Source organism: Diadema antillarum, unplaced genomic scaffold (assembly GCF_040938485.1).
Source record: "Diadema antillarum isolate AM-2024a unplaced genomic scaffold, OU_Dant_1.0 seq00000567_RagTag, whole genome shotgun sequence".
NCBI lineage: Eukaryota > Metazoa > Echinodermata > Echinoidea > Diadematoida > Diadematidae > Diadema > Diadema antillarum.
This window is the reverse complement of record NW_027271506.1, coordinates 1122346-1183293: the sequence shown is the minus strand read 5'-3', so window position 1 is coordinate 1183293 and position 60948 is coordinate 1122346. Positions and strand designations below refer to the sequence as shown.

At 38.1% G+C, this 60948-nt stretch overlaps 2 protein-coding genes across 2 annotated transcripts in view; one reads left to right on the top strand and one right to left on the bottom strand.

Moving 5' to 3' along the window:
* Positions 1-596: 596 nt before the first annotated feature.
* On the bottom strand, positions 597-20047 carry LOC139735246 (very long chain fatty acid elongase 4-like). Its single transcript, XM_071646001.1, has 6 exons — positions 19993-20047; positions 18729-18916; positions 16896-16976; positions 15060-15231; positions 8131-8258; positions 597-767 (listed from the first exon to the last, which is right to left on the bottom strand). Exons 1-6 carry the CDS (start codon positions 20045-20047, stop codon positions 597-599), a joined length of 795 nt encoding a protein of 264 aa, XP_071502102.1.
* A 24252-nt stretch (positions 20048-44299) lies between these two features.
* LOC139735245 (very long chain fatty acid elongase 7-like) overlaps positions 44300-60948 on the top strand; it is a 20920-nt gene continuing 4271 nt past the window's right edge. The window contains exons 1-6 of the mRNA XM_071646000.1: positions 44300-44423; positions 50638-50701; positions 54961-55057; positions 56204-56391; positions 59029-59109; positions 60268-60324. Of these exons, the coding sequence (XP_071502101.1) occupies positions 54997-55057; positions 56204-56391; positions 59029-59109; positions 60268-60324 (387 nt within the window). The 5' untranslated portion in view covers positions 44300-44423; positions 50638-50701; positions 54961-54996. The remainder of the gene's footprint in view (positions 44424-50637; positions 50702-54960; positions 55058-56203; positions 56392-59028; positions 59110-60267; positions 60325-60948) is intronic.

The window sequence follows — 60948 nt, the reverse complement described above, 5'->3', positions numbered from 1 at the left end:
CCACGTATTTTATCACGTAATGCTTGTGATGTCTCTTGTTATGACATCAAAATCTCCCTCATGTTCATTAAAAAAACCAGCCACATTCTAATGATCATCAACTGGATGACGTGTCAAAATATTGTAAAACATTTTCTCTATCTGAATCGAACGAATCCATAAGCTTCACCTCACCGATTATGACCATAGCGATTATGTCCACTTAAACCATCTGACCAAAACCAGCCATGCATGCAGACATGCGCACAAATTTTATGTTTTGCACATCACAATTGCCGTCGTCCTACATGGAAATTGCTGATCGGATGGAGCTAGCTCCATGCTACCGAACTCGACGACCTTTTACACGTATACTTTAGATAAAAGCGATCTCTTTATATTACACACTGGCCAAGGCATACATAATTTTATTTACGACAAGCTTGGTTAATGCCTATTTTACTTCATAAAGGTAAAGCCGACTATGTAGTTTCTGTTGAAGCTAGTGACAATACACGCAATGATGTAATGAATTATTAAATAGGAATGTAGGACGCAACACATAAGCAGCATATCATGAGAGGGGGATAAATTGTTGCGGATGCATGAAGGGTCCGTCATACTCTGTGTTTGGAGCTCTTTTCCCTGTAGGCCTTGCTGTAAAAATTGCCGAAGAGAAGGACCATCGATACTGCGTAGAGGAAGACGGCGTAGTCGAATCCTTTGGGGAAGGAGCAGTCCACGAAGATGTTGACTCCGGTGTGGAGGAGGACCATGAAGAACTGTACCTGATGGTATTCATTGACAGGGAAAATGGTCAACGGCATTTAAAAGCGGGAAGGAGGGACAATCCGAACACTCGTTCTGCTAGAACTTTCCTAAACAACTTGATTGTTTCCCCCCCCCCCCCGCTTATTTACTTGGTAGAGCGCTCTGTCAATACTATATCTGACGAGCTTTATCGCTAAACGAGCTAACTCTATTCTTGTTATATTTAGAGTTGTATGATAAAAGCTGCTAAAAACAAAGAAAAAAATACAGGATACTTTTAATCATAACTTCTACAAGATTCTTGTTATGTCAAAAAAGGAGGTATTTCTGGAAATGTTTAATTTTGCTCTATCTGATGGTGGACTTACTTTGAAAATGTTTGAAAATTGTATTTAGCTCATTTTGCAATAAACATCTTCATTTATAGATATCACTATAGTAGCGTGAACATCATTAATGATAATAACACTATGATAATGCTTATGGTATTATTGGAATCTTTTAAATACTGCTATCGGCTTTAACAAATGGTACTTGACAGTAATAACATCGCCAATTGCATTTTTTTTTTTGGGGGGGGGGGGGGGGGATAAACATGCGGCCATATTCTCGTCCTTTTTATAGTGCATTAATAATGGCAATAGACATAAACATGTGTCACTAAGGTAGTTTGATATAATGAACGTCACCACGGTTACCGTAACTCAAGTCAACTTGAGATGTTTAAAAGCCACTGTAGGAAAAAAGGACATTCCTGGATTTGTGCAGTAAAAAAAAAAGGCATCTCTGTGAAGTTTGTGTACTGGCTAAGATGTCCTGAATTTACATTGGCTCACTGAATGATTTTAATGAGAACTTAGGATAGTTTTAAAGTCCGAATAATCATTTCTTTCAAGGCATATTCATATCGAAAATTATGTGTGCTTATAACAGCATAAACTTCTATTTACACAATTCGACACCATACCTAAATATTGCGCTTCTCTACACTGTAAAAAATGCGACATGCGACATGTTTATGAACTAAACACAGTGTTAAAAATCTAAACACTTTGTTTAACATCTAAACGCCCGGTGTGTATAGCACGTGTAAAGTATTGAGAGTTAAAGTGTTTAGCTTGGAGTGTTTAGTTGGAGTGTTTATTCTGGCTATGTCCAAATATATGAAGGAGTGTTGGAAATGGTGTGTAAATTGCAATTTCTAGTTTCCTTTTATCACGAGAAAGTGGAAACTGTGACGGCATCAAGATACACTATGAAACAATTCATGTTTTAGGCCTTTCATGGAAATGCCTAATCAATAAGGAAATAGGATAACCTAAAAATATGTAATACAACTGTAATAAATTTATATTTTGGTTTCGCATGTACAGTTCTATATTTTAACTGCTAGAAAAAAAATGGGAGTTGCCTTTGTTAATAATTTCGTTCATGGTTTAGGGCATTACCCAAATGTTTGTTGATAGGCCTAAACACTTCTACTGTCAGGGTAAACAGACGCGTTTACATTTAGAACGCCTCGTAAACACGTTCTAAACACCGCACATGTTTAACATAAACACTGTGCTTACTCGTACTCTACAAGTCAGCAGCGCATGTGACATGACGGCCGCGGCCACAACGCACGCAGTGGTGCCCTGTGCGTGCACTTCTAGCGCACACTCGTGCTATGCATAATTATGACCATAATCAATGCACCATTGGCGCTGGCGGGAAAGGAGATGTGCGCGTACGTCCTGTGCGGATGGATCTGTCTGATTGGCTGGCTGGCTGCCCTAGCAGCGTGATGTGCGTAGGCCTACAGTACGTGCGCATTCATTCGAGGCTTGTTATCGTCCACTACACTGTGTCCTTACGACTCGATCGACTGCACTGACTGTATTGCCGTACTACTGTATAATACTGCATAAAGCTAAAGGAGCGGATCTAGCTAAGATGGCGTCGAAGCGATAAAGTTCTAGCCTGGCCGGCCTGCATGAAAGCGGTAAGTCTGCTAAGTCTGCTAAGTCGGTGAATAACAAGATTTATTGCAAAATTGCCCTCGTTTAATGTAAAACTGTAGTATGCGTAGAAATAGGCTACGCCCTGAAAGATTTTGCTCGTTTGTTTTAGTTTTCTATTTCTAAATCTAACGTTAGAACGGGGAACGCTCTCCTAAACTGTAACGTGTTAGTGTTGTTAACGTTACAATATTCCTACACTCTACAGATTACCGGTACCGTAGTTATGGGTAAACTCGGCCTAGCGGGTAAACTCACTGTATCTTTAATTTTTACGAAGTTATGAAATATCTTTCATGTGAATGACGATGGGTTAGTGACTATATTTTGAGTGAAATTCAGTTTTATTCCCTGTAAATTCTTCATAACTCAACAGGTGGTGAAAATTGAATGTAAAGCCCATTAGGATGTCTTGGAAAGGGATGCCGATGGCACCAAAGTGGGTGAAGATGATGTCCTGACGACTGTTTAAATTCTGCAAGACATTACCTCTGCTGGCAGAGAACGAGGAATGGTGCAGTCAGCAGAGTAAAATAAACTGGGGATAGTTCATCACTGTATACTACCCATGTGGAAAGTGGAAATCAAGTAAGTACATGTACTCAAAATTGCAGAGCCAAATCAATGAATATTATGTAAAAGGGCATGTAAATTATTTTCTATAAAATGCAGATTTTAGATGTTTTAAGTTCTTCTGTTTATTTGTTTGTTTGTTTGTTTGTTTGTTTGTTTGTTTTTTTTTGGGGGGGGGGGGTTAGCTACTCCCGACTCCCGAATTCAATCCATTAGCTAAAATGAATATGAAATATTGATTTATTGCAAATATTGTTGAAAGTGTAAATTACAGATGTGAAAATCTTCACCCAAGAGACAAAGGATACAGTAATGGTCGTAACTCTGCTTGATAATGATGATGAACAAGTAAGAAGCAACAACAACAACAAAAAAGACTTGAATTATTTCCAGAAAATTCATCAAAGTAAGTAAAAACTGACGCAAGACACTAAGTGCTAATGTGATGAAGGGATTCTGTCATTCCTTTTAATTTGAACTTGCTTATGGATTCAGTCAACTTCTTTGCTATCCATTCATTTTCAGAATCTATGGGAGCAGTTAAGTCCATTGTATTGGAAAGCCAACTGATTTGTTTTCCTTGTGTAATCATTTCTTTTTACCAGCACCAGTACGTCATGGAAGAAATGACCAGGGATCACACCAAACCTGTCTGGATTAGAATGACAGATGCATGCGCTTACTTCTGTACAACCCGTCTAAACGTGCAAACATCTGAGGATTACAAGGACATCACAAGATATACTGATATACAGTATATCTATAGGCCTACATGCCATATGAAGGAAATGAACCATGGATAATAATTTTGAATGTTACTAAACTAATCTTTTTCCCGCTAGCCATGTGATGTCCCACATCGTCATGATGCACTACAGACCTATTAGGAGGCATCCCATCTGTTAGAGCAACCTTTCTATTGTTTTTTTGTCTTCACTGACAGTGTGCATCTAAACCTGTATACTAGAATAAAGTAAATCATATGGGGGTGATAGGGTTTTGTATGCGATGGGGCTTCAGTTCTCCGTGTGTGTGTATGCGTGTGTGTATTACATAATGACGAACCTCTAAAGAAATATGAAGGTAGGGGGCCTGGATATAATTCGAAGAGGAATTCATTGCTTATTTGATGAAAATTGGTTTTGAAATGGCAGGGATATCCAAAACAAAGCAATTCTATTGTCCTCTGTGCTTACGATAATGGTCACCTGCATTCTCATTGCTCATAGATATGTGTAATTGTCTTTTTTAACAGCTGGTAAGTAAAATTGTAATTTTATCTAACATGTAAAGACACTTGCTCGAAATCGTTTTACACTATTAAGAAAAACAATTTTATTCACTTCATTTTATTCATCAACCAATGTCCTTGTAATACACTGTTAAGGTATTACTCAAGAACTTTGTTCGATTGGCTTTCTGTTATATTCTTGTGCAAAAAGGAATATAGAAATCAAAACAAATCAAATCAAAATATCAGCCATTTCATTTTTTCCCTCAGGTGCTTCCAATACAATCAGCAGATATTGGACGCAAATAAGAGGCCAGTAGTTGCATTTGTTTGGAATTCTTTGCAATTTTCTTGTAGACCTGATAGGAAATGCAGTATTCGGTAATTAATATTTTCTTTCTGAGATATTCTTGAAATCGGTCACATGGAGAGAGGTATTAGAAATGTAGTACAACATGTATGGAGAATAGGGAGGGGTCTTGCAACTGACTGACAAATTGACAAGGGAGGAGTCTTGCTGATCACATCGCGTGTTCATGACAGCCTTGCATACCCTCCCGCCTCCAGTTGCAATGCATTATTTTTTCTTTGTTCATATCCTCTTGTCTTTACCAAAAGCTCTGCTGTGTCGAGATTGAAAGTAGCCCTCCATACCATGATTATGTGGAGTATGATGAGACTGATTAGACTCTAATAGACTATTCATGTATACCCATTGAGTTTGACTTCTTTCTCCAAGGTTCTAGCAAGGTAGAAGTTTTTTCTCACTCACCCCTTGAAATCCACTAACATTCTAATATTTCTCTCAAAATAGCAAAAGTGAAAAATCCATACAGTACTGTTAGCCTACATGTACTTTCAGTGATCGTCGCAGTGAAAAGAACAATATCATGTATGTATTTAAGTTCCATTATTGGTACTGATCAGGGAGTGCAGATGTTCACCACAGGCTAAATACAGTGAAAACATTTTTTTTTCTTTTTTTGGTCTCCTTATGATGGAGTGCATCATCTACACTCCCTGATCAGTACCAATACGACCAAAGTGTTGTGCAGGGTATAATTTGCCGTGAGCTAATCTGGTTCGGGTACACCCCAAAGCACTAATTGCCAATAATTGATGCAATCTTCAAGGTCGGCATGGATTTGTTCACAGACTGCAGTTATGTTCCTGGAGGTGTTACATACATGTCAAGCTTCCGAAGCGTTGAGTAGCAATTCACAACCAACAAGTTTATTAGTTTGTTTTACAATACTAAGAATTAGTTCTGAATATAGTAGAAAGACGGCAATTCTTGAAAGCAGGCCAAGAATTACATGTGACTGAAAAGTAATTGTTAAATGCAATATTTTTTTTCTCCAAAATGAGTTGTGTGCCATTTCCTGCATATACAAACTTTACTGTGTGTATGGGAGAGAATTTCATTTACGTCTTCGTGTACAGGCCAGTGACTCCCAGGTATCTTGCATTTAACTCAGTATTGTGTCGTATAGCAAAACATGGCAATATTTAAAGGGGAAATCCAGTCCAAATACAAGTTAGTCTGATAAGAAAGAGTAAAATATTAAGAGTTCATTGGTGAAATTTTGATAGAAATCGGATGTAAAATAAGGAAGTTATGACATTTTGAAGTTTCGCTAATTTTTGAGGAAACAGTTCTTGAATGGTTGATATGAATATGCAAATGGCAACGTGGGCATGTCATTCTCTCACAACTTACTTAATTTCAAGTTTTTCATTCAAACGCAATTATTCCCGAGGCTCAAGTCCTGATATGTCAAACTGATCACTTTTCTGAAGTTATTCAACCAGCAATACCATAATGTTTCACATTTCATTAACATAAACATTGAATTTCATCATTTTTTGTACACGATCAACGGAAAATTGTGAGGTTATGGTATGGTCAACTCACTCATTTGCATATTCATATCCACTTTTAACTGCTTTGCAGAAATCAGCAAAACTTCGAAATTTTATAACTTCCTTATTTTTCATCCGATTTCATTAAAATTTTTACTGTTAAACTTGTAAGATTTTACTCTTTTTTATCAGACTATCTTATTTATTGGACTCGATTTCCCCCTTAAAGGATTTTATCTTATTATTCATCAGATATTGCCAAAGCTTTGACTGATGTTTTGATAACTTGCATTCAGAGAATTGCCTTTGACTCTTGTAGCCAAAATGTTTGTGAAAGCCAGCCCAGGTCTTCCCTGGTATTATGCGATGTAAGTGTGCTGATGATTTGGTACATACTGGGTAAATTTAATTCTATATAATGTTATGCGTTTATCTCATTCCATGCACACAAAAAAAGTGGAAACAATCCACTGTACATTAATAAATATACATGGGAATTAACATGCATGATGATATGTCTCATTTAAACACGTAGAAATTAGCATGTATGAATGTATGATGTGTAAACATGTCTCATATAAACACGTGGAAATTACCATGCATGATGTGTAAACATGTCTCATATAAACACTCAGCATGTATAAGGTGTAAACATGTATCATATAAACACTGAGAAATTGCGATGTTTAATATGTAAACATGTCACATGTTTAGTGTATGCAATTTTGTGATCGATCTAAAAATCAGACATGTGTTCTGAGAATAAACACTTAAATGGCAAATAAACATGTCGCAGTGTTTTTAATCTGTCACAGCGAATAAACATGTCGCAGTGTTTACATTGTAAACATTGCGTCATGTTTATTTTTTGGTTCAGTGTTTAGATCTTAAACATTGTGGGTGATTATGTGACTGTGCGGTGTTTAGTATTTAAACACTGTGAGTGATTATGGTGTAAACGTTTGGTGTTTAGGCTATAAACAGAGCAGGTGTTTAGTTTTTAAACATCATAACCGTTTAAAACATAAACATGTGTGTGTGATAAACACCTCGGGTGTGCTGAAAATAAACACAGCATGTGTTTAGTTCCTAAACATGTTTAATAAATAAACGCGTCGCAGTGTTTTTAAACTGTCACAGAAAAGTGTTTAGTTAGGTGTTTAGAAACTAAACAAATTTTTTACAGTGTACTATTGCTTATACTCCGCGCTTTCTCTCCTCTACGACTCCTTTTTGATACTGCACGTTACCTTATACATACAACCTTCTACCTCTCTTCCTCCTTCTCATAAGCCTCTTTCTCCTCATTCATCTTCTAGCAGGACCCAGTCGCTAAAGAAATTCGATATGCGATTAAGCGAAACTTGGGTCATAGGCAAGTAGGCCTATATACTGTATCACCCTCAACTTGGGTTTCTTTAAGTTATTATTATTATTATTATTATTATTATCATTATTTTTATTATCATTATTATCATTATCATTATCATTATTATTATTATTATTATTACTATCATTATTATTATTATTATTACTATTATCATTATTATCATTACTACTACTATCATCATCATTTTGAGTAAGGCGTCGAGACGCGCAACGTTAAGTTTCCTGCAACGGGGCCCATGAGAAAACGTAAGATACACTATTATATATCGCAAGGTGTTACTACTACGGCATGTTGATGGTATACATGGTATAGGGCCTACTTACCAGTTGGACCTGTGTCAGATATTTTTTCCATGTAAGATACTTCTGCATATGAGGCCCAAGCGCAGACAGGGCATAGTACGTGTACATCAGCACATGCACCAAACAGTTGCACATCGCCAGGAAGAATGCTGTAGGAAATAGAGAAAACAAAGCAGTAATTGACAAATAACAAGATTGCAAGTTCAGTTACTGAGCTCTGCTTTTGCCATATTTCCATACTCAACTGTGTTCGCTCCATGGGTCAGTTAGTTCAACTATAGCAAGTCGTTCTACATCTGGTTTTTATTGTATAATTCTAGCCTATATACATCTCAAGCAATTTAGATTTAGACGAAGTTAAGTTTTCATGACTGAAAACGAGGTGTGGTGCATTTCTTGTTTGGTAAGGTTAAAAAAAAAACAAACAGGCAATTTACTTTGGGAAAACCACGTGATCATTACTTACGGGTAATTTATAATTAAAGGTTACTGTTGATTTTTACGTTCTTTGAAGGACTCCTAAGAAAGCGAATAATGTTTCCATGCCTTTCTTGCTTTAGTTAAAAACAACTGAGATGGCAGAGCACACCAATACTGGATATGGGCCTGCTGTGTTTTGTCTTGCACTTTCTCATCATGGTAATTCTTTTCTGTGAATCGGGGTCATCTCAGGAGCCCGACACTCACCAGCCATGCAGCCCATGAGCTCGACACTACGCAAAAAAAAAAAAATGCCCATGAGTGCTCATTAGGCAAGGCCCACGAGTCCGACACTAGGAAAATAAGGCCAATGAGTTCGACACTCTAGGCAAACAAAGCCCACGCGTCCAACACTAGGCAAACAAGGCCAACGAGACCGACACTGCGTTCGTTAAGCCTCGTAAATATAATGTCGGTCTCGTGGGCCTTTTTGCTTAATGTTAGACTCAAGGCCTTTTCCCCTGTGTCGAGCTGGTATATGGTACCAGTGAGCTTTTTTTTTTTTTTTTTTTTTTTTTTTTTTTTTTTTGCCTAGTGTCGATTGGACTCGTGGGCCTTGTTTGCCTAATGTCGGACTCATGGACTATGACTCGTGTGCTGCATGACCCCTGGATGTCGGACTTGTGACGTGCACACTGTGAATATCCCCGTACAAGGTAAGTTAAACGCTTCGTCAATAAGAAAATGGAATGAACTTCATTATTCCAAAGGTTGGTTAATCCGAAAACAAACATACGGTCTATACTAACGAACCTTTGGGAAATTTGAACCTTATTTCATTTTCGGATAAAGGAATCTTCGGAATAGCGAACCTTCGGAATCAATAACTTTATGTCTTTCCAGCGTTAACGAACCTTCGGAATAGAGAATCTTCACAATAATGAACCTTATTTCACTTTCAGGTTAACGAACCTTCGGAATAACGAACCTGCGGAAAACCGAACAGTAACCGAAATCTCAACTACGCTACTAGACCTATACACTATCATAAATGTTATTCACGACCTGCCTTTCGAATACTGCGGTTTCATTTCACTTCATTTCATTTATTTTATTATTTTTATTTTCATTTTTATTATCTTCAGCGCAACAGAATTTGTAAATACATTTATCCTTCCACATGAAATATAGATACATATATATGTCATCTTCAGCGCAACAGAATTTGTAAATACATTATCCTTCCACATGAAATATAGATACATATATATGTCAATATCACAAAATATGATAAATGGAATATATTGATATACAAATGATAAGGTGAAAATGAAAAAAGTTAAGAAAATGCAGGAGATGGGGAGGAATGCTGAAGAAACAAAGCTTGTAGGGTGCATTCCCCAAACATATAGTAACATCTTATATCATTGATCTTCTACTTAACACATGAGACTAAATTTACAAAAAGAATTACACAAACTGCAAATAAAAACCTGACTAGCCCTAGACAAACACCCAGACAAATCAACAAACTTATAAGTCGCTGTCATGCAGAAAATAGAACAGGAAAAGTAAGACAGAAAGATGAAGAACTGATAACATGGTTGGAAAATAAACAGGAAAACAAGGTCGATTGTGAAGACGAAAAGTGATGAGTGAACGGAGCCGCTATGTCATACGCATAAAATGAAAGTAAATATTACAGTACTTCTACATTCATTAAGAAGTCAACAATTTTTTTTTAGTATATATACATAAATTTAATGATGACGTTCAAATGAATTCTTATAGATATCTAAAAATAAATTCTTTAACTTGACTATAAGACAATTCAAACTTGGGGCCGTTTTTAAATCATCACTAAGGTTATTCCAAAATTTTGGTCCAACAAAAGTAAATGTGGATTGAGTAAATATAGTCCTGGTTAAAGGCAAATGAAATTCATTAGAATGACGAGTTGGGTATCTGTGGAAAGAATTATTCTTCACAAACGTCCCAGTAAAAATGGGAGGTAATAAATTATTACTAAATTTATACATAAATTGACCAAGATGATAATCATAAAGATCAGTTACTTTTAAAATCTTATTTTCAAAAAGTAAAACGTCAGTATGGGATCTCCAAGATACATTGCAAATTATACGAAGGGCTTTTTTTTTTTCTGGAGAGGTGCAGTCTATCAAGATGCATTAAATGAGTGTTTCCCCAAGAAGGCAGAATCAAAGGTGAGTATAACATAAGGAGGGTGGGAATGGGAAAATAAAACTTTACTTTGTTTATTACACCAATATTACAAGACATTATATGACAAATATTATTAGTATATGTTTTCCATGAAAGTTTATTATCAATTGTCAATCCTAAAAACTTCATTGATGAAACTACATCTATAACAGTATCATCTAATACGATATTATTAGGAAGACTATCCAAAGAATTACCAAACAACATACATTTGGTTTTGAGAAGGTTCAAAGACAATTTGTTGGATCTTATCCAATAAAGAAACTTTTTAAGTTCTGAATTTAAGGTATCCACCAAAATGTGGGGATCCGAATGTGAAAAAATACATTTGAATCGTCTGCAAACAACAGAAAAGATAAAACATGCGAAACATTTATATCATTTGCAAAAGAGGTCCCAATAAACTGCCTTGAGGAACACCGCAAGTAATAGATTTCTTTGTGGAACTTTGACCGGATAAGATACAAATTGTTTGCGATCATTAAGGTAGCTCCTGAACCACTCCAAGGCCTTCCCACGGATACCATAATGACACAATTTATAAAGAAGTATTTCGTGATCGATGGAATCGAAGGCCTTGGAGAAGTCCAGGAAAACTCCCACTGTATGGTATAAATGTTGATCTATGGCTTTGGCAACTTTTTCAACAAAGGAGAGAATAGCATGAAATGTGTTGTGCTCTTTACGAATCCGAATTGAGAGTTAGATATATGTACAAATTTTTCTAACAATTTAGAAATCGAAGACAGCAGAGAAATTGGTCTATAATTTCAAATATCTTCTTTATTACCTTTCTTATAAATTGGAATTACTTTAGCGATTTTCATTTCCAATGGAACAACACCATTACTTAATGCTAAATTAAAAACATGAGTTAATGGTTCGACAACACTCTCACTAATATTCTTTAAAATTATATTATCAATATCATCAGGTCTAGAGCTTTTTTTGTTTGTTTTCCAAATTCATAATAAGATCTTCTATTTCTAAACTAGTGATAGGATAAAAAAAGTGAGTTGATATTGGGTAATGCAAGAAATTCATGAAAATTCTTTTGAGATGTGGGAATATTTTTAGCGAGGTCATATCCAACCAGGGAAAAATAATGATTAAATGTATCCGCTATCAACGCAGGGTCTGTTGTTTCAACATCATCCAATTTAATTCTTGTTACTCGGGGTTTATCATTATTTTCATGAATAGCGCTGTTTATTAATTTCCAGGTCGTATTCACATCATGTTTGAAAAGGGGTATCTGATCCATATAATACTACTTTTTTTTCATTACGCAATAATCCAATGAGAATATTTTTATACATAGTATATTTACGACGAGATTGTTCAGTGCGTTTGATTCTGTCGGCGTAATATAGATTATTTTTTTCGATTTATGGATCGTGAAAGAGATTTTGTTATCCATGGAAGTCTGGGATGTTTTTTATAACCACACTGTTTGACTTTCACTAATGGAACATGCTTATCTAAATGAGATTTCAAAATTACCATAAATATATTAAACGATAAATCAGTTTCTTGAGAATCATATACTTCAGTCCAATTTACTTCTTGTAAACTATTCTTCAAACTTTGTAAATTTTCATGTGTTGTTTTCCTAAATATTTCGTTAACGGAACTAATAATGGGTTTAGAGATAACCGGGACAACAGTGAAAATTGGGAAATGATCTGATATATCAGACAAAATGATATTTGATTTAGGAGTAGGCATAATATTACAAAATATTTTATCAATTAAAGAAGCTGTGTTATTTGTAACCCGGGTTGGTTTGGCTATAAGTGGCAAAAAAAGAGGCAGAGAGCATAATATCAAGAAATTCCTGTGGGGCATTTAACGTATGACATTTGGAGATGTCTTTGTTAAAGTCCCCAATTATAAAACAATCTTTATTCACAAAAATTGGATTATGAGTTAAATCCTGCAAATACTCTAAAAACAAATTACTGTTAGAATAAGGAGGTCTGTATATAATCGCGATCAAAATATTCCTGGAATCTGGGATGTTTATTTCAATGATAAGAGATTCAATGATATCATTCATAGAGTTAAGTTCGGTATGAACAAAATAATCCGGGCCATGTTTAATATAACAAGAGACCCACGGGTCTAGCGCTCAACTGAGTATTGCCAGTTCACCTTTCACGCAGTCACTAATCTAAATTATTCACAGCTCTACCAAAATCTGACCAGGCATTCTTATAGAAGATGAAAATGTACAATAAGGGCCCAAATTTTTAAAGATTCCTTAATTTAGAGGGGATTGGGGCCCCCTGGGGCCCTCTGGGTGGGGCATGGTGCCCATGTTGATAAATTGAGATCCTATAACCCCCTAGAGATACTACCTGCCAAGTTTGGTAAAAATCCATCATGAGGTTTTCAGGAAGAAGATGAAAATGTACAATTTAGGCCCCCATTTGGACCTCCCCATCACTCCCCCTGCCCCCAAGAGGGGCATCCCTGGATCTGCTATGAACAAACTAGATACTACAGTCATAAATAGTATTAACTTAGATATCACTCATGATTCTAGAGATTTTTAAAGATTCCTTCATTTTGGGAGGTTTGGGCCCCTTGGGTCCCTCCAGGTGGGATACGATGCCCATTTGAACAAATTGATATCCTATGCCCGTAAGGATACTACCTGCCAAGTTTGGTGAAAATCGGTCATAGGGTTCTCAAGAAGAAGATGAAAATGTACAACTTAGGCCCCATTAGGATCCCTCCCCACCCCCCTCCCCTGGGTCCCAAGGGGGGCACCCCTGATTCCGCCATGAACAAACTTGAAACTACAGTCGTCAATATACTAGCTCATAGTATTAACTTAGCTCTATCACTTCTGGTTCTAGAGAAGAAGATTTTTAAAGATTCCTTCATTGGGGGGGGGGGGGGTTTGGGCCCCCTAGGGCCCCCTGAGTGGGGCATGGTGCCCATTTTAACAAATTGAGTTCCTAACCCCCCACGGATGCTACCTGCCAAGTTTGGTGAAAATCGGTCTTGGAGTTTTTGAGAAGAAGATGAAAATGTAAAAAGTTTACGCACGACGGACGACGCACGACGCACGACGCACGACGCACGACGCACGACGGACGCCGGGAGAAGGGTGATCGCAATAGCTCACTTGAGCCTTCGGCTCAGGTGAGCTAAAAAGCGACCCCTCCTCCTAACTTATTGATTCTATTATTTGTGATAAAATCATAACCAGCAAGCGCAAAAGAATTTGAGGAACTTTGAATAAGCCATGTCTCAGTAAGCCCGATAACAGAAAATGAAGACTGGGTAGAATTATCTAATAAAAGTTGTAAATTATCAAAATTACTATTCAAACTCCTAATATTCAAATGCATCAATGCAAAAGTATTGTTAAAACTCTCTAATGACTGAAATTTATTAATTGTTATGTGATCAGAAATTTGATAAGATATATTATCTTCATTTATATTCAAACTGTTGAAAACATATGGTATTTGCCGCACGGTTATCATAACTCACTGAAAGATTACTGGTTCTCTGATTTTGAGGGATAATTCTAGAAAGATTACTAAAATCATCATCATTAAGAGATTGAAAAGCAAAATTATTGATCTGTGTCATGATAACAAACAGAACAGAGGATGAAACATCCTAAAATCTGACATGCATTTGCATATGCAGAGCGGGACCTGTTAAAGAAGAGGAGATACGACAAAGACTGAATTGAAACGTGATTACATGCATGACAAGCGACAACATAAACATGAGAACATAAACTACAGAACACATAAACAAGACAGGGGCGCACGCAAAATTCAGGTCGTGCGGTTCAGTGGATAAGACCAGGGACTCTCGACCGTGAGGTCCAAGCCATGATTCGAGTTCGTTGGCAGCAGCAGCCTCGTGTCTGTAGGCAATGCCTTCAGCGCTGTATCTATATTGCCCATCATTCCTGCGGAGGGGGACTTAAAGCCGTCAATCCCGTGGTAGTTTGCTAGAATGTGAGTGCTTCAATAGTGGGCCTATTATGTTAAAATCAGTTGAAACAAATGCACTGTCGGTAAAAGTCACAGTAGACCATCAGGTATCCCGTTTATTAGTTTTGTGCTTGGTCTCTCTTCATCGTTTTTGGTTGTTGTAATTTTGTTCTTTTGTTTTGTGTTTTGTTTTTGTTTTTATTTTTGGTTTTGTTTGTTTGTGTGTTTGTTTTTCTTTTGGTGGTATGGTGGTGGTGGTGGTCGAGGAGGAAGAGGATCGGGGGGTGGGTGAGAGGATGGCGAATAGCCGAGATCACTCACACTGCCCGCCGGCGATGAACTTCACCCCAAGCCACCAGTTGACGATCATGGTACTGTGATGGTAGACGTGCAAGAAGGTGACCTGGTTGTTCTTCTTGCGTAGGATGAAGAACACGGTGTCGAGGAGCTCGATGATCTTCGAGAAAAAGTACCACCAGCAGACGTTGGCCATCTGGAAAAGATTTTTAGATCGTTTGTCTGGAGAAACTTATTCAGACAATTACGTAACCAGTTCATTCATTTGCAGCAAGAAAGCAACAAAATGTTTACAAAATATCATTTAGGTACCCTATAAGGACTAGATAATAAAACTGAGTGAAAATCTATAAGAACACAACTCCTGCAGCTGTTAGTGGACTCAAACCAAGGACCCCGATATTGTGAGTTCTGGGGGGGGGGGGGCATTTCATGAAGCGTTGTGATCGGATATTCTTTTCTGACAAATTTGCTCTCAGCCAATCTGATGCAAGGACTTCAGTAACTTATAAAACTTGGTCAGAAAAAACAAAATCTGACAAAACTCTTCATGAAATGCCCCCAGAAATAATCCACTGAGCCATTGTCGAACGTGGATCCTTTAGAAGTTATAATGTCCTGATATAGGTAAAAGCGTATATCATAGATTACAACTATACTTACATGGACTTTTAGTAGTATCTAGGTTGATTTTAAAACAGATATGCATACGTACAAGACTTTATTTTTCACTTTTGATTTTCAAGGTGTTGGAATTGCGTTTTTTTCAGCCGAATGGAGGTTGGGTTCTTAAATTTGAGAATAGAGTATGAGAAACCATGACCGATTATAATAGATTTTAAAAAATGAGGTAAAAATGTCAGAGGTAAAACATTTTTACTTCTGACATTTTTACTTCTGACATTTTTACTTCTGACATTTCTACCTCTGACATTTTTACCTCTGACATTATTACCTCTGACATTTTAACCCCTGACATTTTTACTTCTGACATTTTTACTTCTGACATTTTTATCTCTGACATTTTTACCTCTGACATTATTACACCGAACCATTTTTTTATTCATTTTTTTTACTAATTAATACCAGTGCATGCGATGCGTAATACATTAATTTGTACACAGCGCGCGGGTGTCAACAGTACAGCAATAATGGTACATATTGGCAACCCGGAAGCACCGTACACGCTTTCCGGTCACGGGTCAATGAATTTAACCCGAGCTATATAAATTCACGTGCCTTTTATATTGAAGTTAGCTCGGACCTGAAGCTGACCTTATCCACCCCCTAGAGCTGACGAACTTTAGCTCGGGCTAACTAATTTCCGACCTTTTATACTGACAGTTAGCATGCTTCAGGTCCGCACCTGAAGCGAGCTAACGCCTAGAAGGGGTACAAGAAAACCGATTTTACCACTTTCCGATAATCCGATAATTCCGATAATCAAACTATTAAAATCTGTAACCTTCGTTAGAGTATAGTTCTGTATGAATTAGTATGTCAAATTAGTGCCTGGACATGTCCAGTCGAGAAATTCTGATATTTTTGTTTTCATCAACATTTGCGCATTTTTTTTTTCGCGCCTCCCCTTGTCGTTACGATTGAACATTATGATAGCTCATCTTTAAAGCATATATTAGGGACGGCGAAACGTATCCAGCTACCATCATAGAGACACATCTTCATAAAAGACAGTGGCTGGTCATTATACGATGAGACATCAAGCAATTGTCTTCCTGTCTGTGCGGAATAGATCCAGTTTGGCACCTCCTTCAAATATGGCGTGGCGTCATCGAACATGGGTGCAAATTGAAAATAAAAAGATGTGCGTTGTGGCTCTGCTTTGCTGATCGGTCTTACCCTTATCGCCAGGGGATCATTGCTGTAGTTGACGGGGTCACACAAATAGTTGTAACCGGAAAGCCAGGATGCCATTCGAAACTATATGCAAACAACAGTAAACAACAGCAAAGCAAAAACATGACTTAGTGTGAAAAAGTTGATGTATACTGTGTTTAAGAATTCAAATATTTGAGACATTTTTTTGACTACTGAAAAATAAGCTATCACAAATTCTGTGAGTCCCAACATACAGACTGCCTTACTGGGAATACGGTTTGAGAGCATTTTATGATGTTTTCGTCAAGCTCGTACACAAGCTCTGTAATATTAAAAAAAAAAATTATTGTAAGGAAAAAAAAAATATTCTCCGGACGATTTTGTTTTTGATCTTTTGATTTTTCTCCGGACGATTGCTTGGTCTAGTTCAAATATCTCGTTTCCTCTGATGAATCAACCGGTTGTTACAGATATTGAACAATGTCACTTTGGACTCTATCTACCCATAACTATAATTCAGTGGTAGATAACAAAGGTACGCACTACTAAATTCCTGGATAGCCGTAGCTAAGTGGACGACCTCGAGGTCTGAGAACCATTGACAATATTATGAATGGACTTGCTCTGCTCGACTTTGAACGTAGATTATGTCTATGTATGTAATGCACTGTTGGGGGGGGGGGGGGTAAGACGAACATATGACAATCACAATACAGCAATAATGTTTTGACAGTCAAAACAGGAACCTACTTTTTAATAGACATTCGAGTATTTACAATAAGAAGTCTACTGAAGGAGGGACCAAGGAGATTTAAGAGATGGAGTAACAATAGTCTTATTCCAATTGATATCACGTTAAATGCCGAGACTCAGAAATATTTGAAGTATGTGTTAAATTGGAGCTGCCCTACGATTAGGAAGACAATATCGATTCATGTGTCATTGCATTACGACTAGGCACTCTCCATACCAAAGAAGATTACGTCGTTGTGATGGTATTTTCTTTTCGTCCATTCTCATGAAACATAACAGTGGTCCATAGAGTTATAGTCACTAGAATATGCAAATAAAGTTTGCCCCAAAATTGATGAAGTAATAATTAAAATTACTCGACTTTACATGACTTTACACTCATCTAACATATAGATGAATAAACAACAAACTTGAAGATCATATGATATCACTTTTATATGTCCAAAAGATCAAAAAAATTAATAAAATCGGATTTCCAGTACGAGTACAGTTTCAAATATTTTCACGACATACAGCTCTGACTTACACTTTTGCATAATTATAATCTTGGACGAAATTTACTTTCATCTCATATGCTTTATCATTAACTCTGCGTGCCCCATTAATTTCTTGTTCATAAAGGTATTTTTGAAATTTTTGCATAAATTGACTCCTTTTTCCATAAGGGGTTAAGTGAAAATTCATTCAACGAATAAACAAGCAAAATATAGCACACATTATGTTAGCGTTCAAAATGAATCATCGGATTGCTCAGAAAGACGGCGGCATCGAACCTCGATAGTCAAAGGCATATATAGATGCACACGTGGAATTCTTTTGTGCATCAATATTTGAAATTGACCTGCTGTTTGAATAATTACAGCCAGTTGGAAATCCATCTCTTAACTCCTCTTGGAGAGAGGAGCAGCTAACAATAACTGGTGTAATTGTTGAGCAAAATATTGCACGAAAATACTAACCGGAAAGTTCTTAAAATTGTTATGATTTTCTTGGTTAGTTTGTCTCTTTTTACGTTATTCCGTTCATCTAAACCAAATATCTGTTTTATACCAGATGGTTCAATACCCTTTTATAGGGGAAAATGTAATCAAGTGATGGTACCTCGTAGAACATGTACACTGACAAGATCACGAGGGCAGTATTGTAGACGACGAGTACGGGCTTGAGACTGAATGGCTTTCGGCTCTCCATCGCCTTGGGAACGATCCAGAGCATAGCGAAGTATGCCAGCAAAATGAGAGCGCATGGCAACGGGGATTGCATCAACAGCCAGCTCTCAACCCTGGGATCTGATGTTCACAGAAATGAGATGGTGATATAAAACAATCCAACAAAAAGTAACAATAGAGAAACACAGCGGCAATGTGAGCACAAACTTTCTGTTTCATAATATGAATGATTTATATTATATGAATTTATTACAATGTGTTGTTTTTTCGAAACGTTATGGCAGTGAAACTTCATAATGATACAAAAATAAGTTTTAGTAATTGTTGTACTATAATTTGGTCATTCATTAACATTTATGGTAAAATGTATGTATAAATTACTGCAGAGTACAGGTGCTTATGTTTATCTATTTGTGTAATGTTACTTTTTTGAATTGCTGCACCTGTTATTCTTTATTTTGTACTTTCGAAATTTGTATTCAATTTGTATCTGATTGAATGTAGAAATAAATCAAATCAAATCAAATCAAATATAAGATATACGTATCAGCAACCCAATACTAATCTATAATGGAATATGAAAGGTAATAAAAGTATCCGTAAACATAAATGAAAGTAAGGAAGGAGAAGATGTTATGTATTTTCTGTATACATTATTCTAGTATCTTCCGACATTACATAATGGTGTGCACGTCATGAGCTCAACACCCAAGAGTAGGGCCCACGAGTCATACAGCCCACGAGTTCTACAATCCAAGAGCCCACGAATTATTACTGCACTATATGTGAGCAGGTCCCATGAACTCAACATTAAGTAATGTTTATGCTCATGAGCCATATTCTTCACTACAAACTTGTACCTCGACGCTCGGCAAATGAGCTCGACACTATGGCAAACAAGGTCCACAATCTCGACAACAGGCAAACAAGCCCACGAGACCGACATTATACATCACTGATCTTAATGTATACGCAGTGTCGGTCTCATGGGCTGTATGACTCATGGACCTTTTTCTGATGTCTATAGCTCGTGGGCTATATGACTCGTATAGCTGTTGAGCTCGTGTGTGTCTTTCGAGCGCCATATCAGCTATGAATTTGATCATGATTAAACTACCTTGAAGTAGTAATCTCATGTACTTTAAGGTTACTCTTTATTAACTTCGGTAAATGTTTTACCTTCGACTCTTACTCACCTCCTTTGGCAAGGATCGAGTGATAGGTTTCTGTAATACGTTGGGTAAGAGACATCCTTCTGCTTTTGTCTTTTGCTGTGCTTTCTTCTTTAACGGTTGTCTGGATTACGAAAAGAAAGACACTTGAAGTAATAAACAAATATAATAACAGGAATACATTCACCTATATAGGCCTATTTGTAGCCACCCTTATACTGTTAATGATTAATTGACATGCAATGTATATCACCATGAATATGCATGTATAATGACGAGACGATGTTACTCTATTGATTGGATTGATGCTGATAATATCCCCAAAATGAGGACCGTCTTTCGGGTCCGTCACGTTTGCAGATAATCTCGTCAGTTTTGATGAAATGGAAACGACACAAATTGGCAGATACCATGCATGTAATTATCTTGAGCATCACTAATAATGTTGTTGAGATCTTTCGACTGAAAAGCTTGTCATAAGATTTTGAGAAGTATGACGAGATGAGATAGATTACTAAAACAAAATGTCATTTCTCCGAAAAGGTTACTTACGGCATGTTCTCAATTCACGGTTTGATTAGAAGTTAAAACTGCTGGACCATAATTATGTATGTCTGTTTCTATTTCACGTACAATGACGTATTAATCAATACTGCATGAGATGTGTAAGTCATGCACCCCTCCCCCCTAACCCCCCCCCATTGCTCTTTATTCTTCCTGTCGTTCCATCTGTGAGCATAAGTCCGCGTATCAGGAGTTTAGTTAATCATTTCCAATCTCAATTCAAAACTTATCGTGATGCTGGCCATTCTCAGTGTGTGGAATGGCAAGGTCAGTGCGTTAAAGCCGAATGTTTTCAAATCACTCCATTCACCACCAAACCGTGATCCACGTGCGTCCCACAGCGAGAGAGTTGGTCATGGTCATGGAGGGACCAAGTCCCGTAACGTATTTTAGATGTGACAGTCTGTTGTCGCCCACAGTCAACAATATTGTCAAAGTAGAAATGACAGATGAGGGCACTGCATTACCCCTTCTTTATGGAATTAAATTCAGAAGTTCTTTCTTTAATTCTATCATCATCAACCCCCTCCCCCTCAAAAAACGTTGGTGAAGGTGATGGGACAAGCACTTCCGAGGCGATCTGGATGTAGCTATCTTTCCGAAGCGCAGCTGAGGAAAGATAGCGTACACATTCAGATCGCCGAGGAAGTGATAGTTTGTCTCATTGCCTGAAAATAAAAGTTGATTATTTGCTTTTTATATACACTATGAGGAATAGTACTTAGTGGATATGCAAATGAATGTATAATTTAGTATAAAACAAGCAATGTATCCTTTGCAGAAAATGAAGAAGTAAAGTTATGGAAAGGAGTGATCAACTCACAAGCACAACTTGTAGACGTGGATCCCTCTGTAAACAATATGCATATCTGTCCAAAACGTATTGTGTTGAATAAAAAAAAAAATGTTTCCTGTTATGATGAAAGCATATTGACGACAGTTAAAGTGAATAGTACGAAACTGATACATGGTTAAAATAGACAATGTCAGGATTGCAGCAATGTTCAGACAATAGCCATTTTAGTTAACAAGTGAGTGCAAGATATAGAGAGTGAATCAAGCCTTAGCATGCCCTGTAAAGATGGAACAAGTTTAAGAGCACTTGAAATCCCCGAGATTACGAGTTGTTTCTGTGTAACCATGGTTTTTTTGTTTATTTTATTTATTCACGGTTAAAAACACATACAGAGTGTGCCCGCATTCAGCTAATAGCTGTTAAAGTTTTCAGCGAGGCCGTGATATACATTAAAACAATAGATAAAAACAATGAAATACAATTAAACAAAACATAAACAAGATTGAACACATTTACAGTATTGAAAGGAAGAAAAATACAAGGAAAAAAAAACCAAGAAAAAGAAACCGTAGTAACCATGTAGTGACATAAGAGGACATAGGTTAATATTCAATATCTACATGATGAAAGAAGAGAGCCGATATTTTCAATTTTACAGATCTCTTTACCAAAAAATTTCAAATCTGTTATAAGTCTGAGATTGTTGGGCAATGTATTAAAAAGCTTTGATGCATGATATAATGGGCTAAGTTGAAGAAAATTTGTGTGAGGTCTTGGAAGAGCAATTTGTGAGTTAGCATGACGAAGGGCATAGCCAACATCACTATTGAATTCGATCAATGAAGATAAAACAGGTGGGCCGAGATTATGAAGTAAGTTAAACAGATTAACCAAAGCCTGTTTGACCCAGTATTCTTTCAGCTGATCAATCTTGAGGGTTTCAAAGAGAGCTTCAGTGTGAAATCTACTATTCACTCCAAGTACAGATCTTAAACATCTATTTTGTAAAATCTGCAGCTGTTTTAACCGAGTTTGTCGACCATTCATCCAAATAGTGCTGCAGTAAGTGAAGTGAGGCTGGATTAAGGTTTTGTAAAGTATTAACGCTATCTTTTCATCAGTGAACTGTCTTATTCGCTTTAAAGCAAAATACATCTTTAAAACCTTTTTCTTCACATTGTTAATTTGTGGAATCCACGAGAGATTACAATCCAGCAAGACCCCAAGATATTTGCATTCCATGACTCTAAATAATGTTTTGTTATTTAGACGAATATCAACATTACAGAAACGACTCAAGTTTGACTTTGAACCGATTAACATAAACTGACATTTGTCAACATTGAGCAGCAATTCATTATTTGAAAACCATGTCATAGCGGATTTCAGATCCTCATTGATTACTTTCTCTAAAGTTTTTGGATCTTTAGCAGCAAAGTACATACAAGTGTCATCTGCATACAGAGAAAGGGAACATTTTTTTACTGACTTACATAAATCATTCAAAGTGATAATGAACAGCAATGGCCCAAGGACACTTCCTTGGGGCACCCCGCTTGTTACTTGTCTGCTCTGTGACATGGTACCGTTAACTGAAGTGCATTGTTCCCTATCATGAAAATAATCCTGAAACCAGCATATTGAATTCTGATCAAAGCCATAGTATCGTAGTTTTTTCAGCAAAATCTCAAATGATATCAGATCAAACGCTTTTTCTAAGTCCAGCGTTACAATACCAACTACTTTCCTATTGTCTAAATTTCTACAGACATCTTCAGTGAGAGATAAAAGTGCAGTCAAAGTGGAATGTTTTGGACGGAATGCATGTTGGTTATGACATAATAGGTCATTCTCAGAGAGGTAGTCATACACTTGATTAAACACAAGTTTTTCTAACACTTTAGATAGGACAGGTAAGACCGATATTGGTCTGTAGTTGCAGGGATTTGCTCTATCGCCACTTTTGTGAATAGGCGTTACCCGTGCTCTTTTCCACGCACCAGGAATTTTCCCTTTGCTTAAAGACGCATTGATAATGTGAGTTAGCGGTTCAACAATGTACTCTATAGAATCCTTTACAATACTAGCTGGTATTTGATCGAGGCCAGTGGCCTTATTCCTTGCAATGTCATGAATACATTTCAAAACATCATTGTTTGTTACTACCTTAAACTTAAACGTTGAATTTACTTGGCTCATATACTGATCCATATTACCACCAAATATTTTATTACATTTCCGCTTAGCTGCTAAATCAACAAAGTGATCATTCAAACAAGATGCAATATGTTTTGACCCAGCAATTTCCTCATTATCAATAATTATCTTTTGAATACCGCTTTCAGTAACATTTTTAGGCATGATACGTCTCAAAGATTTCCACATTGCATTTGATTTACCTTCATTGTTCAAAATGCTTTCCGAAACATATCTCTTTTTGGATCCCCTAATCATTGATGTGACAGAATTTCTAAGTTTCTTATACATTATCCAATCATTCTCTGACCCTGATCCTTTAGCTTTTCTTTTCATTCGATCTCTTTCTCGCATTTTACATAAGATTTCATTATTTATCCATGGTGTATCTTTTTGACGGACTCTTTTTCTTCTTAATGGGGCATGTTTATTTAAAACTAAATTGAACTTAGAGCACCAATTTTCAAAAGCACTTGTTGGATCAGGGTCAGAAAGCACATCATCCCAATGAACTTGACAGAGATCTAATTTGAAATGAGTTAAATCAAATCTTTTCATGTTACGACCATATGTATATTTATGTTGCATTTTCATGGTTCTTACTTTACCAAGATTACAAACTGTCATAAAATGATCGCTCAAACTGAGTGGGATGACGTCACTGAAAGAAACCTTCTCATGACTGGAAGAATAAAACACATCAATTAATGTCTCAGTCACAGAGGTTACTCTTGTTGGCTTATTTATGTATTGTTTCAAATCATAATCTTCACTTAGACGCTTCAAAGATTTTGATTGACTTGACGTTTATGGTAACGTTATGGTAACGTTATGGTAACGTTTATCTTATGTGTTTGATACACGACGTGCATGTTTCAGCGAAGAAACACGGAAGTGTCAAAACACATCGCACTAATTGTCGTGTGCTGTATACGTAAAACCATTTTGCGGCATAATTTTTCGCGAATTGCCACTTGAGCATTCAATGCATATTGTAGACAAGAACTTTCTTGCATTTTTGTTTTGCGGATCTTGGCTCCTCGAGAAGTTCACACAAATGACATGCACGCGAATATTTCTGGTTTCACAGTACCCGGGGAGGTGGAAATACCATGTTGTAATGAAAGCATGCATTTTGTTTTCACGCCATGTAGAACGCTTCAGGTTATAGGGCAAAGTCACCCATGATATTATACACTGTATTTCTATACCTTCACTGACAGCAAATTTATAGATAGATATTACATTCATCTATCAATCTATCAGTTAATCTATTTATATGTACCTTATACCTATACATATATATATCTCTCACAGGGTCTATATGTAACAATATGCCAGTGTTGGCAGTGATACGAGTATGCTATACAATAGCTGATTGTTCCGCAAATCCCTCAATTACACACATACATGGCTAGATTAAAAACAATTACAAACAAAACGTTGAGTACCAGACTATCCTTCGAGCATTATTGTGATGGAGGACACCATGTATAGGTTTTCCCGGTCAATTTTATACTTTTGCCATTCAAATTCATTTAATGTGCATTAAAATTAACATTTAGCGCACGCACGCGAAAATATTTGGACATTGATTTCAAACTCAGAATCCGAGCGATCAATTTCATTTATGGACGTTCTATTTCGTTTTCGTCAAATCAAATTCATTCTTAGGCTTTCAATTTCCAATGCGAGCATTGCATTTCCTACTCTTGCATTCAAATTCACGCGGATAGTCATGTGATAGTCCCGATGAACTTGTTTGGAGCGTTCAATTTCATTTTTCAGGCGATCAAGTTCCTACTTCGGGCAATCAATTGACTAGGAAAATGGAGTAGACTTCTTTTTTTAAAGAAAGAGGAAATGGCATACACAACCAATGAAGGCTTGCATATAGTGTAATTATGATTGTTTAAAAGGTCCTACATTGTTCTCTATTCATGTAGTCTTTGTTTTTCATCTAAAAAAATTGAATTGTACGGTCAAATCAGCAGTGCATCCAAACAACACAACGACAATCTAATCATATTTCTTGATGATACTGCATGCTGACAACGCCCAAACACTAACCACGTAATGGCAATGCATCAGTAAAGACAAACTGACACACAATGACCTCACATAGTCCCGCAAAAGTAAACCAATATGAAATAAGACAGCAATAAACAACAAACGAGACTTTGTTAATGTTCATGTTATCAGTTTCAATGTAGTCGAAATTGTTTTTTTTTTCCCCGATAGTGTCAACCAGCCTTCCGTATTATTAGTCCATGGGCCAGGCCAGATATTGGTACCATCTGAGGTGGCAAAACCTTTTTGGTGTCATTTTGTTTGTCGGGCATAGATATGCTTATCAAGCCATGATAGCATTTCCAAATGAGTAGCTTAGTCATAGTAAATGAATTTTTAACCAATTTGGTCTCGTTGTTATATCCCTATACTTCTGAATCGAAACTAACCGCCATACAAAGAAGAGCGCTGTCTTCTGTATGTTCCATAGAGCTGTAAAATGCAGCTCTATGGTATGTTCACAGGTGTTCTGTTGTAAACGCGGTGCGCTTAGTCTTTATTCAAGGCAGCGAAGGGAATATCCAAAGGTTATGATGTCCACAGCGCTTAGTCTTTATTCTAGACGGCGAAGGGAATATCCAAAGCGTATGATACAGTGTATATCCTTTTATCTAAAAACAACAACAACAACAACAAAAGCAATTCCTAGTGAATTTACCGTATCTTTCAATTATTTATCATTTTCCGGCGAAAACGCTACGGTGAAAACGCTGATACCACGCCAATGTCGCTTTATTTCCCTCCAATAATGAAAGATAATGCAAAAACAATGTACCGGTACACTACAATACATCCTATACTATAATACTCGAAGTTGTTGTTGTTGTCGCGGCCTTATGTATTTCCTGTTTTATTTCGGCGTTGCTGGTTTCTCTATCTCCTCCCGAGCCGTCGGCTCCGGGCAGTTGCGACCGGTGCCGTCGGCCGCAGGAGAGTATCCTACATCGAATGGCGCGGCTTTCGTCCCCTCTCCGCCTCCGTGTCGACGTCGAGGACGAAAAAGAAAAATTAATTAGCTACATGCATAATGCATTTTTGTGCGTGACGAAAGAGCCGAGCGTTTCAATATTCACGGCACCTGCGCTGGCTTCCTGCTTTCTCGATCTTCCATCTTTTAGCTTGCAGAGACACTGGGGGATACTAAAGATGATGGTGCAGCGAAATCTCTGACATCTTCCGGCGGACGCGCACGCACACACACAATGTACCTCGCAGTACTCTATACACACTCTACACTGTGTGTATATAGTTCTGTGATGTACCTTTGCCTCCGCCTGTTACGTGTACTGAATGTATTGACGATGGTTACACGAATCTGTGTGTGCGTGATATGGACTACAAGGGCATTTACGTACAGTTGGCCATTATTGGCGTCCCCAAATGAAAACAACGAACGTTGGTTATGTAATTGTATTTTGCACAACTGCAGAATACTATATGCAGCTCAGGTACGTCATTTAGTTTGCTCGCCGTTTGCTCTCAAGTCCGGTGTCATTGTACGCAGACTGTTTAGGACGCGGCTAAATATATTTGCCGATCGTACCCTTACATATCAGATTACACGCGCAGCTGTGTCCATTCGTTTACTGTGCACAGAGCTGCTGTAATCATACATATTCATAAGATGAGCGGACGTAGAGGAAAACCTCGCTTTGCCGACCGCCTATTTTTAAAATTGCAAGTGGAAATAGAATGTGTGGTTCTATGGTCTATCAAACCAAGTTTTGGTGACAAAAAAAAAAGAGGGAGCAAATGAAGACGAATGCAGTGATGTATATATTCTTCTTTCTTCCATAACATGGGAAAAATATTAAAGAAAAAAAATACGAGGTCGTGAGAACCTACTCCCACGGGTGCCTATTAAACCTGATGACTATGATCTCCCCCTCCCCAAATAATAACAATGATGATGATGATAATAATAATAATAATAATAATAATAATGATAAGGATAATGATAATAATGATATAATAATAACAATAATAGGAGCAATAATTGTAGGCCTAATAATATTAATTATGATAATGTACAATCTGAAGCAGATGTAGTTCTATATTAATATGATATATCAAGCCAAGTTTTGGTGATTAAAAACAAAAAGGAGGGAGCAAAATTATGAAGACGAAAATATCTTATTTTTCTCTCATAACGTGGGGAAAAGAAACATGAAAAAAAAAACACAAAACAAACCGAGGCCTTGAGACCAGCCGTGGATTCCCGCGGGTGCCCGCGTGGATGCAAGAGCAGGGGGTAATCAAAGTCATAGTGTTAATATCTTCCCGTTTCGACGGGAACAACCTGTGGGCAGAACTTTCGGGGAATCTCATTTGCGTTTTTGGTAATTTTTCCCTGAATGTTTTTGTTTTTTGCCCTGCGGAGGTGGAAATGTGTGTGTGCGTGAGGGGGGCCCGGGGGGAGGGGTGAGGGGCAACAAGACAACTGTTGGACTTCAACGGGTGCAAATAACCCCTCGAAACTCAAGTTCTATAATAAAAGCAAGTAGTGGCGGGAATGATCCCTACCAATGGACCGGATCGCCTGGCATATACTACAAAAATGTATTATAAAATTTCTGGGAAGGGTGGTCATTTAGAAGACAGCACAATTAACGAAAGAATGAGAAGACTTTTCTTTTTATTTCTTCAATAAAAATGTGCAAAATCGTATTATGAGAAAAAAAAAATTAAACCCCTCAGACCCGTGGATTTCCACGGGTGCTGCTAGTTATAATAAATAACATTGTAAATGAACAGAGTGATTTTTGTTTAAAACTGATGTATTTGTTGATAGGGTGGTATAAAAACAGTAATTTATGAGGAACTTTAGATATGATAACAGTACATTGGTCTAGATAAAGAACTAAGCGCACCGCGTGACAGCTGTGGACATCATAACCCTTTGGATATTCCCTTCGCTGCCTTAAATAAAGACTAAGCGCACCGCGTTTACAACAGAACACCTGTGGACATACAGAAGGCAGTGCTCTTCTTTGTATAGCGGTTTAGTTTCGATTCAGAAGTATAGGGATATAAATACGAGACCAAATTGGTTAAAAATTAATTTATTATGACTAAGCTACTCATTTGGAAATGCTATCATAGCTTGATAAGCATATCTATGCCCGACAAACAAAATGACACCAAAAAGGTTGTGCCACCTCAGATGGTACCAACAACCCATTTTTCGGGTCTTGGCCCATGGACTATATGCTCGTCTGTATAGGCATACACAGTGCCTATGATATAATGTTTGTTTATTTGTTTCATTTTCCATCTAAGAAGATGGCTGCAATAGCTGGTCTTGCATGGGGTCCCGGTTGGATGTAAGGCTCAAACACTCTGCCCTTTGCGATGAATAAAATGAAGTGGGATCTTTTACGTACATGAGTTGTGACTCTGTCACACATGGTACCTCCATTTTATGTCCTATCAGAGGGACACGTGCCTGTATTCCTTTTCGTGAAGCCCGTGTTCAAATTTTTCAATGAACAGGTGGACCTCTACTGCAAAATAAATAATATTCATCGTAAATCCCAATATATTCAAAGCTAAATGAAAAAGACACACAAACACGGCCCCATCATAAACTAACTAAATTCAGGCCTTCTTTTAAATTGAATGCAGTTATTTGGAACATGCTTGCCTATTCACGAATTTGAATGACCGACGAGATTCCGTCGCCAGCTTGACATGAATTTGAATGCTCATTGCTAATGCGTGCTGCTCTCGTAAATTTGAATGCTCCGATAGTGAATTTGAATGCTCCGATAGTGAATTCGAATGACCGGGTTTTGAATTTGATTGCTGATTCAGTGCTGCGAGCGTGGAATGCGTGAAATCGAATGCTTGGAATAGGAACTTGAATAATAAAAGTATATAGAAATTGACTGGGAAAACCTATATTACAATACAACCAAGAACGTTATGAAGAGATTTTGAGGCTAAAAGCAAGAAATTATAAGAACAGTGAAAAGACACGTTTTATCTATAACTAGACAGAATCCTCAAGTCACACGATTTTTTTCTCCATGAAGGTATGGGTGTTTAAGCATGTTTATCTCAGCCATCATTTTTGTATCCTACATAATGTTCCACCTTCAATCAGGTACGACAAAGTACGATTATAAGAGCCGGTAAATAACGTCTATCATCAGGATGTATGATCAAGCCTTGCACTATACAAACTACAGACAGCACCCATTTTCGCGCGTGTATGCACACGTCCTATCGATAAAGCAGATGAGATGATTCGGAGAGTAGAAAAAAATCATGTTGATTAACAAATAGCGACAATATAATCATAATAACATTATGTGAGGTAAAATGTGTTGGAATGCCGTAAACCTTACCCTGTCAGTAATTGTTCCACCGTGAAACACAATCACTGTATGATATACCCCGACGAAGTCGCTCGACGTACAATACTGAGTACTTGTTTCACTGAAGCGCAGTGTTTCTTACTCACAAGTAGATTATTGAGTAGCAAAGTTAATGTGCACACAAGTTACATAACTTTATGGGGGGGGGGGAGGGGACAAACACACGCTATTAATGCACTGATTCCACACCCTGGGAGATAAATTAGAATGAATCGAACTGCAGAGTGGCAAATGCGCTCCTCTCCGAATAAAACGCGGATGACGAGAAACAGGGAAATAATTAAGAGGCAAGTATAATAAAAACAATAATTTCAAAATAATTATACAAGTCACGTGCACAACGAAGGTCATAGAAGAACGCAGAAGACTGTGTGGATCATTGTCAACAGTCAAGGGTGCATTGGGGAATGGAATGTGCTGTCTATTTCCCCCTTCCATGCACAGCTTGTGTGTGTCTACTGTTCATGAATGAATGAATGAATGAATTAAAGTAAAGTGTGTCTGTATACATTACGATAAAATGAATAGATCCATTTGTTCTTTACTTCTTGCCTCATTCACATGCTTATTCCTTTCCTTTATACTTGTTGGGTAGTTAAATTCGTTCCTGAACACTTACTTATCCTATATAGAGCACTAACAATGGCTACAGTCTCTATCGCGAACATTAGGCTGCGTTCACATAGAAGTATTCGGTATTCGGTATTCGGTATTCGGTACTCGGTATTCGCTATTGGGCACCGAGTACACCACCACCCGCACCGTCAACTCACCATCCCATGCAGTGAGGATTTCTTCCTCCTACATCCCAGCAAATCTTATTAACAATTTCTAAACTGCATTAAAATGTCAGTCTACATGCTTATTTTTGCTAAAGGGCAAATCCAGACCAAAATTGTCATTATTTCGTAAACAAGAGACGGTATACGCTGCAAGAAAATCGAACAAGCTCAATTCCCACTTTGCTATACTTTTCGCAGCTACTCGGTACTTTCGAATAGTGCCCTCTTATGTGAATCGGTGTGAGGAAATCCTATCGTTCGATTAAAGCTATTCGCGTGCCCTCGAAAAACGAGCCCGAATACCCGAATAGTATACTTCTATGTGAACGCAGCCTAATGGAGATCTAAGCATACGCTGAACCTTTGACGCCCCCCCCCCCCCCCTCCATCCCACTCCGGCGGGGTCGAAGGGACTGCCTGCGTGTTCCCTCTGATACACACTGTATATGCGATAATTGGCAAAGGAATACTTCTCACCCTACGAAATTCGGCGCGAAAATACTGTGAAAAAAAAGAAGAAAAAAAAATACATTTGAATTTTTACCCTGAGATTGGTTTTAAAAGGGGATGTTTTTCTTATCTTTCTCAGAAATAATCTTGAAAATCTCACAAAAGTATAATGATTTTTTTTTTCAATCCAACTCAAATTGTTATTTTCACTTCTTTCAACAGAATGCAGAAAAATACAAAAAATTAACAAAGAATAACATGTTCATGTCAAATCCTAGGTTCAAATTCCTGAAATTCGTGCTATATATAGCTCCTCCTTCCGGATTATTTCAGTTTGAAAATTTGAAATACATTGATCCTTGTAGTCTCCCTCGACTTCGATAGACCGAAGATTCGTATCATCCTCTATGTAAGATTTCTTAATGGACCGAAAATGAGATTTCAACAACAACAACAACAACAACAACAAAATTACAACAACAACAAACAACAAACAAACAAACAAACCTACGCGTTCCCAAGACTCGACGCGTCGCCTCTTCATTCATCCTGTTCGAAGAAATGAAAATCACAGGTAAACTCTATAGACACATGTACTAACCACACGATAGACCTGTTCGGTTTATGCACTGTTTTGTTTGTTTTTTCTGTCTTATTGTCTATTTCAGTCATAACTTGGGGGGGGGGGGTAGGGGTCAGTTTTAACAATAATTAATATATGCACTGGCAAAGGAATGAACGTATCTAATTTCGCAACCCATAAACTCATCATTTTCTTCCTATCTTTGAAGCTCCCAGTCAAGGCAGATAGAAGTTATAGCATCTTTGTTCTGTAATTGGATCGTTGGTCATCTATAGGGCTGTAACAGTGACATTGTGCTATTAGCAGGACTTAGGTCTATACCTTTAAAAATTCAGCATTTATGTCATGGAATTTTCATTTTTGTTTACGCGATATAAAATAATGAATTTCGAGATCCCCTTTTCAGCACACGAACTTACCAAGCAGAAAAAAAAAAAAGATATCAAGGTGGCAGACACCTTATGTATTCCTTTGTATGGTGCACAAAACGTGTGTGTGTGTGTGTGGGGGGGGGGGGGGGGGGAGTCCCCCGGTTCCGCCGGCCATGCTTATTCCTGGAATGAGGTGGGGTAGATGTCTTGAGATCGGGAGTTGGAATGATAATCACCTGTATAGACCTATTAAAGGGAAGCATTGAGCAGTGTTCCGTCTTTAGGGGCTTCAAGGCAGGAAAAGCCTGTAAAAGTTGAGCACCCAATAAGAGTAGGGGGGGGCGGCAGGAATTTAGGCAGTCCTGGGGAAAGGGGAAGGGAGCTTTCAAAGGGAGGGAACGAGCATACGCGTACCCTAAATACAGTAACTGGTACACAGCAATTAGGGAGACCGGGCCTTTGGCACAACTCAAAATAGGCCATTATGATTGATGCGAAGTGAAGAAAACTCACTTGGCATGAAATTATTGTCGCGTCGCTCTGACTCTAACTAAGCAGTAGTGACTTTCCAGTGGTTTAGAGATGGTAGTTGTTGTAGTTGTCTAAACTATGATTATCATGATAATGGCATTTGTTTATAAACCTGCTTTGGAATTAACGTGACAACCGTCTCCAGCCTCTCGTCGTCACCACGATCGATATGCAGTAGCATTGTCATGTGGACGTAAGTGGCGCTGCAACGTACCTGTGCTGCGGCTGCCTTGGCTCACCGTGGCTGGAGTAGGCATAGGGGCCTCTCTACAAGGTGTAAGACGGATTGATTGATTGCAACTGTCGGACATTTAGCCTGTAAAAAGGGATCGCATAGTTTTCGTTGAGATTTAAATTATTTAATTTCAGGTTTCTAACATTTTTTGGTGAGATAATGAGAAACCTCTTATGAAATATGAAAGAGCATGTGATTCCATGAGGAATTCAAAGTTTATTTGATGAAAATTGGTTTTGAAATGGCTGAGATATCCAAAACAGAGCGATTCTAATAACTGTGGGACCCACACGTTATTATATACGATCGCTTTGTTTTCCTTTGTTTTTGGATGTTTTAGTCATTCCAAACCCGATTTTCATCAAATAAACTTTGAATTCCTCTTAAAATGGTATGCTCTGTACTATTTCATAAGTGTTTTCTTGGCATCTCGCAAAAAGTTAAAAGCCCAATGCTCATCTCCACCAATACTGTACCATCTCTTTAACTGGGACCTACTAGTAATGTGAGTCTTGCTTCGCCTCTTTTTAAGAAGTGATTTGCAAGCACAAAATTAAGCTAAACGGAATTGGTTAACAGTGGCGGATCCAGCTAGGGGGGCGCATCGGGCGCGCCCCCTTTATCTTTTTTGTTGTTAAAACAAGAAAACTAAAAAGAAAAAAAAAAGGAGGCGTGGCCCCCTTTAATTTTGTAAAGGCACCCCTCTTTACGGAACTCCTGGATTAATGTTCGTTCAGGAAACTACAATGATCAGAGACTCCCCAATAATCATAACTCTCAGGAAAGGCCTTCTACCCCCTTGGACCGGCCTCTAGCGGGCTCTAGCAAACTGCTACTCCACCCAACGTCCTTTGTAGCAGGGGGCCGGACCAGTTTTAAAAGTTTATCTATACCTAGTCTGAAAAGGTAGAGTAAATTTCAAAAACAGGTAATATCATTGTATAACTTCAAATCGGACAAAAATTCAACGGGGAAGTTAAGAAACTGTGAAGACTCTCACCAATATAATACAATGACATGTTTTTTAAGCACTCAATAAGAATATGCACACAATGAGTTAATAATATGTCTTCCATTGATGTAATTTTCTTTTTATTTATCTATTTATTTATTTATTTATATGTTTTATTTTCACAGGGTGGCTCCATCAGTGGGTTAAACACTGTTGTTCTTGGAGGCCCTGCATGAACACATACATACAAATAAACACATGATAATCATACAATACCAACATCAAAATCAAAATTGCAGTATCAAATCTGTATATATCTTAATATACTGTATAATAATATATATTAAACTCAAAATTTAACAAATATTATACAACACATTACATCCTCATATCCTTAAATTTCCCCGACCTCAGAAAGAAAGAACAGAAAAAAAAAAAACCAACAACGACAGAACTATCCTTGGGCACAGTGGAGTGCCCTCCAAAATTGGGCTGAGAACGAATGTTTAGATGGGGCATGCCTTAAGTTTATTGGTAAACTGTTCCATTCGAGTGCTTCGGTGTATGAAAAAGACTGTTTCCCAGCATTAGTTCGAGTTCTAGTTACTATTAGCCCGTCAGAGACTGCTGATCTAGTCTAGTAGTTGTGCGTATTACAAACTTTCTGAAACAAGAGGGGACAGATACTCTGGAGCGTCCCCATTTATTGCCCTATAAACCAGTTTGCACCTTTGAAGCTTCCACCTATCCTCTATCGTGGTCCAGTTTAGTTGACTTATCGATAGTACGTAGTCAGTAGATGTACGTGTGTCTACCCCTAAGACTATTCTGGCCATTCGTTTGTGTTGTCTCACAATAATATCTTTCGTAGTAGAGGGACATTTTGACCAGGCGATGCTGCAGTAGTCAAACAATGGGAGAACTTAAGAGTTTGCAAGAAGTTTTAGTGAATTCAGAGGTAGGGATTTTTTCAGACGACTCATCAAACTTAATCTGGAACTTATTTTCTTACTTGTATGATATACATGTTCCTTCCAGTTAAGAGCCGGGTCTAAGTGTACCCCAAGATATTTGTAAGACTTTACTTGCGAGAGTGTGTGGCTCTCCAGCTTTATGTTGACAAGATTTGGGATAGCAGCTAGTTTTTGAAGCGTTCCGAAAATCATAAATTGTGTCTTACTAGGGTTAAGTGTGAGGCCATTTTCTTAAACCCAGTTGTTAACAAAATCTAAATCCTTATTTAGATGAAATTCAAGTTCATCTACATGCTTAGCACTGTATATTAAAACAGTATCGTCAGCATACATTATGACCTTGCTCTTGAAGGTGACACTGGGTAAGTCATTTACCATTATGGTGAACAGTAGGGGTCCGAGGATTGAGCCCTGCGGTACCCCTGACAGTATCGTACTCCAAGTTGACGCAGTATCCCCAACTGTTGTTTTTTGCTGGCGGTTTGAGAGATAATTTGTAAACCATATGAGTTCAACCCCTTTTATTCCATAGAATGTCATTTTCTGTAGGAGTATTTCATGGTTTACCGAATCGAATGCTTTTCGGAAGTCTAAAAACACCCCTCCAGTAAGTAAACGTTCATCCATGTTCTTATACAATAGATCAGTAAGAAAAGCTAAAACAGTGTCTGCACTATGATTTTTTTCGAAAATCTGATTGTTCGGGTGCCAGCATTTCATGTGCCACAAGATACTCGGTCAGCTGGAGGTGCACGGCTCTTTCAAAGACCTTCATTACAACAGAAATAACTGATATGGGCCTGTAGTTATTTGTATCGTCTGCGTTGCCCCCTCTGTGTATGGGGGTGACACAGGCTTTCTTCCATTCTTCAGGGATGAGCCCAGTACGCATTGAAACATTAAACAGGTGAGCTAGATGGCTGGAAATGATAGAGGCAGCTGCCTTCAGCAGTTTTGGATGTATCCCATCAAGACCGGTTGATTTAGACGTTTGTAAGTTTTGTAGTTCCTTTTGTACAAATGCTTCATCAACTTCATGAAAGGAAAAAACTGAATTCACATAATTTCTTTCATAGGGCTTATCACATGTTGCGGTGTTATTTCTGTCTTTACAACTTGACCTTGCACCGACAGATATGAAGAACTTATTGAACTTTTTAGCTATCTTTCCTTCATCTAGCTCAGATGCACCATCAATGATTAAAGAATTCACCTTCCTATTTAATTTCTTACAGGGTGTTACAGTTTTGAGAATTTTCCATAATTCTTTGGAGTTTCTACGGTTTTCAACAATACTTGTATGATAGTATTCTTTCTTGAGTATCTTCCCTAAATTATTTACATAATTTCGTATCTGTTTATATACTGCGCCCATTGAGCAGGATTGTTTCCAGAGTCTACAAGCTTTTTCAGTCTATCCCGCTCGTGAGAGAGCTTGATATATTCATCGTTGACCCAGGGAGTTTTCTTTCCCCTTACCTTACGTGTTACCACAGGAGCAAACTTAAATCAAGGAATTTTTGTTTCCAAACTTCCCAAGCAGTGTTAGGATTTTCTTCCAGTAAAACTGGCGACCAGTCTACGTCCTGCAGGGCTAATATAACGCGTTATCATCAAATCGTTTAAATGAGCGGTATCTTATGGTACGAGGAGGTAACTTTGGTTTATACAGTCTTCTAATTACATAAACAAAGTTATGATCACTGACACCAAAAAGATATAACGTTACTTTCCCTAACATTTTAAAGCTAAACAAAGCTCAGGCTATGATGGTATTTCAATGTTTCTTCTTAAACAAATCATTTATGAAGTAGCCGCACCTTTGACCCATGTATTCAATTTGTCTTTAATGACTGGTGTTTTTCCTAGTAAAATGAAAGTTGCCAAGATTATTCCTGTTTTTAAGAAAGGCAGACAGGACGACCTGGGCAATTATAGACCTATATCTCTTTTATCATCATTCTCCAAAGTACTTGAAAAAGTTGTCTACTCCCGAACTATCAAGTTTTTAAATGACCATGATATCTTAGTAGACACTCAATTTGGTTTTCGCAAAAAAACATTCGACTACTCACGCTGTTTTGTTGTTAATAGATAAAGTTGTTCAAGCTATCGAAGCTAAATCTCACACTGTTGGAGTTTTTCTGGACCACTCCAAGGCGTTCGACACAATTGATCATGAAATATTACTGTACAAACTGTCTCATTACGGGATTCGTGGCAGCGCCTTGGAGTGGTTCAGAGATTACCTCACAAATCGATCACAATTTGTACACATTAATGATTCTGATTCAAGCACAGCAAATATAACGTGTGGTGTTCCACAAGGCTCCCTTTTGGGACCACTTCTTTTTATTGTGTACATAAATGATTTGCCCAGGTCGTCAGCACTCCTTTCTTTCCTCTTGTTTGCGGACGATTCAAGTCTTTTTTTGACGCCACAAAATCCTACTGAGTTACTTGATATGCTTAACTCTGAGTTGAATCACGTCAATGATTGGATTCAAAGTAACAAACTATCTCTAAATCTAAACAAAACTAATTTTATGGTGTTTAGCAATACAATCACTTGTTTACCTGGCTCAATTTCAATCACAGGAGTAAACTTACAACAGACAAATTCAGTTAAATTTCTTGGTCTTTTAATTGATTGTAAATTATCTTGGCAGGAACAAACAAATCATTTATGTAAGTTATTATCAAGAAATTTGGGTGTTATACAGAAGCTTAAGCATGTTTTCCCCACATATTTACGTACCTTATATTCGACTTTGTTATTGCCGTATCTTCATTATAGCATACTGGCCTGGGGGAATTGTTCCAAAATACGCCTGGAGTCTATCTTTAGAATACAAAAGCGAGCTGTAAGGATTATCAATTGTACCAATTATTTAGCACCGACAAGCCCTCTGTTCAAAAGTAATAACCTCTTAAAGATTTTTTATATATATTCTTACTCCCTTGGGATATTTATGTACCAGTTAACTAAAGACGAATTACCTTATGCTTTCACTCCCATGTTTGTAAAAAATAAAGTTATACATTCCTACCCTACAAGACAGGAAAATTCATTTCACTTTTCTCCCGTGAGAACTGCATTTGCTCTTAAAACAATAGTACATACAGGTCCAACATTCTGGAATAGCCTTGACTCCGACATTATTGAATCGTTGTCATTGAACTGTTTTAAACGTAAACTAAAAAAATCCCTTGTGCAGGCTTATATCTAATAATACAACCTGCAATTTTATTTGAACTCCCTCTTCTTTATCAGATTCGTTGTTTATCATATGTATTCCATGGTTGCCTTTTGTTTGTTTTTTACTGAGTCATTTATGTCAAGGCTATTCCTGAATTAATGAATCATTATGTATCATGTGCGTTTTTGCGCATTCTTACAGTTACGTAACTGTGTTGCTCGGGTGACAAGGAGTCTTGTTAACGCGTTACAGGTGGCTACTTTGTATTTCGCTATGCTTTCGTATATATTATTCCTTTCTTTTGCTCCTTTTGCTCTCTTTTCTTTTACGTCCCTTTCCTTCCTTTCATAGTTTTCGTTTCTAGGTTGTTTAAGAAGACCAACACTTTCATATATACAGGGACCTATACATTACAAGCTTTGCTTTTTAGTAGGTCCCCACATTTGATGTTTGTTAAATTGTCTTCTCTTGTATTTTTTGTAATTTACGACGCTATGTTCAATCTTATGTTCAATCGATCGTATCATGTTTGATGTTTTGAAATGTGGAACAATAAAATCAAATCAAAATCAAACATTCTGTGGATTGCTGGTAAGTATTACGTCCAAAAGAGTACAACTTGTCTCTGTTATTCTGGTTGGAGACTCAATTAACTGATGCAAACTATTCTGGTTACAGAGCTTCTTTATTGGTTTCGATTCTGTGGTACATAACATGTTCTAGTTTAAATCACCGAGTACAATCAATTCTACGTTTGAGTCCGACACTCTAGAAATCATCTGTTCAATAAGTAACTGGTACTCACACGGTGCCCTTGTTGGCCTATAAATTTATTGTTCCAATAAGTATAACTTTACAGTTCTTAATCTTTACTTCTATCCAGAGGGCTTCAATGCCGCTGCATTCCAAATCAATTCTACGGTGATAGGATATTGATTCGTCCACGTAGACTGCTACTCCACCACCACGGCGATTTCTGTCCAGCCTTTCAAGGCAGAATCCTTCAAAAGCAACTTCAGAGTCCGAGGACGGTTGAGTCCAAGTGCGTCTCTGATATGGTTATGATGTCAAAGGCCGATTAATAAATTTTTACTTCAAATGATCATACTTTGCGGTGAGGCTGCAAAGGTTCCTTTGTATACATAAGACCTTTTTAATAGCAATTATGCTACAGTATCCAATTCTATTTAGGACCGATCATTATTTTGAAGGTATCAAGCGAAAAAAAACCCACCCCAATATATTTTGATATTCATGGAAACAAGCAAATTCAAATTTTGTCATAATTATAGTATGTGTGTGTGTGTGTGTGTGTGTGTGTACACGCTCAACACGATCAACTTAAAATTGCGATGTGATGACATCCTCACATATAACTTATTTCCTTATTCAGATTAACTGTGAGTGTTGTTTTGCTGAAATTAGGAAATCTTTAGGTTTCCTGACTCTGATTCTATAAGTTACCATTAATGTGATTTTCATCAAACTTGTGCTTGTAAAATTTCACTTTCCTTTTCAGACTAAAGCGAGCTGATTTTAACTGGCTCGAAATTCCCATTAAGAGTGTTAACACTAGAAGCTCTATTGGACACCGAATCTGCTCTCTGGTGCTTAATAGTACCATAGCATCACTTTTGAACGTATAAATAGGCCTATATTGTTACGAAATTGCCCATATCATTGCAGTAGTTGTGATCGGCGGTGCTCGCGTTGTGATAATCATGTGTGTGCTCAGCAAACCGATACTCGTGTGCGATCACGAATGTTTGTAAACACTAGCAGCTTTCAATTGTATCGCAGTTTGAGTTGTTCGCGGTATATGATTCGTTTTGAACCGCAAACTCATACACTTAACACAGGTTATGTTTAATGTCATGCATATAGGCTGGGCGTAGCTGATGGAACTTTCCATGTGTATGAGTATAGGACTGAAAGTTAACCCATGTCAAACTACGACAATCAGACTCCGGTTACAGTATAGAGAGGACCGTTATAGCCTGAGTCCTCAAAGATAAAAGCCCAATCCTCATCTCCACCAATGACTGGAGGTGCCTATATGGCGCGCCATTCAACCAATAATTCCAGGAACCGAGTCTGTTGAGTTTATCGCCGAAGAACTTATGTTTATCGGTTGATATACTCAGGTTTTCGAGAGAAACTGTTTGTACAGAGTGAAAAACTAGCTATAAGTTCATCACGATAAACTTAATTTTTCACTTGATAAACAGAGTTTATTGATAAACTTTATTTTTCTCTTGATAAACAAAGTTTCTCGATAAACATTAGTTTTTCGCTTGGGGAAAGTAAGTTTATCGACAAACTAAGACTATCGAAAAACTGAACTTAACGAGAAACTCTGCTTACAAGTGAAAAACTAAGTTTATCGATAATCATCGTTCATTTCATTTTCATTTCATTTTATTCCCATCAGAACTTGTCAAAAGTACTCGAGTGAAGTTGATAAAGAATACAAAGCAACATGGCAATCACACACAGAGTGTGGGGAAGAAGCAAAGGCCATTAACCTTTCAAGGCTTCTCCATTGTAGTAAATGGTAACATAATAAGCTTCAATACCAAGACAAGACAAAACAAAACAAAACAGAACACAAAAAGCAAAAACTAGTATGATATATAATAATGTATAGGCTATATACATGCATACACAATAAAGCATCTATAATAACGGGTCTGTTTTCGGAAGGCACTATTGCATATGATTTTACAATATATTCTTTGTGTTTTCTCTTGAATGAAGAAATAGAAACACACTGCTTGATATCATCTGGAAAAACTATATATATTTCATATCTTTAGGACCGAAATATCTTGTTGTAGATCGCAAAAAATCATACTTAAAATTGGGAACTTAGTAATCTATAATCTTCCGCCTGTCTTGAACAATTCATTCACCACAAATTGGTCTTTACAAAATCGAAATTAAGAGAACATGGCAACATATTATGTACTTGTAATCAAATACATAATGCAAACAGTATGGGTTTTATTGATATCAAATATTGGTCACAAGAAATTCAATTTCCAAACAAAATGACCAGAATGCGAATGTGGTTTGTTCTAATTCTTATTGCACGCTTTAAAGATTTAAAATTCTATTAAAATGACATATTGATATATATGCACTATTCCCCAAAATACTTTTGTCTAAGTTGATAACTGCCGCAATGCCACTTTCACTGTCGTATAGCGCCTGGAGTTGGTAAGTGTTACACTAGCACTGACAAAGCTAAGCTCAAAGGGCTCACTGTTGACAAAGCTTGAATAACTCTGATTATCGATAATTTACTACTAGTAAGCTTTTCGGTGATAAGTTCATCGACCAAAAAAAAAAACAAAAAACAAAAACGAGAGATTGTAATTTGTCATCACTGACAAATTAAGGTGATCCGATTTTTTTGATCAATGATTCGAGTACTGATCGCAATAGGCATGACCATACAAGTTTCATCTGTGTTTAGAGACATTGGCCGTGTGATGTTTGGATTCTCATTTAGCAAAGGGAGTCATATCTGCCATGTTTGGTACCAAATTCTGTATACACTATAACAAAGAAACAGCAACAAGTACATATGACCTTTGACCCACCTTTGCACTCCCAAGATGGCATCTGATGAAATAGTGGTTATTTTGTAAAATGATTCTTGCGACATCGTCTATACATGTGAAAACTGATGGGAAAGATAGGACTGGTATTCACCAAGATACAAGATGAAACATTTATGACATTTGACCCTAATTAACATACCCAAGATGTTGGCTGATTAAGTAGTTGTTATTTTATGAAATAATGTACATGACATGAACTAAACATGTGCAAAATATGGGGGTGATAGGGTTTTTTTCTTGAGTTATTGCAAAGAAAGTAGCAGAAAGAAAGAAATATCTCAATTCATAGAAGATAAGCTTTAATTTCAACCAAGTTTTTAACGTGATCCCGACATCAAATGAAAAACGAAGGGCAATCTAGCGATAGCGCAAAGTCTTAGCTACAACATATTAAAATCTGGGAGAAATTCACCGAAGGGTAAGTGAGCCAGTGCTCGATAAAGACAATCATGCCAATTTACACATCTAGAGAAATACCTTCCCATAGAGATAACACGTCATAACGAAGATAGAGTTGCACAGACAAGATGGCATCTGAGCAAAAAGTGGTTATTTTGTGAAATGATCTTTGTAACATGGTCTTTGTGTGTGCAAAATATGGGAAAGATAGGACATGTATTCACCAAGATACAGGATGAAACATCTATGACCTTTGACCCTAATTTACATACCCAAGATGGCGTCTGATCAAGTAGTTGTTATTTTATGAAATAATGTTCGTGACATGAACTAAACATGTGCAAAATATGGTGGTGATATTTTATGGTGGGTATGTTTTTCTTGAGTTATTGCACATTAAGTTGCAAAAGAAAGAAATATTTCAATACATGGAAGATAAACTTTAATTTCAACCAAGTTTTTTTACGTGATCCCGACAACGTATAAAAAAACGAAGGGCACACTTACGATAGCCCTACGTCTCGGCTATAACATATTAAAATCTTAGAGAAATTCACCGAAGCATAAGTGAGCTGGTGCTCGATAAAGATAGTCATGTCAATTTTCATTTCCATAAAAATTGCACTCCCATAGAGATTACACGTAAACTGGTCAAATTTAACAAGGTTACCTTCAATCATTTTTTTTTCGAGGTGATGTCGTCATCTAATCAAAATTGTGTAATTACATTTATTAAAGAACATTAAATAAGCTACAACATATTGAAATTTGGATGAAAATTAGCTAAGGATTAGTGAGATACGCCCGAGTAAACTTCAAATTTGATGACGTCATTTTGAAAATTTACTTTTTTTACTTTATTAAGAAATTTGATATCTTTTAATCATTTTGTCAGCATAGCCAGCCCATGAAATTACATGTACAACTCATAAGCTTTCAGAATATGTAAATAAAATGGGGGGTCACCGTCCATCCTGAGGAGTAAAATTGAATTTAAAATTGGCGTTTTTTTGGCATAGTTGCACTGTGTATCCCCATTGACGCACGCGCGGAATTTTGAATTTGACGGGCCCGTATGACGTCATATTGAATCGGATCAACTTAAAACTTGGTAGAAATATTCCTTGACATTTCGGACATCCGATCCGTGTGAAAAAAACTGAAAATTTCTATTGTATATTAGCTGTGCGTGCGAATATATGCGCGCGCGTACGCGTCCGTCCAATTTTTTCAATTTTTCAAAAAATGCTCCAAATGGTCTGAAACGTGTGCAAAAAAATTTGAGCTCGATTGGAGCATACAAATATTTCAACGCGCGCGTAGGCGCGCGTTTTGATATTAAAATGAAATTTGAGAATATGAGTAGAATCCACTTGACTTGAAATATATGTGACGTAAATTTCATTGAAATATTCCATTCCATTAATGAGATATGCATGAAAATGTGTTTTCATATAATGACGTCATAGTGACATCACGGTCTACTGATCACTATGATTTTACTTGCGCTGTCGTCTTTGCGACATGATGTATGTATGGTATAATTTTGACATTGAGAGGCAATGCACTTTCTGAGCTAACCTCTGCACAACTTTTGTCCAGAAATAAACAATCAGTACAGATACAGAAGGTGATCCGAAGGATATTCGGATCACCTAAAAAATCTAGTTTAGGCCTATCAGTCGATAAGCTATCGACCGAAAACCTAGTTAATCGGGACGGGAGTTTATCGCCGAAAAACTCAGTTTTTATGTCGATATGTTGAGTTTTTCTAGAAAAAAAAAACAACTTTTTTTTTTTGCTTGAGAAACTACGTTTCTTTTAAATTTTATCAATAGAGTTTATCGATAAACACAGTTTCTCTCGAGAAAAATCGGCAGTAATTAAACTACACGTACTAGTAAGTTTTGGAATTTTGGTGAATGGCGCGCCATAGAGACTACATCCAGGCGGAGCGTCGAGGGCGACAAACACACCGAGGTGCCTGGCAACACGTGCGTAAATTGACCTCCAGATCGTACGATCTTCTCTCCGCTAGCACACACAGTACAATACACCCCGCACACCATACACACATACACGGTACACAGAGCCTGACCGTACCGATATCACCCAAAGAGGTTCATCTCTTTGGTGTCACCGCATCGGTACCGTACACTGTATATACCCGTCGCGTCGGATCTTGATCGTGCGTGCGGGCCGAGTCCGACCGTATGTACCATCCCATCGATCACCGCGGTCGCGTGGTGGAAAGCCAGCTGCGCCGGGTCGAAGTAGGGCTAGATCTCGGCAGAATACATCGGTCTTGAAGAGCGAGTATTTGGTGAAGGACTACATCAAGAAGAAGGTGAGATTATGTTGATCATATACATTATTATTTCGTGTTTTACTGAATCTTTACGCTGTACCAGTACGTGGAAAATATGGAAGAGGAAATACCCGGTAATGGTGGCCCAGGGTACGTACGGTGGTCGGGTCTGCGCGTGGGGCCTGGGTTGGGTTGTGTGTTCGTGACTGGGTGCGGCTAGGCCAGCTGCATTTGTGCGGGGAGGTGCAATCGCAATCCCACCTCCCTGAGCTGTGGGAAAAGAAGCGCAGTGGTGTGGATGGGGAGTGTAATTTAAAGCATACCGTGTTTAAGTGTTAGTAGATTCTGCATTTCGTGGATAGATCGTGGATCCGGGCTTTTACGGATTCCAACAAGGTAATAATGCATTGGCAATATTTAGCCCGACCAGACGCTGTTCTTACGCTGTGCGAATACACCTGTCGCGACGTACCTACGAACAGCGACTGGGCTGTGTACAGACTACAGGACAGTGCTGTATTTTCCCACCAACATTCCAACAAGCAATCAGTCTCCTTCACGTGCACTTTACAACATAGCCACGCTTGCTTTTATTATTTAGGAACCGTAACACTGAGTTTGTTTTTGGGTATCTCGGCCATTTCAAAACCAATTGTTTTGTGACAAACTAACCACACGTCTTCAGCCAATAAGTCACCACATTGATTACGTGATACCACAAAATCAAATGTGCACCACACACTGACCATTCCTAACATTTTCCTGAATGGTCAGTACGACCCGTCAGTACATTTCAGGGGATGCTCTCCCATAGGATATTTAATCATTTCAAACAAATGGCAAATATGAGAAGCAGTGTTTTGCTGACAAAATGAGAGCATACAATTGTGGGCACCTGAGGTGTGCCAAGACACTGAGGCAGTACATCTACTACAGTGAGCTGGCTGGCAACTGTGGGCTTGTTGACGATGCTGGGAAAATGGTTTGCACAAAAAATTCTGGTTGAAAGTTTGCCTTCCTCTTAAAGTGCAATTGTATTTTGACCATCGAACATACAATTTAAGCATGATTTTGAATTTACAATAATGTACACGTGTACATTGTATACTGACGCGGGTATGACCTCGGTGTTTGAATGTTCTTTTGGGACTATTGCATATTACTTATCATGAGTCTGTCCATGGCATTTCCCACCTTTTGAATGAATTAGTCTGTATTCCCTCCCATACTTTTGCCACCATCTGAAGAGTGTGATCAGTACCTTTCCCAGGGCACGATAGTGGTATGGGATCACTTGGGCCTTTTAAAATTGTGACCATGTTTTGTATTAAAATTGTCATTGCAAATAAATTCTGTGTAACATGGATGCCAGTTTTCAGCCAGAAGCTTGAATTTGGGATCTGGTAGTATCAAAGTTCAGGCTCGCTCTTGTTGAAAAATCTTCATGTAATTTCAGGAAAGTTATCTTTGTATCTATCTCTTTTGATGTAGGCCTACATTGTATTTCAGGCCCTCTCTTTCATTCTAACTAACGTCCCTGTTTGTACACTGTAACGCTGAACAAGTTCAGAGGGTAGAACAACTCACTCACATTTTGGTTGTAAACAATGCTGCTGATTTTGTGTCTATAATGATATCCTTAAGAAAGTAGAAATATTTGTGTTTGCTTGGCAAATGTATTAAAAAAGACAACAGTGATTCCACGTCTTTGTAGATGAACACACGTGCACAGTATACAGTACACTGCAATGCCTATGATGTTATACCTGGTAGCCGTCCATTTCCTGCATATCAGTAACAACTGGCCAAGGACAATTGAGTTTACTTTGATAGTAACATACCCGGAGAATGTCTTTAAGCAACGCTTGTTAAGACAGTGCACTCGTTTGCTGCATGTTTTGATAATTATTTGTGGAATGAAAAGTCTTAACCCATTGAGAATGGGTTCCGAAGCGTCTGTGGGGAATGCGTGTTATAGCAAAATCAGTCTGTCCTCGACGGGTTAAAGATGGGGTACCCTGGCTTGAGTACTCTCCAGGAAGTGAAATAAGTGCACAGAGATTATGGCTTTAGCTGTGTTTATTGTCTCTCCCATGTTTGAAACATATGTTTCTGTACCCACTGTCTAAGCGCATTCAGAAAGGCCTGGCGGATCGCATTTCTCAAGTTAGTTGCTTTTGTCGCGAGGGAGGCCTTGTCACTGCACAGCTCCATTGTGCAATTTGATCTTAGGAGTGGAGATGTGTAGTTGGCAGTGGTTGGCATGGGCAGGTTGGAGCTATGAATGCGTTTCAAAATGACTTTGCGTTTGTCAGCTCGACAGAATTCTGGCTCAAACTCTTGGATCACACCCCTTTTTTGACGTTTCAGAAAGGCTTTTTAAACCCCATTAAATCAAAAGAGCTTCGTGTTTTGATATCAGCTTTCCAAATCTCCCTGCAAGTTGTGCGGAAAACTTGATTCTATGTCAGAAGTGAGTTGATTTTTAAGCACCCTGGCTTCTAACTCCCATGACTGCTTGGCAATGATTGGATGAAAAGAGCCTCAAGTGAGCACAAGTGATGTTGTGGAAAGGTGAACATTGTAGAAATAGCCAGTGAACACAACACTTTTGTTATATTCATTATCAAGGTTGAATATTCTCATTAATGGATTTTTTTTTTTAATTGTTAAAGACCACCCACACAAACAGGTACTTTAAAAGTGGAAATGTTAGCGGTATTGAAATTCTCGCGCATTTCGCGCAACCAGAAACTAGTGCGAAAATAAAAGCACTCAAATATTTTTGCTTGCCATACGTATGTTCCTGTGCATGATGTATTGATTCCGCAGAATTAAAAACATGCAAAACTCTTTCTTACCCAGCCAAGCGCGAAAAATTAGTCGCGCAAAAACATCCACTTTTACAGTACTAGTAGACTGAATAGGATTGTTATAACCTGAAATAAATGGTTCATCTACAGGTACATGTATTTAACTTCACAAGCATATCATTCCCTTTACACAATAAACTTTTAATTGAAAAGACACATCTGTACAAACATTGTTGAAAATCCTGAAAAGCAAATTGTTTGTCAGTGACTAAATTTTGCTGGGAAAGAGATTACCCTGTATACTGTGAATTTAAAAACAGTATATACTAAAAAACATTGACATGGTGGCTTGAATGGGGTTGTTTTACTCACCCAAAAGCAAATTGTTCTACAAATTATAAAGCAATATGGGCAAGTCCAAGATAACACGCGCGTTACAGTGTACGTATGGGACATTCAGAGACTTTTATGACCTGAAAAATAGTGTTAATGGCTTTTGATCATATTAAACTTTATCATGGTGATTGATATCTAGGAGAAGTATAATCATGCAAAAAATGGAGAAAAATGACCTTCACAATTATATTCTAGAAGAGAAAATATGTGCCGTTACGTATGGGACCAGAAAAATTTTGTTTTTTTAAACATTTTTTTCAACCTCAAAACTCTCTGAAAGTATTTCATTCTACAACGAAAGTCACAACACTCAATATTATCACAGGTAAGTTTCGTGTCATTAGGCAAAAAGCTCTAATTACAGGTTCTAATTAAAGACAGACATGACGTGTTACGTATGGGACAGTTACGTTATGGGACAGTTTGTCCCCCATTCATTTAGTGTGTGAAGAACCATGTTTATGCGTATTTTGCATAATTATTGAAGTAAAATCAGTTGAAACTACTCAAATACTGATCCAGATTGTCAAGGAAACAATATTCCCCAAATATTCACCATCCTAATCATATTCAATCATATTTTTACATTTTTATGACCAACCTGAGTATGCATGCCCTTTGTCCCCCATTCGTTTAGTGTGTGGAGAGACATGTTTATGGGTATTTTGCAAAGTAATTTTGCAAAATACCCATAAACAAATTTTTGCATAATTATTGAAATTGAATCAGTTGAAACTACTCAAATACTGATCCAGATTGACAAGGGAACAATATTCTCCGAATATTTACCATCATAATCATATTTAATCATATTCTGTATTTTTATGACCGACCTGAGTATGTATGGCCTACTTTTAACAGGATAGTTACTACTGAAAAAATTGAATAGTTTAAAGTGTTTACTTCCATTGATGAAGGGCAGTTTGCCATTTCGTTTCAATAAAACACAATTTGACACAAGAAATATTAATTTTATAAATAAGCAATACCTGCTGCGTGGAACCCAAGTGATCGAGTACACATTTGTAGATATGATGTCTGTCTAGCAGTCAGGTCATTGATTCGAGTCACACCTCAGTATGTATACCCATGAATTTTGTCGTGGCTATTATTGAAACCTGAATAAGGACAATTTGTGTATCACTTGCAATTAAAAAAAACATCATTTTACTTTATTTTTTTTTTTAAATATTTATATTACAACCATTTCAAATTGGATCTCCATCACTAAACTTTGAATTCCTCTAGTCTTAGGATTGTATGCTCTTTAGTAATTCATATGATTGGTTTCCAATCATCTCATTTAATGTTGAAAGCTGAATCCCCATTTCTGCAAAAAACTATACCATCCCTTTAATGCTGATTTTTCATTCTGTATTTTGCCATTTTCCCCTCCCCCTTTCTGAAAATTGTTCAGTCAAGTACATGTATTGTTTAAAGTGTCTATAACTCAAAAAGTAGCCACAATGTTGGGATGCTTTCTTCAGGATGATTGACCATTTGTGTACTGAGAGACCTTCCCAGCTAGCTACATGCATTCACATGCATTATGTATGAGGATGTCCCATACGTAACGCATTTGTCCCATACGTAACATTATTTCAATGCCTAATACAAAATATTCCTTTTACTGTTTTTTCTTTTTTTTATGGTATTTAATTTCTCTAAACAATAAATTAGAACTTTCCAAAAGGGCATTAAATAACCTTAGCAATTTCAGAAAAAAACCTAAAAAAATGACCTCAATTTGTTACGTATGGGACATCTCATGATAGGACACGAGCTAATTTGCATAATCATTTGCATAATCCCTAAATTTTCATACCAAGTTAAACTATTTGATGAACTTCTTATGTCCACATATTAATCAAATATCATTTGCTTTCCTTTGAATTAATATGAATTTTTATAAATGTCCCATACGTAACGCTGTGTTTCACATTTATGCAAATGAAGCCTTTGAAATTTGCATAAATTTACGTAATATAATTTTTTCCTCCATGGAAATCAAAACTTCAACTCATAAGCTTCAAAATGATACCAAACATGTCAATATTGAGCAAAGATGAAATTTTGCCTTCTGAGGGGACCTTATCTCGGAATTGCCCATATACAGTACCAACCTGTCTTAACATGTATTGAAAGACAACCAACAAACATTGACATGTTTATGTGCTGAATCTACATGTATGATTATGATATTGTATAAAAGACCCTTTGCCAGAAATATCTCCAATGATGTAATGATCTGCAATAGAATTAAGGAAAAATGGAAAATCAACTTTCAATCTATTAGAGAGGGTGTAAATTTCAAGGTTAGCCCGTCGAAGATAAGTCCTGAGAGTACTCTGGCAGGTGTCTATGGGAAATGCATGTTGTAGCAAAATCAGTCCGTCCTTAATGGGTTAAAGTAAACATTGTACCAGTAAGCCGTGGCACATTCAATCAGTGTGATGAAAGCACATGGTGCACCCTAGGGTGTGACGACCTTGGACCCACTTTGAAGTATAGATGGGTCCACAGTCCATGAAATACCCAGTGCTCATGAAATGAACTGGTTAGGAAGGTGTAGGACTCCTGAGAGTCATGATAAAGGTGTCTGATCTGTGGGGGTGACTGCACATTCATAATTACCACCCAAGCATGGCATGCATGTTTTCTTCACCCCCCCCCCCCCTATCAGTCATTCTGTAAATACAGTGTATTTAAACAAGCTGATAGTGTGTCCTTCACAGTTTGAAAGTACATTCAGTGCTTTGAGGCTTTTAGAGAAGTATTAACTAATATTTCTTTTTGTCATGGACTGCCATGCACCCTTAATCTGCTTTTCAAGTGCACAATTGCAATGTGTGGAAGTGAGGGGCAAGCTGTGTTGCCGAGATGTGCAATTACAGACTCTGAATTCAACAATGTTTTCTACATTGTAGGTGGTGTCTGCTATGGATGGTTCACAGTAAAATCACTATTAGATCTCTTGCTCAGAGATTTGTGTTGGCCCAAGTATCACCTGTATGTTTTGCAACTCATTCTATTTCCTACTGCAGCAACAAATCTCCCGCACATACCCAGAGGGTTATACTAGGGCAGACAGACATAGGCCAAGGACTGGTGAGTTGAATGCCGTGTAGATTTTACCAAGGAGGTTTGAGAGATGGAGTTCCAGCTCAGTACTGGCTGTAATTATTCAAACAGCCCTCATTTTTCTTTTGACGCACAGAAGAATTCCACAGGTGCACTTGTGCCTTTGATGATCGGGGTTCCATGCCGCCGTCTGTTTGAGCAATCTGAAGATTTATTATTAACTCTAACAATATCAGCTATATTCTGCTTGTTTACAACTGTACTTCTCAAATAGAATGAATGGTCACTTTATGATAAAGCATATGAAACAAAAGTAACTCTTGTCCAGGATTATGCAAAAGTGTAAACCTGAGCTGTATGTCGTGAAAATATTTGAAACTGTGCCCTCACTCACTACAAAGACGATTTTATCATCTTTCCGATCACTTCCGACAAATGAAACTGATATGGTATAATTTTCAAGTATAATTCTTTATTCATTTATATTTGGTAGATTTGTGTAAAGTCATGTAAACTCGGGTAATTTTTGATTTTCATTTCATCAATATTTGAACAATTTTTATTCGCACATCCTCGTGTCTGTATACATACCGGTAATGTACCGCTTGTTTTGTAAGAAGGGACGGCGAAAAGTAATTACCATCATAACGACATATCTTCCTTTGAGAGTGACTAGTCATGATGCAGTGACACATGAATCAATTGTCTTCCTATCTGTGAGGTAGCTCCAGTCTAGCACATACTTCAAATATTTCTGAGAGGCGGCATAATGCATGGGATCAAAGGTATTGAAACTGTCGTTACTCCATTTCTTAAACCTCCTTGATTTTACCCAGAGCTGTATGTGCCACCTTGGAACACCTGACTTTACCGTCGATGGCATGCTAAATTCACATATTTTCCTCAAATGCACGAACCTGCCCAAACCGATCACCACCAAATGCCACATTACAATGAATGCTTGCAATTCCATACCTCACACAGACAGCTTGCTTTGTGTGGTGATTAGATAGCGCCGTTCCATATTTGTTTTTCAAGTAAATTCTAATCTTCTGGCATGGTTGTGCACATGTCTGCAAAAGTCATGCCTCCCAGATCTTGACAGTTTTGTATCCACAGGCCATTTGCAGGAAAAATACATGTATTTGCAAGTTTTCCCTTTGAAAATTCAAATCACATCAAAGCTTGAGATTTTCTCTACAACTTTGCTGTCTGCACTCGTGTATACCATTTAACGTTTCTGTAAAAAACTATAAAAACATTGCTTTGAAAAAAAAAAGTTTTCCAGAAGTGCTGACACATTGCAGTCTCAGAAGAATTAATGTTACATATTGGAGGTTAACAACATGTTTGCATCACTTAGACCCCGTTTACAGTGAGTGAAAGGGCTGGGCTCTGCGGCGGCCGAGCCTGGCCTTCATTTCACTGTAAACGTGCAAAAGGCCAAATGTGGTACCAAAATCAGCTGCGTATTTGGCCAAGCTCTGGAGGTCTCGGCCGCGACCTTTTCTCACTGTAAACGCAAACTGGGCCAAATGCGATACCAAATTGCGACCGAGGCGCTCCCAGTAATAGTCGTTTGTTTACAAGCAGAGCGCCACTACGACAAAATATTGAAATGTTTGAATTAAAAGCCCGGGCCGAGCCTGGCACTGTAAATGGACAAAATTGCGGCGCTGAATACGGCAATTGAGGTCGGGCTTGGCCCGGCCCTGCACTGTAAACAGGGTCAGTGACTTACAGAAAGTTGGCCATGATGGCCTACTGGCAACGATTGTTCTCACTTTCATTCTGCATATTTGCAACAGTTGGCAAGTAAACTGCACACTGTTGGAGGCCTCAGTGGTGCAAGGTAGTAATGTGAGTGGCAGCAGCAGATGGCAGCTTGTTGTAGGCTGTTGATAGAGACCTCAGTGATTCAAGATGGCAGTCCAAAATTGCTGCAACAGGTGGCCAGACAGCTTTATTGCTGCTGCAACAAGTTCACATGTGCAGTGGCTGGTTTTATACCCATAACTTGTTAGTATTCCTCCATGTTGCTGTGTGACACTTCCTGACAACTCTGCCATAGTTGATGTGACTGTAATGATTAGCCCTGTCACTGCAAGTTTGCTGGGGCAGTTGTCACATTCCTGTGGGTGCCAGAGATGTTCCATTTGCTGCACGTCCACAAATTCTACAATGGTGGCAATCTCAACTTTCTCTGCTTTTTCAAAGACCAACTTTAAAAATGTGCATCAAGTGGAAATGCCTACTGGTTTGTTGTCTGCATGTTGCATCACAAGTTTTGCATTTATCCAGCAGTTGTCTGTGATTTGAAGTGACTGTCATTTTAATACAGTACTAGGGATCATTTGTCTGTTACTGTAAAAGTGGATATTTTTTGCGCGACTAACTTTACACACTCGGCTGGGTAAGAAGAGTTTCGCGTGTTTTTAACTCCATGGAATCCAGACAGCAACTACTGGAGCATATGGCAAGCAAAAATATTCGCATGCTTTTATTTTGGCGCTGGTTTCGGATTGCGCGAAAATTTCAACACCTCGAAAATTTCCTCTTTTACGGTACTTACATATACATGTATCACAAGTGTCACTACAATTGTCCACGCCAGAAAATTGCATGGTAGATGGCATCTGATGCCATAATGAGATTTACCAGAAGACTGTCCCTCCTTACACTACAGGAATTGGTGTCATTCACTCAGACAAAATAGTAGGATGTGGATCGCGATCCAAATGCTGACTCAGATTTTTTTTTTTACTCAGATGGATGGAAATAAACCCTGTATCCCACTACTGGTATTAATTGCTGCTCGTGAAAATTTGTCTACCGAAATCGTGGCCCTTGCCCTTGTATTCGTGTGCTGTTGTGATGTGTGTTTTCAATGATGTGATAAAAGATCTCAAGATTCCAGCATTCACACACTCACCGCGTCTCAGCTTACCATGCTCCTTCTCAAATTGTTGAGACGATTCCGAAGTACAATGTAATTGTGAGATTTCTTTGGATTTGGATTGCGATTCTGATCATGCTGTTCGATAAGATTTTTGTATTTGTACGTTGCGCTTGACAAAAATCTTAAGATACGGATTGCAGTGCAAATCCTGAAATGTGCAATCCCACTATAAAGTGGGGTCAGTAAAAATCCCATTGATGAAATGGGTGTTGTTATGCTACTTGTATTCCACTGTACATCAATTCCAGCCAAAAGTTGCATTTTTCCAATTTTTTAAATTTCTTTTCTAAGCATTTTTGTTTATACTGTTTAAAAGTATAGAGTTTAAGATTCACAAAAGCTTACTAATATTTACTATACCCTCATTCATTTATAAAATGCACAATGTGCACTCCATAGTAAAGTGAAAAGTTCATTCTGTTGAACCTGAGTTTATGAAGGAAAAAAAATCCACTTGGTATGTATGTGCACAGTGACTGGTGTTGTTGGAATATCAAAAGCTGTTTCTGGCTTGATTCTCTGTGACCGTACGATGCAGAGTGCCCTACTTCTCTTCAGCGTTTTGAATGGTTCACCCCGTGCTGGAAAATTCCTTTTGCAGGAATGGTGATGTTTTAGCCCACTTTGGGAAAATTCTTTCGAGTCCTCTCGCACATTTTAATAGTTCTTTTGTTTTTGCCCATCCAAAACAAGATCTTTTAGAACATTTGTCAGCAGATTTGCTAGCTTTGCCAATGATAAAGTGGTAGAAGAAAACTCAAGCAAACAAAATACACCACCACAAAACAAACGAACAAAGTGCTGTTACAAGTGCACATGTTCACCCAGTATCAACCTCTTGTGGACTAGTTTTGAGATACTCGGGTCGGTGTCTATGGGAAACCTGTGTTATAGCAAAATCAGCCCATCCTCAATGGCATTAATAGCCTTACTGTGACCTGTAGCTACACATTTGTACTCATCCATATATGGAATTCTGCCTGTTGTCGTAGTAATCAGTCATAAGATTCATTAGACCATGTGGAATTCCCTCTTGCTGTAGTAATAATTGTGAGAGAAATGAACAGAGGGTCATCTCACAAGGCAGAGTCAAGCCATTCCTGAGTTTTACCCCAGAGACAGGTTCTGGTAGACCCATCTGGATTTGCCACTTTTTGCCTTTGAATTTGCCAATTCTGCCTCCATTTGTTTTTTGTTTTGTTTTGTTTGTTTTTTTGTTTTTTTGCAGCAAACATTGCAACAAGTCAGTAAGCATATTGTAAACTTCAAATACCCTGTAATAATTTCATCAGAGAGGTGTTTGATGCCCGTGTTATTTTCTTGTCAGTATATATGCAGAGAAGTTTGGCACTAAGCAGCTACGATGGCACAGGTACTTGGGAACTACCTTCAGCAGTTTGATGAGTTTGTGGACAGGCATCGAGGTAAGTGCAGCGCCCCTTCCTCCCGCCCCACACACATATCTGACTCTTTAAAGAGAAAGAAAATGGGGAGGGGAATGGGGAAATCGGGGAGGGGGGGGGGGGTTGGAAACAACTCTCACAAAACCCATGACTCTCTGAAGGTGTCCACCCAGAGAGATGGGAGATGGGGTGTACATTGACCCTTGACCCTTGACCCCCCCCCATTGGCCTGCAGCCCCCCCCCCCCAAAAAAAAAAAAGAAGAAGAAACAACAAGTTTGTAATGTCTGTACATTTACAACAACAACATTAATAATGATATGATCCTATTTATCCATGATAGCCTCTTATAAATGTTGTACCTGTTGAAGACTACATGTAGTTACTGTACAAGCGTTCTCACGCTGTGGTGAATAGAAAATGATTGTTACAGGAAAATCAGTCTGTCTTCAGTAGGATAAGACATGTAGCACTATTCCTCCAGAGGACACTGCCCTTTATACAATGGCTGGGTAACCACCTGTTACCTTTTACACCTGGGGGGCGTTTCATCAACGAGTTCGTCGGAGTTTTCACCGACAAATTTGCTATCAGCCAATCAGACGCAAGGATTTCATTAGCTTTTAACAGTTGTCAGTGTAAATCCTTGCGTCTGATTGGCTGATAGCAAATTTGTCGGTGAAAACCTCCGACGAACTCGTTGATGAAACGCCCCCCAGGTGGTACAAATTTTACATCAAGAGGGACATCATGTGGTAAATATTTTGGCCAAGGCAATACTGTAAAACCAGAAATTTTCATGTGGATGAAACTTTCATGAATTTTTTGAGGACCTCAGTTTGCGAAACTGAAATGCACACAAAAGTTCTTGCTTTTCCTACACAATGCACTGAATGCCAGTGGGAATTTTGCAAAAGTTTCATGTCACAGGAAAGACCTTGGGCTCCTATTTGTGAGAGTTTCATGCTGCGATTTTTTATTTTTTTTGTTTTACACTGAACATGTGGAAGGATCCAAACTTTGGAATTCCATTTGAAAGTCAAGAGTCCCGTCCACTGTACCACAGTGACCTCCACGTAGCAGCAACAGCAAGATAGACCCTGAAAATATGAAACGTATAGTGCATTGACTCTAGTGAGCTGTGCATTCTGTCTTTCCTCCTCTCCAGATCCCCGGGTGGATGGTTGGTTGCTGATGGACAGCGTGTGGCCCGGCACTTTCCTGGTGGTCATCTACCTCATCATTGTCTGGTTCGGACCCAAGCTCATGGAGCACCGGGAGCCGTTCAAGCTTCGGGAGGTCCTCATCGTGTACAACCTGGCCATGGTGCTGCTGTCGTTTTGTCTTGTCATGGGGGTATGTTTTAATAGACAGCAAGGAATTGATGTGCCATAAGGCTGCATGGGAGTGCTTAAAAGTGAAGTGAACCAAACCAAACGATACTGTATTGTTCCATACCATGCTAGATTTGGGGTGTTTGAGCATACTGTGGAAAAAGCATACCTCATGAGTTATTTTTGGACTCGAGTCTTAGGGGTCGCTCATTTTGTAGCAACAGGGTCATGCACCTCACATGCTTACGCTACATACAGGTGTGCCGAAAGAAAAGTATACTCTTATGGCCGAATGCATAAAACAAGCAATTGCTTGTAAGCTATTGCTTCAAGCAAAAGCACAAGCTCGTCTAGCAAAAGGTCTAGCTCAAGCAATTGCTTAAATCCATAAAATGCATAATCTTTTGCTTGTGCCCATACCTTTTTCTTGTCCCGCACAAGCAATTGCTTGCGTTTTCAACTATAAAGGGACGTCACGCCTGTGTGAACACAAGAACAAGGGCGAGTGTGACAGCATGTGTTTGAAAGAGCATGTGTGCACGGAAACATTTCCTGACATAGCAGAAGAGCTATGAAATGGCACTCGTAAATGTACACACATCTATACACACACACACGTACTGGCTGATTTCCATCACTACTTATAGTAGGCCGGATGTGCCAGATCGCACGTGGCTCTCCACGTGCGATGGAGACGAGCAAGGAGACCTCTCTAGGTCTCCTTGCTCTCCATCGAAGACAGACATCCTACCTGTTTATCATCATATTTTGCGTGCTAACCACTGGACATTCCCGTTGTTGAAACGAAAAGGTTTCTTACACTGCTAAGGAGGAATTTCTTGTAGATTTATGTCACTCCTTCAAAAGCGTGGTCTTTCTTTTATGAATGTGAAAATGATACTTTAAAGGGAACCTCCAAGTTAAGCAAAAGCTCAAGCTCATTTTACAGAGCTTGGAAAATCGTAAGCAATTGCTAGCAAGAACAAGCAAAAGGTATGTTTTATGCATACGTTTTTAAGCAAATGTTTGGTCTTTAAGCAATTGCTTGTGCTTGCTAGCAAAAAGTTTCTGCTTGCAAGCAATTGCTTGTTTTTATGCATAAGGATTCGAGTAAAAAGCTAGCACAAGCAATTGCTAGCGTTTGTGCATCCGGCCCTTTGAATTATCACAAAATGCGTGTTCTGGGCATTCTTATGGTACTTCTGGTACGGCTATGGTATGAATTTGGAGCACATTGGGAAGTGGTACACTTTTGGCTCGGTATGGTACTGTACGGTATACTTTGGGAACGTCCGAGCGCTCCTCTGGCGCAGGTATGGTGCGTATGGTACGCTTTAGGAAAGCACTCGAACACACCCTAAATGTCTTCAGTTTTGTGTGATTGAATTATTGTGCCAAGTAGCTGAAAAACAAATCCTTGGAGTTCTTAATTTCAAACTGCACAAATTGCTTCCCTGAATGTTTTCACCTAAGTCACACAAAAACCCCAATTTGCTGCATTTTGAATTCACGTTACCAAAAGCATTTATCTTGCAGTTACTTTTACTGGCTTTAGAATTCATGCTAGCCAAAAGCAGTGGAAAAATAGGAAAATTAACACAGTACTACTACACATTTTTGCATTTATAGTACAGTAGTTATTGCTGTAATCCAAACTCTTAAGTAAAATAATGCCATTGAAAGTGGAGTAAGTGTTTCCTCTTGAGAAGAATAGAGTGATTACAAATGTACACAAATTTGATGAAAACTTTTATATGAGAGGCTCTTCCTATGAACCAGACAGCTTGTCGGAAGCATACCCAGCATGTCAACAAATAGTGCATACAAACTGCACTGAATAGTGGAATACATAGCTCTGTAACAGGAACAGATGAATTAAATAGCCTGTACTCAGTCTCCCTAAATAAAACAACAACAAATATCAAACCAATAAACAGACAAGATGCATAAGTTTGTTGTACCAGTACTGTAGAATTGTCTTGTGCAACATAGCATGCACTATAAAAGTGGAAATTTTTGCAATGTTGAAATTTTCACGCATTTTGCGCAACCAGAAACTAGTGTGAAAATGAAAGCAGGCAAATATTTTTGCTTGCTATGTGTACCTCTTTATAAAGTCTTGATCCTGCAGAATTTAAAAAAAAAAGAAAAAAAAAGATTGCGGAACTTATCTTACCTGGACGAACATGAAAAATTACTAGTGCGAACAGATACACTTTTACATTTAGTACTGCTCTTCATTTTTCTTGATCAAAGGATTGATATGTGTTGTCCAGCTGTCTGCAGATTATTTGCTTTGCTGTCCAATGTTAATAGGCTTGATATGTCATAATTGTAAGGGATCATTTCCAACAAGCCTCTTACATTATGTACATGCTTCTTATGATCCCACCATTTAAGATATAGTATGACAAAGGTATTTTACAATTTAATGTTATTATGCATTGAGATGAAAACAGATGAGTAAATGAGTGAATGTTAATTGTTTTGTATGTTTGTTTGTTTCTTAATCAAATCTCCTTATTTAGGCTCTGTTTTGGATCAATCTATAGCCTTCACCAGTGAAGGCAGTCTTGAGCACAGTGTGTAATCCTGGCCTGATCATTGATGATTTTTCTCTTAAATTTTCTCTTTTTCCTCTTGTCTTTTATTATCTCAGTTTGCTAGAGGTGGTTGGCTAAACGGTTACACTTACGGCTGCCAGCTAGTAGACTACGGGTCCAGTCCCAAGGCATTGGTGGTAAGTCTGCTGGTGTAAACCTCCTCCCTCAACCAGATATGGAAACATCTGCAGACTGTATAGATGACCCTCCAGGTTACTGTGTAGTCAATGTGATAAATGTTGTTTAACCCTTTGTGTGCTTTGAGTACTGATTAAACTCCCACATGGTTGAAAGATACACACTATCTTAATGCCCTGGTACAGAAAGGGGTAAGGCAGCTAATATGACACAGCTGTAGGAATGCATGTGGAATGTTACCATATGGATGAGTATGTGTGCCAGCAATTGTGACTACAAGTGGAAACCAAAATGCATCAGTAAAAGTCTCTAGAGGTATATATTTTTTTGAAAGGTATGTATGTGTATGAGTGAAAGGGGAATGCAGCAAATGTTTCATAACTTTCTGCTACAGCTTTTGCTACGTCTCCAAGTGTGAGTGTCAGCAGTGGATCTGTCAGCATATTGTGTTACAAGTGCCTATATGTGTAATGAAATACAGAAGAGAAGAAGAAGCAAAAAACAAAACCTCTGTAGCAGTGAATTCATAACTTCTTTGCAATTTTATATCAGTTGCATGTTGTGCTGCGCTTACACCATGTTCCCGGCGGCCATGGCAGTCATGTTTCAGGCCACCATAGACAAAACGGGATGGACTTGAGACAATGTGGTGGGATGGGATAAGCAAACCTGACAGCTGTAATTGCTGGGGCTGCCATGCCAGATTTTTTAACTGAAAAAAGATTTACCACGGTAGTCCCGGTGCTGGTGAAAAACCTTGTAGGCCATACTATTAAACTGGGATGAATGCAACAAAACGCATCATTATGTAATAGGCCTTGACAAAACTTGGAGGCAGTCTGTGGTGGAAAGCGACAGAATATGTTCTGTACTTTACCTTGATTAGACACTGAACACAGCGTCTAATAGCTATATGTTTATCGCAGCAAAGACTGGAATGTACAAGACTAGAATACGAAGAGGGAAAAACAGGAGAATGTTGAATTCTAACGATCATGATCTTTTTTGTGTGCGACTTTTCCACCTGTTGTACCTGTTTCATGTGAAACAAATTTTACAGGAAGGTGTGATGGGGTGGTCTGTAGGGTTCAATATAAACAGCCTTATTTTCTTAACTTTTCCTCATAGATCTCTTATTATCTTTCCATCCTACCCAGATGCTGCATACATGCTGGTGGTTTTATTTTTCTAAGTTCATCGAAATGTGGGACACGGTGAGTATAATAATATCTCCCTTCCCCCAAATGGATAATTTCTATTTTGCTGTTTTGAATATTACCTATATACACTGTAGTCATGGGAAAGACAGTGGGCACACCATTTAACTGTGTGCTCGATTTCCATGGTTTATCTGCAAATAGTTTTCTCATTTTAACTTGTTGTCACCATGCAAATCTGCAAGGGATATTTATTCCTACATTCAGACGATCCCTCGTTTTGCGGGGGCAGTTCGGAGAGTTTTACGGTCGACCGTCCACACGTGCATTGAAATCCCCTGCTGAAAGGGGACAAAAGCACAGCCGGTGGTTTCAGCTGTGTGTTCACTGTATGTGGCGTGTGATTGCAAATTTATACGATAGCAATGTGTACAGTGGCGCCTGATTGCCTACTTCGGCCCCACATTTCGAGCATGCGCACTTCTGAGGAAAACAGCTGCGCGAGAGATCAAGGTCAGTCCCCTGCCAGAATTTTGTTGCCGGAAGCGACAAGCTTGCCGGGGGAGCGGGGAATGTCCCACTGACCGTTCACATGATGGGATTGCTGGGTTAAGTTCCGGCAAACGGGCATTCCCAGCGAAGCGGGGGATTTCTGAAGGCAGTGTGTGTCATTGTGTTGTT

Bases quoted from the DNA above. Each gene is read 5' to 3' on its own strand.
- LOC139735246 (XM_071646001.1), bottom strand. From the start codon at position 20,047: ATGTCTCTTACCCAACGTATTACAGAAACCTATCACTCGATCCTTGCC. The intron at 16,977-18,728 runs GTACCATCACTT...GTTTGCATATAG, and splicing joins CAGTGTACATGTTCTACGAG to TTTCGAATGGCATCCTGGCT. The intron at 8,259-15,059 runs GTGAGTGATCTC...TATTTCCTACAG, and splicing joins GTTCATCGCCGGCGGGCAGT to CATTCTTCCTGGCGATGTGC.